The sequence below is a fragment of the Paramormyrops kingsleyae genome, chromosome 23 (genome assembly GCF_048594095.1).
Source record: "Paramormyrops kingsleyae isolate MSU_618 chromosome 23, PKINGS_0.4, whole genome shotgun sequence".
Lineage (NCBI taxonomy): Eukaryota > Metazoa > Chordata > Actinopteri > Osteoglossiformes > Mormyridae > Paramormyrops > Paramormyrops kingsleyae.
In genome coordinates, this window is record NC_132819.1 from 982,890 (window position 1) to 1,054,978 (window position 72,089).

General features: G+C 45.3%; 2 protein-coding genes across 2 annotated transcripts; one reads left to right on the top strand and one right to left on the bottom strand.

Moving 5' to 3' along the window:
• Window positions 1–17,941: 17,941 nt before the first annotated feature.
• LOC111838686 (splicing factor U2AF 65 kDa subunit) lies at window positions 17,942–25,280 on the bottom strand. The gene is made up of 12 exons (XM_072705777.1): window positions 24,762–25,280; window positions 24,346–24,478; window positions 24,153–24,191; window positions 22,371–22,474; window positions 22,049–22,200; window positions 21,737–21,853; window positions 21,466–21,604; window positions 21,069–21,148; window positions 20,852–20,974; window positions 20,378–20,464; window positions 20,025–20,276; window positions 17,942–19,887 (listed from the first exon to the last, which is right to left on the bottom strand). Exons 1-12 carry the CDS (start codon window positions 24,808–24,810, stop codon window positions 19,753–19,755), a joined length of 1,410 nt encoding a protein of 469 aa, XP_072561878.1. The 5' UTR covers window positions 24,811–25,280; the 3' UTR covers window positions 17,942–19,752.
• Window positions 25,281–41,355: 16,075 nt separating this feature from the next.
• Window positions 41,356–52,383, top strand: LOC111838687 (uncharacterized). Its single transcript, XM_072705925.1, has 8 exons — window positions 41,356–42,311; window positions 43,582–43,647; window positions 44,036–46,177; window positions 49,200–49,717; window positions 50,171–50,364; window positions 50,487–50,654; window positions 50,885–50,980; window positions 51,429–52,383. Exons 4-8 carry the CDS (start codon window positions 49,408–49,410, stop codon window positions 51,741–51,743), a joined length of 1,083 nt encoding a protein of 360 aa, XP_072562026.1. The 5' UTR covers window positions 41,356–42,311; window positions 43,582–43,647; window positions 44,036–46,177; window positions 49,200–49,407; the 3' UTR covers window positions 51,744–52,383.
• The last annotated feature ends 19,706 nt before the right edge of the window (window positions 52,384–72,089 follow it).

Consider the following 72,089-nt stretch of genomic DNA (forward strand, 5'->3'; position numbering starts at 1 on the left):
TCCACTCCACTGCTTCAAACGCCGTGCCTTCCTGAGCCATCGGCTCAGCAGCTCTGCCATCAACTGCCAAGACCCCCCCCCCCCTCTTCAACCAAGTAAACCAACTTCCTTTCATTCTAACAACTTAAGCTGTTCTGTTAACCTGCTAGAAGACTTTAGGGTCGTGTTTCCACAAACTGTGCTTGCTTTGCAGAACAGTATTTCCCATTTAAGGGTACTCATTTAAATCCGGTCATTGCATTTTCATAATTACATCGTTTGTTTTATTCCGTTATTTCGTGTTTATTGTTTGTGTTAGGTGTAATGTCTGTCTTATGTTAGTTGTAGTGTTAGTTAGGAATAAATGCATGTCTTTTACACAACTTCAGCCTCCGTCATTGAGTACTCACACTAAGTTCCTGCCTCTGTGCGATCTTGCTACACGCTCTGAACCTCAAACTCGCCTGAAACATCGCGAGACTCTCTCTCATCGGCCGTGAGGGGGGGCTCCGCTACCAATTGTTTACATTACCTGGTGACGCAGCTCGGTGGACGAGCCTTCTAACCCAGGTTACTAAGTGATATTGGTAATTAGTGAATCCCATTTAAGTCTCACATTAACAGACTCACGGTGATACCGCAATCGAGTTTGGAGGAGCCGACCATTCGGCATAACAATTGATTAATAATCAGCATTAAATAATAATTAATTAAACTTTAATTAATTCAAACATATTGGTGGAGATATTAAAATTTACCTGAGCTAATAATTCCTACACTGCCAAATAGGGCATAAAGGATTTGCTGATCTGCACGGACTCCAACTATGCACGACTCAGCTTCCTATGCCACCTCCCTCACTGGCAGCAGAATGGCTTCAAGACATCAGGTAACAAGCCAGTCAAACACCAGGAACTGCTGCAGACGTGTGACGCGCTGATAACGTCGCACGACATGCACATTTACTGGAAAAAGATGCGCTCGCCAGAGCTGGAGCGTTGAACGGAGACCCGTGGGACTTTCAAGCCCCCCCACCCAACCCTGCTGTGCATGCCATCACTCGCCGCCAAGCTCGTGAGCTGGCCTTGGCTCCAGCACCTTCCTTCCTGGACCTCGGCCCTCAGCTTACTGACTCGGACGTTGTCTCCCTCCAATCTGCTGATGCTGTGCTCAGCAAGATCTCCGATCACCCCCGCGACCCCGCCACCAACCCAATTTCGGCTAGGTCTCGACAGGTACCGTTAGTTGAATTTGAGAGATGCCCAGAAATATAGAATGGCCTGCCTTGGTGGACGGTCCAGAGCGAGATGGTCAAATCGGACAGGAGTGGAGGGTGTGTCCAGGTTCGCCGCAGTACAGGCACAGACCTTGGACGATGTGGTGCCACTGTTCGGTCGGAGTGAGGGGTGATCTTCCGAGCTGCATCGGTTCGGGACCCTCGACAGGCATGGGGGCTGGTAGCGCTGGTTAATGGGAGCGCTGGTTGATGGGAGCACCGGCGACGTCATTCTCAGAAGGTATTGTCCAGTGTGACGGACAGCCCGATGAAATCCTCGAACGACAGGGTGGAGCCTCTAGACATGAGTTTATCCTGAATTTCTAGGTCAAGGGCATGCTGATACAAAATACGGAGGCAGTCCCCCAGCCAGCGTAATCCAGCCGCTATGGTCCGGAACTCTAAAGAGAACTCAGCCACTGTCCGGGACCCTTGTTGGAGGTCTACCAGACATTCTCCTAGACTGCACCCCACTGCGGGATGATCGAAGATCTCCATGAAGACTGCTTGGAAATCCCGAGCCGACTCCAGGAGGGGGCATCTGTCCACAGGGTGGATGCCCAGTCGCGAGCATGACGCATAAACAGCGAGATGATGAACCTGATTCGTGCTGTCTTATCAGTAAAGCGATCTGGGTGTTCCTCAATGTAGAGACCACACTGCATAAGGAAGGCTCGGCAATGGTCTGGGTTGCCGTCATACTTCTCAGGCATAGCAACTGGTACCGGAGGAGATGTCCGTGATGGTGAGTCGGGGAGTTGGGATTGGCGGGCTTGCTTCTCCATCAGCTGGAACACCAGGGAGGTGGAGCTGATCCACCTGTTGCTGCAAGCTCTGGCTCTCCGCGGGGTCCATTCTGTTATGGTGAAGTATTCTGTAATGACGATCGCGAATGGAGGAGGCAGACCCCGGAATGCGGACGCAAAATGGTTTATTAAATAAACCGGGTGCAGACAAATCCAAAGGGGCAATCCAGAATCGTGGTCGGGTCACAGGCAATGGTCGAATACCGGGGTGGTCAGTCCTACGTAAAGAGATGAGACGGGGTTCCGATGGGACAGGAGGAACGGGACCAGCGAGGAAACAGGGCAGGTCAGGGCAGGCAAGCAGGGCAGGACAGAGTAGGCGGGTCGGAGGAACAGACCGGGCAGGCAAGGGAGGCAAGACAGGCAGGCAGGAGACAGCAGGTAGGACAAACCGGGAGGACAAAAGACAGAGATAATGCTTAGTATGGCTCATACGGAATGGCAACAATACTTTGCAATGCATGATGGCTCCGCTGGTCTTAAGTAGCGGAGCAATCAGCTGTCCAGTCCAAATCAGGAAATGGAACTGGAGTTGGAACTTAAATCTCCCTGAAATTCAAATTCAACTCCAATTCTGTTCCCCGTAGTTTTTTTTCCAATCCCATCTCCAGTTCCATTTCCTGATTTGGACTTGAATTGATCATTGCATTCTGGAATGGCCCCAACCCTGCTCTATAACAAACCCCGACAATTAGGCCATTTGAGTCTTTAGCATCAAGTTTTATCCATACAGCTTCCGTACTTTTACTTTTATCAGTGAGTTCCCTTGCCTGCAAGTTTTCTTTTACGTATACTGCAACACCACCTCCCTTCTTGCCTATCCAGTCTCTACGGAACGACGTATAACCATCCATATTACACTCACCTAAAGGATTATTAGGAACACCTGTTCAATTTCTCATTAATGCAATTATCTAATCAACCAATCACATGGCAGTTGCTTCAATGCATTTAGGGGTGTGGTCCTGGTCAAGACAATCTCCTGAATTCCAAACTGAATGTCAGAATGGGAAAGAAAGGTGATTTAAGCAATTTTGAGCGTGGCATGGTTGTTGGTGCCAGACGGGCCGGTCTGAGTATTTCACAATCTGCTCAGTTACTGGGATTTTCATGCACAACCATTTCTAGGGTTTACAAAGAATGGTGTGCAAAGGGAAAAACATCCAGTATGCGGCAGTCCTGTGGGCGAAAATGCCTTGTTGATGCTAGAGGTCAGAGGAGAATGGGCCGACTGAGTCAAGCTGATAGAAGAGCAACTTTTACTGAAATAACCACTCGTTACAACCGAGGTATGCAGCAAAGCATTTGTGAAGCCACAACACACACAACCTTGAGGCGGATGGGCTACAACAGCAGAAGACCCCACCGGGTACCACTCATCTCCACTACAAATAGGAAAAAGAGGCTACAATTTGCATGAGCTCACCAAAATTGGACAGTTGAAGACTGGAAAAATGTTGCCTGGTCTGATGAGTCTCGATTTCTGTTTAGACATTCAAATGGTAGTCAGAATTTGGCGTAAACAGAATGAGAACATGGATCCATCATGCCTTGTTACCACTGTGCAGGCTGGTGGTGGTGGTGTAATGGTGTGGGGGATGTTTTCTTGGCACACTTTAGGCCCCTTAGTGCCAATTGGGCATCGTTTAAATGCCACGGCCTACCTGAGCATTGTTTCTGACCATGTCCATCCCTTTATGACCACCATGTACCCATCCTCTGATGGCTACTTCCAGCAGGATAATGCACCATGTCACAAAGCTCGAATCATTTCAAATTGGTTTCTTGAACATGACAATGAGTTCACTGTACTAAAATGGCCCCCACAGTCACCAGATCTCAACCCAATAGAGCATCTTTGGGATGTGGTGGAACGGGAGCTTCGTGCCCTGGATGTGCATCCCACAAATCTCCATCAACTGCAAGATGCTATCCTATCAATATGGGCCAACATTTCTAAAGAATGCTTTCAGCACCTTGTTGAATCAATGCCACGTAGAATTAAGGCAGTTCTGAAGGCGAAAGGGGGTCAAACACCGTATTAGTATGGTGTTCCTAATAATCCTTTAGGTGAGTGTATATTCTTCACCATCATTGTCAGTCATCCATGTTTCACTTATTCCTATAATGTCGTAAGTGTCCGATGAAATTAAAGCCTCTAAATCATTAATTTTATTTCTAATACTCCTAGCATTTAAATACAGACCACAAATGGTAGGCCTTTTACAGTGCCTTTTTTTTTTTATTGAGCGTCAATACAATTTACAACGGTGGTACAAAAAGAGCCATGCCGACTTTCTTTTTCATTATTGCCCCCTAATCCCACTCCCCCCCCAACAAATTATGAAGAAATATAATTAATAATAAGGAATATTATGCACACATAATTATATTTAAAAATAAATGACAAGAGCAAAGAAAAAAAAATTTTTTTTATAAAAATAAAATAAAATAAATAAATAAAAAAAAATATATAAAGAAAAAGAAAGGGGCCCCTATGGAAAAGTGGTGATGATAGAAATAAACTTAATTTAATTTAATTACCAAGCACTCATGTAACGCACTCTCCAGGTGTTATGTCCAAAGAATCTATAAATGACCACAAAGGGTTCCATGTGTCACCAAATTTTTTCATGGACCCTCCAAGGGAAAATCTAATCCTCTCTAATTTTAAATTAAACAATACTTCTTTTATCCAATGATTATACGAAGGGGGCAAAACCTCTTTCCAATTCAGGAGAATTAAACGTCTTGCAAGCAACGTGCAAAATGCCATGGCATGTCGGGCAACCGACGGCAAGCCATTTTTAAAAGGGATACCGAAAAGCGCAGAGAGGGGATGTGGGGTAATCTCAATACTATACACCTTTTCAAATGTACTGAATATTTTAAACCAAAAATTTGTCAATTTCGGGCATGACCAAAACATATGTACCAAGTCAGCAGGAGACTGACCACATCTGTTACAGGAATCATCCACACTAGGGAAAATTTTAGACAGCCTATGGTTAGTGTAGTAAACTCTATGCAAGAGTTTACATTGGATCAGCCCATGACGGGCACAAATAGAAGAGTTGTGAACCGTTGCAAGAATGTTGCCCCACTGGCCTTCATCCACCGTAAACCCTAGGTCTCTTTCCCACAATTCTTTTGTTCGCTGGGGGAAAACCGCCCTGTCCATGGCTTTATAAATGAAAGAAATAATTCTTTTCTGACTGGGATCAGTTGTGCAAACAGTGTCTAGCAATGTTCAAGAGGGGAGATCTGGAAAGTGAGGAAACACTTTCTGAACAAAATGTCTAACTTGGAAAAAACGAAAGAGATGTTGATGGTAGATGGAATTTAGTGGACAACTCGTGAAAGGACATGAACATCTTATCATTGTACAAATCAGCAATAGTTTTTATTCCTCTGACAGACCAGAGCCGGAAGGCAGAGTCTGCAGTGGATGGCTTAAAGGTGCAATTATTGAGCACCGGGGCTAAGATAGAGGATCCCTGCAGGTCAAAGTGTTTTCTAAACTGAGCCCAGATCTTTAGTGATTGAATAACTATCGGATTAGGACTGGCTTCCGTGATACACAACGGTACAGCCATGACTGTAGTGAGAACTGGGTGGAAGAACGTTCCATGTGGACCCAGGCCGGTTGCTCTGTGTCCCTGTCAACCCAGTATAATAAAATGTGAATATTAGCTGCCCAATAATAGTGCAAAATGTTGGGAAGAGCAAGGCCACCTTCTCTTTTGGAGAGCTCCAAGACCTTTTTCTGCATGCGCACTGATCTGCCACCCCAAAGAAACTTTGATATCGACTTGCCTAATTTGACAAATATTTTCTTTGCCACAAGCATCGGGATATGCTGAAAAAGGTATAGGAACTTAGGCAAAACTGACATTTTAATCAAATTTACTCAGCCAAAGACAGCGGAAGAGTAGACCATCTTTCAAAATCCCCTTCAACTTTTTTAAGCAAAGGAATAAAATTATTATTAAAAGTGTCGGCTAAACTTTTCATAATAAAGATGCCTAGATACTTAAATCCTTTATCCACAAGTTTAAAGGGGGCTACACTATGTGACAGTCCCCCAGCAAGATTGTTAACAGCGAATATCTCGCTTTTTCCCAAATTAAGTTTATACCCTGAAAGCTGTCCAAACCGGTCAAGAATATTTAAAACAACTGGGAGTGACGTGAAAGGGTTAGATACATAGAGGAGGAGGTCATCAGCATATAGTGACAACTTATGTATTGTTCCCTGACGGGAGATCCCCTCAAATTTCTCCTCTGATCGCAGCAAAATGGCAAGTGGCTCAATGGCCATGGCGAACAATAGGGGGGATAGAGGACACCCTTGCCTTGTCCCACGGTGAAGTTGAAAAGGGGAGGAAATAACATTATTTGTTTGTACTTGTGACGCCCAGCTCGTCCGATCCTCGTGTGTGCCACGCCCCCCTCATTACCTCGTGTTAGTTCCTGATTGTATTCACCTGTCGCTCGTTTAAGTCAGTCTGTCTTGTGTATATTAGTCCACGTCTGCCTTGGTTTCCCAGATCCGTCATTGTTGTTTGTCGTGTTGTGCTGTTCCTTCCTGTTAAACATTGAATAAACCCTGTTTATTCATATTTACGGCTACGTTCACCTGCTTCCGCACTCGCCCCGCACGCCCAGCGTAACATAATGCCGGATCTCCACAACGACTCCGCAGCGAGCCGAAGATGAGCGGCTTGGCTTACTGCAAGAGGTGGTCTACTGGCTAAACCTGCCAGAGGTCCGTGAGGACCCTGGACTCCGGCAAAAGCGGGACCCTCCTTCAGGAGATGACCCCGCTCACGAGCGCGCACATCATAGCCGACGTGCGCGAACTTCTCCGGCAGCTTGGAGAGTGAGTGACGGAGAGGCGGCTCCAGCCGCTCGTTCTCTCCAGGGCAACCCCGTCGCAACCACCCAGCCAAAGCCGGAGAAAAAAGAAGAGGTGCAAGGGGAAAGGACTGGAGGAGACCCTGACCGTTTCCCTGGGGGCTTGCTTTCTCCGTTCTGCCTCTCTCCCCGCTGAATGTCGGGAGGAGTCCCTCACGACACAGAAGCCAGCGGGGATCACAGCAGCCACGCAGCCGCCGTCACCAGCAGCCTCCATACTCCAGGGTGGCCACCTGGAATATGAGGGGATCAGGGCCGTCTGGGATGCGGTTCCCCGGATCCCCAAGGCCCTTAAAGGGGAAGCGCCTGTACGCCCGGCGCCGATCCTGGCGCCTATCGCGGACCTGCCTGCTTCGGACTTGCCAGCAGCACCGGCTGCTACTGCCGCCCCTCTGCCCGCGGCACCGCCCGCTGCTGCTGCCGCCGCTCTGCCCGCGGCACCACCTGTCCAGCCTGACCTGCTCGTCCTGCCTGCGGTTCCTGCAGCTGCTGCCGCACTGCCCGCGGTGACGTCTGTCCAGCCTGACCCGCCTGTCCTGCCTGCAGTCCCTGTAGCTGACGCCGCTCTTCTCACGGCACCGCCTGCTGCCGCCGCTCTGCCCGCAGCAAGCACTGTTGCAGCTGCCGTCGCTGCTACGCCCGAGGTACCTGCTGAGGTGCACCCTGTTGGCCACGTGATGGCGGCGCCCGCCAAGGTGCCCCCTGCTGGCCACACGCCCGAGGTGCCTGCCGAGGTGCCCCCTGCTGGCCACGTGACGGTGGCGCCCGCTGAGGCGCCCCCTGCTGGCCACGTGTCAGCGGTGCTGCCGCTCTGCCTGAGGCCCTCCTGCCTGATGCTGCCGCTCTGTCTGCAGCCATCTTGCCTAAAGCTACCGCGCCTCCTGCTGCCGCACACGAGGCTTCTGCTGGAGCTGTGGCTGCTGCAGCGCCTCCTGCTGGCCGCACGCCCGAGGTGCCTGCTGTGCCGCCCCCTGCTGGCTGCGCGCCCGTGGTGCCTGCTGAGGCGCCCCCTGCTGGCGGCACAGCGTAACAGTACTTCTGCTACTGGAGTGGAATATAACAACCTGACCCAGGAGATAAAGCCTACCCCCAGACCAAATCTCCCAAATACTTCAAAGAGAAAATTCCACTCCACCCTGTCAAACGCTTTCTCAGTGTCGAGACACCACCACCTCTGGAACGTTGGGGCTGGGTAAGTTAACAATGTTCAGTAATCTTCTGGTGTTGTGGAAGGATTTTCGTCCCAACATAAAGCCTGTTTGATCTGGTGAAATTATTCCGGGTAATACTTGCTGAAGACGGCTGGCCAAATCTTAGACAGAATCTTATAATCTACGTTGAGCAGTGAAATGGGTCTGAAGCTGCTACAAAGTGAAAGATCCTTATCTTTTTTCGGCAGAAGCTCGCTCACAGCATTGGTCAAAGTTGAGGGAAGTTGACCAAGCCGAAAAGCTTCATTATACATTTCACAAAGAGTTGGAGAAAGAATTGCGGCAAACTTCTTGTAAAATTCAACTGTGAAAGCTGTAATCGCATTTCTAATTTCAGTGATCGAAATCGAATTAGATAGTTCCTCCACCAGCTTACTGTCCGCTTGTGGAAATTTAATAGAATTCAGCACGCTGTCAATGTTGCCAGTGTCATGATGAGATGTGTGTAAGTCTGAGTTAAATTTGACGAATGTATCATTGATAGCTTTTGGGTCGGTGTGAATGACCCCAGATGCAGACTTAATACTAGCAATAAACTTGGATGCCGCTACAGCCCTGACTTGTTGAGCTAGAAGCTTGCCAGCTTTGTCTCCTGATTCAAAAAAACGCTGTCTGGACTTAAGCAGTTGTAGCTCCGCCTCCTTTGTGGTTAAAAGATCAAACTCTGCTTGCAGTTGTAAAAGATTCTTATAGAGAGCTGGATCTGGGGAAGTGGCGTAGGTGTGATGCACTTCTTGAAGCTTTTGTAACAATTCAGATTGTCTGGCCCTAGTACCTCTTTAAAAATAAGTTGTATAGGAAATTATTTGGCCTCTTAGGTACGCCTTAAAACTTTCCCATAGTGTTCCTCTTGAGACATCTGGCGTGTCATTTATCTCAAAAAATAATTGTATGTTTGATTTTAGGTAGTCCACGAATGATTCATTTGCCTACAGATGTGAGCTAAACCTCCACTGTTTAAACGGGGGGTTGTGTTCAGGAAAATTTATATCCATTGAAGTGGGAGCATGGTCTGAAATGACAAAAATATGATAGTCACATGAGTGCACTTTAGAAAGCAGTCTGTTATCAAGAAGAAAGAAATCTATATGAGAATAGGAGTGGTGAACGTGTGAGAAAAAGGAAAACGCTTTTTTATGAGGGAATTTATGTCTCCATGGGTCTGACAAACCTAGCTCACTTGCAGTGGAGTTTAATAGCTTAGCAGAACCGGTAAGAGAATGTGGTTTAGAAGAGGATCTATCTAAAATTATGTCTTGTACCACATTGAAATCCCCCCCAATAATAATGTGATATGATTCAACATTAGGGATAGAGCTAAAAAAACTTTGAAATAAAATGCCGGTCATCCCAGTTGGGCGCGTATACGCTAGCTAAAACTACAGATGTGTTGTACAGCTTCCCTGTCACAATGACATACCGACCAGATGTGTCAGATATTACGTTTTCTGTTTCAAACGGAATGTTATCACGGATTAGGATTGCCGCCCCTCTAGCCCTGGCGCTAAACTTTGAATGAAACAAATGCCTGAACCTGCCCCTTTTTATGCGCAGGGTCTCGTCAGTACGCAGGTGAATCTCCTGTAAAAACACAATATCTCCTCTCAGGTCCCGTATGTGTGACATGATCCTATTTATTTTAGTTAACCGGTTTGCCCCCTTAACATTCCACAATATAAAACGAATGTTATTAACAGATGACATTATCTTGTAGGCAATTTAAACAGTAAATTGCAGGGTAGGGGAAAGAAGAAAGAAAAAAATAAAAAATAAAAAAAATAACCCCAACAACAAACAATGCCACCCCACCCACCCACCCACACAGAGTGCCACCCTCCTCTCCCCCTGCAACAACGTGCCTCGTCGTACCTATCTAACTCTTCCGGAACTCCCCCAATCCCCTCCTCCCGCCACACATCGAACAAAACATTCTTTCAAACATTCTAAACTTTTCCCCATATTCTTAAGGGAAACCAAGGCCCCACAAAACCTCCATTCTAATTTCAGTTGAACACTTATAGCCTTTAACAACTGTGGGATAACTTAACAGCATTATTATAGTTATCCACACCCTCACAGGCATTTCCTCAAACTACAGATTAAGCGTGATGCATAACATAAGGGGGAGATCGCCCTTATTATCAAACCAAAACATATTTCAATACTTTAGGCTACCAACAGAAAAATCGCAGCATAAAATGTCTACATTTGTATGTCTACAATCTCCCGGTCGTTTTTTACAAAATCGCCCAATGTTCGGAAATACAGAGCTGAAACAGCCCTCAATAAACGGAATCTACACACAACCCCTGTACAGACACCTTTCAGTCATCCACTGTCGAAACCTTGTGCTTCTTGTGTACAGCCAGGACCTGGAGTGCTTCTTTCACTGACGACAGGCGTCTTCTACCCCTGTTCTCCGCCGAAATGAACAGCCGCGCTGGATATAGCAGGGAAGGCTTCAAGTTGTGATCGTACAACTGACGCATAACATCCTTGTATGCCGCACGCTGCTCCATGACTTCGGGACAGTAGTATTCGTATATATTTGAACTGGATTGTCTTTATAGCGTAGTTGCCCTTGCTTCTTATGTGCAGCGCAGATCACCAAGTCTTTGTTTTGAAATTTGTGAAAACATATCACCACAGCTCTGGGTCTTTCTCCCGCAGCCGGTTTGGGTCTAAGCGTGCGATGAGCTCTGTCAAGCTCGGGTGAAGGAAGTACGTCAGACCCAAGCACGTCGACCAACAGGTTGGAGAAGAATGTCGTTGGTTGTGAGCCCTCGGCTGCCTCAGGTACTCCTATAAGACGTATATTACAACGCCTGTTCCTTCCTTCTAAGTCTGTAAGTTTGTCTCGTAGCTTATCGTTGGCCTCGGTCAGGCTGGCTAGCATAGCCTCTAGGGGTTGCAGCTGATTCAAGCCGGCCTCTAAATCTGAAATACGTTGTTCATGGTTGGACATCGTGCTCTGCAACGCATTTAATTTAGAGTCTATCGCAGCGAGTTTGCTTTCAAATCTAACGGCTAGCGAGTCCGGTTTGGACAACAAGTCCGCTCGTAGCTCCACTAGCATGTTAGCCAGGGAAGCATTATCCGGGTTAGCACCTCCGATCTGAGGTGTGTCCAATTGTTCCAGCTTTTCTGAGCTTTTACCGCCTTTAGTCGCCATAACTGTGTTTACCGCCTGTTTACACGTCTTCTTTCGTGTTACTTCCAACAGTCCGAGGGGAAAAGAGTGAGTTAAGCAATGAAATTAAAGAGAGTGTGGCGGGAGCCCGGTAAAACAACTACTCCATTCCGCACGCCAACCTACAGTGCCCACTTTTAATATTTATTTGGGCTTTCCGTCTCTCCCTACAATAAATTCGTAACTATCCTCCCTGCCCCCCCAGTCCCTAGTTTAAATATTCCTCAAGTACTCTACACATACACCTCCCCAATACACTGGTTCCCCTGTGGTTTAGATGCAACTCGTCCAGCTTGAACAGGTCCCACCTGTTCCAGAAGGTCTTCCAGTGCCCCATAAACCTAAACCCCTCTTTCCTACACCACCATTTTAGCCACGCATTAGGATGCCTCCTGGACACCTCCCTGGTGAGGTGTTCTGGGCATGTCCCACTGGGAGGAGGCCCCGGGGAAGACCCAGGACACGCTGGAGGGACCATGTCTCTCGGCTGGCCTGGGAACACCTCGGGATTGCCCAGGAGGAGTTGGAGGAAGTGGCCGGGGAGAAGGAAGTCTGCTGCACCCGCAACCCGACCTCAGATAAGCGAAAGATGGATGGAGGCCATGTCATATTTAAAGGTCTACAAGTATGTGAAAATAAATTTCCTTTTTCTTGTTTTGTTGAAGTATAGCGTCCTTTTGTCTCAAAATAGCATTTACAGTACTACATGTATATTCAACACAAATGTTACCTATTTTATTAGTATGTAGCAAAACCCAGTAATTTCACCTATGTAATGTTGCAGTACAATGAGAAACCCCACAAAGAAAATCAATGCACAGATACAAACAGGTAACAAAATAAATATTTATTTGTTACTGCAAGACTAAGTGTTCAGCTGAACTGACAAAAAAAATACAATGAAACAGATCACTCTGCATCCTGCCTCTGATCCTGGTCAGGCCAGAGGACCTCATCCACATTGGCTGCGATGTTCTCTCGCCAAGCAGCAGGGGGAAAAAAATGCTTGGCATGGCGGATCCATCCCTGGGATTAATTCGCATAGATGTCGTTACATGTGTCTTTCATTGCCTGGAGTAGTGCCACAAGCTTGTGGGGTTGGTGTTTGTACAATTTTCATTGCCATGCTGAAAAGAATACCTCTATTGGATTTAGAAATGGGTAACATGGTGGAAGGTTCAGCGTTACAACGTGGGTTGTTGGTGAACCAGTCTGGAGCAGAGCGACCTGGTGGAAATGTACATTATCCCAAATGACAAGGTGGGCTGTTCTGGTTCCTCTTCCTGTGGGAGGATAAGGATATTTTTGAGTTCGTCAAGAAATATTAGCAAACGGGGACTATTGGACCAAGGTGTGCAAGGCCTCCACTGCATGCTAGGCCTCCTCTTACTAGTGTTGTAGTACTCGAGACCGGTCTTGGCCTCAAGACCACTTTTTTGTGGTCTTGGTGTCATCTCGGAATCGAATTTATTTTGTCTTGGTCTTGTCTTGCTCTCAGACATAGAGGACTCAAGGTTTTATTTCAAGACCTGTCAAGACCACTCATCAAAATGCCTCAATATTTATCACAACAGCTTAATATTTGTCATGAAGATTTAATTTGCAAAGTAGCTGCAGAGAGAAAAACATTCAGCAGTGTGCAGATTCTGTAACAGAACTCTCACTGAGATGGCCGGGACAACGTGCAACTTTACCCAATTCTTAGAGAGGAAACATACAGAAAGGTAAATTAAGTAGCTAGCCAGCTAATGTTAACAACCTGTCTCTGTATCAGAGAAATCTTAGAAACCCCTTATCTAAAGACTACTATACTTTATGTTTCAGGACTGTAGTTTCAGTTGTTTGCTAGCAAACCTTAACATTTGCCATCTTCTTCCTTAACACCTGTAAGTCACTTCAGGCCTGTTTTATACTCTGACATATGACTGAATTGTTCTTCCAATTGAGTCTGCACAGGTCCAACATGAGTGACACTAATTTGTAATCAGGGTGTTGTATTTTGAAGGCCAGTGTTTCTTGGTGAACAAAGGGTGCTAAATGATGCAATTTGTGTGCAATACTGTGATTTGATGATATTTGAGTGAGACCAATGGAATTGTGCTTAGAGTTTAGCAGTATGGAGTCATGTTGTTGATACATGAGCTTCACATTTACAGAATTGTGGCCAGAGTTCAATTTTTTGTGTGTATAAAATGTGGAATAACTGTAACTGGCAACAGTATGAAAGATAACTGGGTATTAAAAAGAGCCTCCCAGTGAGGCAGAGTCTCTTTGCAGTGGGGATGGGGAGAGGTTCAGCACTCTGTGAAAGCCACGCATTAGGATGCCACGCATTAGGATGCCTCCTGGACACCTCCCATGGGCAAATAGTGCAACAATTTAAGAATAATGTTCCTCAATGTAATATTGCAAAGAATGTGGGAATGTCATCATCTGCGGTACATAACATCAGTCAAAGATTCAGAGAATCAGAAGAAATCTCTGTATGCAAGGGACAAGGCTGAAAATCAATACTGGATAGCCATGATCTTGGGGTCCACAGGTGGCACTGCATTAAAACAAACATGATTCCATAATGGAAATCACTGCATGGGATCAGGAATACTTCCAAATAAGATATTGTCTGCGAACACAGTTCATTACTGCATCCACAAACTCTACCATGCAAAGCAGAAACCATATCTAAACATGATCCAGAATCGCTGCTGACATCTCTAGGCCAGAACACATTTAAGATGGACCCAGGCAAAATGGAAAACTGTCTTGTGGTCTGACAAATCTGCATCCTCCAGGCTAAAGAGGGGATGGACCATCCAGCTTGTTATCAGCAGAACGGTAAAAAACAAAACAAAATATGACAAAAGAGACCCTGAGCTGTTGAGCAGTTTAAATCCTATATCAAGCAAGAATGGGGCATTTCAAAACTTTCAAAACTCCAGCAACTGGTCTCAGTTTCCAAACATTTACAGTATTGTTAAAAGAAGAGGTGATGCAACACACTGGTAAACATGCCTTGTCCCAACTTATTTGAAACCTGTTGCTGGCATTAAATTCAAATTGAGCATATATTTATCATAAAGCAAAATTTCTCAGTTTGAACATTTATGTTGTCTTTTTTCTACTTTCAATTACATATGAGTTTATATGATTTGTAAATCATTTCATTGTTTTACATTTTACACAACGTCCAGACTTTTTTTGAAAACGTGGTTCTACAAACACCCGCTCAGCTTAACCTTTTTCCTTGGGTTACACGTGTTTGTCGTTTGTGGGTGTATATGCAGTCACCTTGGGTCACTTCTGATTGGTGAGCATGACTGGCATGCGAGGAGCATGACATTTCTGATTGGTCAGGATGACTGTGACACAAGGAGGATGGCATGAAGTTGTAAACCAATTCTCACAAGTTTTTAAACCCTGGGTCAGACGTGCGGTATAATACATATCCTAAATTGCAATCTTTGTGATTGGCTAATCGCATTGTTTAAAAGTGTAATTATTCAGCCCTAATATATAGTGAGTCTTGACCACCAGGGCCCTTGACATAAACAGCACAAATTAACCCTGATGAGTCCTGGCATATAAAGCTCAAGCTGACCACCAGGGCCCTGGGGCCCTTTCCACATACAGCAAGTATTAACTACCAGAGCCCCCAGCCCCCCTGGCATATACGTTGCCAGCTCACCACCCAGGGCACTTGGTACATACTATACTCCTTGCTGCGTACAGTGCAAGCTTAAAAGAATGGTACTTCAGAGATAAAGTCATGAGCTGAGCATCAAGGCCCTTTGGCCCCATGGCATGCTCAGTGGTGCAAGATTAACATCATTGTCACTGGCCCCCATCCTCAATATGGTGGTTGGCATTTTACAGTATACCTTCACAAGAGTGTTAATTCAGAATAGCACAGAACCTTGAAGGACATTATCCTACCTATATCATGGTAAAATGTACAATACAGTCAGTCCTGCCACAATGCAAATCTAACATGATTGATATATTAGTACCCAAATCCAACACAGAATCGTGTTTATGTTTGGAACTGATTTTCAAATGTAAAATAATTAAACTTTTGTACATCCATGCATTGTACGTGTCAAAGTCTTTCAATCGTATAATCATATAAAAACACAACAATGATTTTAATTCACTTTCATTTGCTTTTTGGAATCATTGTGGCCATGCTGACTGAGGTGCCCCTCTGCATACCGTAATGTATTGTGTTTGTGCCATGTGGTGCCCGGCCGCATGGTGCCCCTCTACATACCGTAGTGTGTTGTATTTGTGCTGTGTGTGTACCCGGTCGCATGGTGCCCCTCTGCATACTGTAATGCGTTGTATTTGTACTATGTGTGTACCTGGCTGCATTGTGGCTGTGGCTAACTACTCCCAACTCATGATGGCCAAAACGATACTTCATGAACCATGTGCTGTAATTTTTGACCCCACTAGATGGTGATTTTTTATTTTTTTAAAAAGCATGCCCCAAAGTAATCCAAGAGCACCATCTAGTGGGCCCCAAAAATACAGCAAATTGTTAATGAAGCATCTTTTTGGCCATCACAGCTCGCTACTCTCAGCAATGGACTACCTCGTGTGTGTATGGATGTGTATCTGAGGATGCGCTTTTAGTAAACACAAGGTTTTTCAGAAAAGCATGAGTCGCATTGTAGCAGGACTGATTGTTACAGTTATGTTACATACATGTTGATATACAGTGGTACCTCAGTTCTCCAACTCATTAGAATTCGCATTTCTTAAAAGTCGAACCAACCAGCTTGATCTGAATCTCAGAAGTCAAACCGTGAATGCTGACCTAAGATAACTTGTACGATGCTGGGAAATGAGTCACGTGGCATGTTTGTCAGCGGAAACAAAGGGTAAAGCTTCAGTCTCAGCCTCACATTCGCTGTGATAGCATCCTGCATGTTTACACTAGATGAATACATATACTTAGACAGTAAAAATACATTTAGACAATGAAAGACAGTAACAGTAATTATTACTGTATAATAAAATACATTTAAAAATAAAGATTTCTTATTATTTTAATATTAATAATAAACCATTAATACATTTAATTATAATAATATTGTTGTGCCGAGCGGGGACGGAACGGAGACAAAGGGGCAGATGTCAGGGTATCGGGGAATACAGGGTTTAATTACAGGTAAGGCAGGCAAAACGCAGACGGACAATACAATGACCGGACTGGGGAAACTGAAACGTGGACGAAATACAGAGGACTAATGACAACAACCAGAAACAGCTGATCACACAGGGATTCCACACGGGGTTAACAAAGGGGCGTGGCACACGGAAGGAACAGATGATCGGGGTAGGACACATTGTTTGGATACATTTATTTTCTTACTTTACAAATTACTGTTTTGATAAATGTGCTTAGATATGTTTAGTACAGTATATGCTCTTCCTGTTCTATACGGGTCATTTTGTGTTTAAACGCAAAAAAAAAAAAAAAACATATTTAGGTGTAATTTTTTGCGGGGCGGGAACCAATTAATTGGTTTTCCATTATTTCTTATGGGGAAAATTCAATCAGATCTCGAACTTTTTAGGATTCGATCCGGAGTTCTGAACGGATTAAGTTTGAGTTCCGAGGTACCACTGTACTTTTAAAGATATGTAACTAGCTATGCAGATGTGATCATCATCCCAGCTATTGAGTTAATAGTGTCAAACAAGACATTTTAATTCCCTTAGTAAAATTATCTCCTTGTCACTTAGAATCCATGGCCTGTAATGGCAGTCCAGTAACTTTACTGCATTGGTTTATAGAAGTACATTTCTCAAAAGGTTTAACAGTCACGCACGCATACGATCTGTATTGCAGGGTGCAGAGGTTGTCAGTTAGCCCTTGACAACAGAATGGAAAACACCTCTGCCACTGAACGATGCCCAGCAAAAAATCAGCACAGCAGTCTCCGATATAAACCTGGGTAGGACAGCTTTAATTTCAGACTGCAATACAGGAAGTGTGCCAAAAGCCACCCCTCCATAATGCAGTGTGACAGTCCTATTTCAGCAGACAGCCCAGCATAGAGAGGATGTAAAAGCACTTATAGGGCAAAGAAGAAACTCCAACTCAACGATCAGACAAAAGGAATTTAGAAATTTAGCTCAGTTCTGTGAAACTGTCCCAATACCCAGGAAAAATACCTTTAAGTAGATTTTACATTGCTTTAACATTTTATTCACCTTTGTACAGGGTACGTAGGAATTCTTTCGTTTTTACGAATCCCAGCTTACTCTAAGAACACACACAAATACCAAGGTGAAAGTGAAGCTTGGATCAGAGTGCGGAGGCTGCCATTTATCCAGTTCCCCTAGAGCAGTTCCTGGGATAAAGGACCTTTACTCAAGGGCCCACAATGATATAACAACACCGTCAGTCACAGGATTCAAACTGGTAACCGTCCAAACAGCACAGACACATAGCACAACATAACCACACAAATCTGATAAATGGAAAAATTGTATATGTAAGCATTCAGTACCATCCAAGAAAGTGAGACAGTCCAAAACAGCACAAGAAGTCAGCATACATCAAATTCATTTTAATGAGAGCAATTGGATTTCCAAAACAAAATACAACACGGAGAGGAAATAAAAAGTATATGTCTGTCTTTTGAGGACTAAATAACAGTCACAATATCAAAATTTAAACAGACAAACCAACTCAACAGTACAGTCACCAGATAAGCCCAGGATATAGCCGTTTACAACAATCAACCATCGATGACTTTGCCCTCAAGTGAGTTTGTACTGCAATCCATTCTGGAGTCTGTATGACAACCCCATCTGTTAATGTCAAAGTGTACGCCATTTCAATATCAGAATCAAAAAAAAATTTCAACAGAACACCATATTGTCTGCTACCTCCTCTGACATCCTTGTGTAATCTTGTCACATGAAGAAAAAAAAGGGAATAAGGAGGAAACATAAAAGCAAATCCAATCGACATTTGACAGTCTCACTGACGTAGATTGTGGTCCTTGTGATAGAGAAAAATCCAGCAGGTGAGCGAGAGCAATGGGAAAGGAAAGCAAAGGAAGTGTTTGTATGTGTTCTTGAATGCTATTGCTATGAAACCTTTTCCAATAGGACCTCCCCCCCCAACCCCACAGACTACTGCTACCGATTCAGCCACCCAAGTGTCAGCTCAAGCATTCTCTAGCACTACACTGCAACCCCCTCACTGGCTGCTGCTTTGTCTCATTACACTGCAGATCTAGTGACAAAGTTTAAAGATGAGCACAACATCATTACATAAGGCAGTGGAGTTACAAACTCATATCTATACCACTTTGCATTCCAGCTTATGGGGAGCTTACTTGCTTTAAGTTGTAAAAAGATTTTTTAAAATTTTTATAAAGCAAAATTTTCTGCCCTGGTTTAAACTGTTTAGTTTTCTGACAAAATAGTGCTTTTTGGATATGTATTGAAAACTTACGAAAACATCAACCAAAACTGCCATGAACGACACTATGGCTGAACAAATTCACAATTTAGCATTCAAGATGTTTGTATAGTTTTCTGCTCTTCTAAGTTAATGGGAATAAAGCTTTCTGTCAAAGTTAATATAGACTAAACACACTACAATAGTAAACTTTTAAACTGGGTCTTTGTACTTCTGCAGGGTACCTGGGGAACACCGGGCCCTACAGCGACTCCTGCAGCGCTCCACATGGTGCTGCCCAGGAGAGCTGAGGTACCAGCTTGCAAAACAGCAGCCAGCACAGAGAGCTGACTCATGAATGAGTACCTGCTACGAGAACTATGAATGTAAGTAAGCAGGAGAAAAGCAAGCTGATCTGCACTCATACAGACGGGAAGAATGAGGTGAAGCTGACATGTACGAAAGCATACAGGTACATACATGTATAAAGCTGAAACAAGCTAATTCTCTTCAGTTCCATGTCTGTTTTTAAAGGATTGCTGCCATGTTCTCTGCTCATCTCAGCGACAGCTTGAATATACTCGACCAGATGCTTGTTAAAATTTCCTCTATCCATCGTGTACCCAAGTACAAAAAAAAAAACAAAAAAAACACACATCCTTCCTGACACTGTCGCCCGCCCCGCCCCCACCCCACCCCAAAACCCCAGCTATACCCAGGTACAAAAAACAGGCCATGAAGCAGAGACCCCAGTTCACGGTGACAAAGTAAAACCAGAACTCCTTCCCCTGACAATTTAAGCCCTTCCATCAAACACCTTGATATAAAGACCCTCCCCCCATCTAAATGTGAAAAGGTTCCTACATCCCCAGATTTATTCCATGCTTCTTTACAAACCCCCAGGTCTCATCATCACCCCTTGCCACCCAACCACCCACCCCCCAAACCACATCTCTACCAGAAGTCTCGGCGGTGATAGGCATCAGGGTCGCAGTACTTTGTCACCACTACCCTGTTGGCAAATTTCCTGCCTGTCAGCCCTTGCATAGCCTTCTGGGAGTCAAACACCGATGTGAACTCCACGAAGATCTGAGGATGACACACAGACAGTTAAGGCTGTACACATTACTCTGGGGTAGCTTCTAGCACGACAGACTGAATTTACAAGTCTGAGTAGTTCTGGTTCAGGAACACTCAGAAGAAACAGTAATTGCCTTGCCGCTTACCTTGCCAGTGCCGGGTACCTCCAGGCCATCAACAGGCCGGGGGATCTCAATGCTCTTCACCTGGCCATACTTGCTGCATTCGTCACGTACATCCTCGACGATCTCCTCATACTCCTCATCATCCAGGAGCTCCTCGGGGGCCACCATGTTCATGAGGCAAAGCACCTCGGTAGGCAGGCCACCCATCTGCACTACAGAGCTACTCATCAGCCCTGGAACCTGCAGTGTCACTGGAGTCTGGTTCATGCTGCTCTGTAGGGGGAACAGGGCAGAACCAGAGAATCAGACATGGCTGAAAGGGCCACCCAAGGTGTTCATAAGAGTGGGTGGAAGAAACCCAACCCGGGACTCACCAGAGAGGCGTTCTTCGCTCCCACACTGGCTCTCTGCACAAGGAGCTTCTTGTCACCCAGCTGCATGCCATTGAGCCCAGCGATTGCCTGTGAAAGCAGATACAGGCTTTACAGATGGCCTATACACCCAACAAGTGGGTCTGAGGAAGAATCAGAGCCACGGAGAGGCTGGTATAGCACACACAAGCTTTACATAAGGTCTGTAAACAAGGAGACACCCAAGAAAAATCAGACCCACAAAGTAGCCGAAACAACCGAAGATATTCATGTAGAAGCAAAGTACTCACTACTACCCCCTACAATGACTCCGAGAGGCCTGACACCAGAAAGCCCCACCACACTGAGGACCCCCAATTAATGCCAAACAACTGCAAACCACATCATTAAAAACACACTTAGGGATACTTATCCTAGACGTGTGCCATTAGAATACAGTCAGTACAGAGAAGGTCACACCATCCAAGCGCAACATACCTGGTCATTCAGGTTGGTGTCCACATACTCGCAGAAGGCGTAGCCCTTGGACAGTCCAGTGGCACTGTCCTTCACAAGGTTAAAGGCCTTCAGGGGCCCAAATGAGGTCAGCAGCTCCTTTACCTGGGAGAGTGCAAAAAAACAGACCCACAAGTGGTAACATTAGGAGACCTGCCTTCTGTGTAAATAAGCAGCTGCAAAGCCAGGCAACACAGACCTGATCATCATTGAGATAATTGGGCAGGCCACCAATGAAGAGCTTATGGGCTGAATCAGGGACCACAGTAGACACCACTCCTGCAAAAAGAACAAGAGAACTTTACACTCATCTGGCAGGCTTCACAAAGCTTGCATACAGGCCATCCATACAAGTACCTGGATCAGTTCTTCATAACTATATAAATTAAAATGAGAAAACACCATGTAGAAGATGCGGAGTATAAATACCAGGTACGACTTGGTACTGGAAACACAGAATCTGCATGAAGGTAATATTCTGAAAGCGACGACTCAGATCCATAGAAGACTGGAAACATTTTGCAACAAGACAACATTTTCCACAAAGCCGCCAAAGCCTCATGTTTAGAAGGGGTCCATACACAGAGTGATCTTACCTGGCACATACACACTGGGGTTCTCGCTCATGCCAGGTAGGGGCTGGTAATCGTGAGGCCGGCGGATCTTAAGGCTCTGACCATGGAAGATAATTCCATCAAAGGCCATGGCCTGGGTGGTTTCATCCACTGAGCGAAACTGCAGAATGAAGCAGACAGTATTAGCTGCACACCGCATAGTAGCATCACGATGAGGTACTACAACCATGATTCAGAGATAAAGAGGACAAGGTATAAACCCAGAAATAAGCAGTCAAAGAATGGGGCAAACCTCAAGGAAGGCAAAGTTCTTGTCTTGATTGATCTGAACAGCAAGGACTGGATTTCCAGGGGCCTGGGTGAGACCACCCAGACGCATTTGGGCATTGAAAAAGTCCATCATGGACTCCTGAAAGCAAGCACACAGCACCCATGTTCACACATCTGTAATAGGTTACAGAGAGCAAGTGGACATTTCTAGAAATTAGAAGTAGTAATAAGCATTAAAATTTTAGAAATTAAACACTGTTTGCAAAGGAATCAATACTCGGATATATTTAGCCTTCTCACTAAATGACCCTTAACCATCAAGAAGAGCAGCCACCTCAGTGATGCCAAAGGGGATGTTCCCCACGTAAAGCCGGCGTGCCTGCCGCGTCATCTGGCTGCCCACCACAGGAACAGGGGTGGGGGTGACTGCCAGACCATCCGGAGTCATGGTTGGCAGCAGGGCTGTGGCTGGGATTTGCCCAGCAGCTGTGGATAAGAAAAAAGTCAAACAGTGAAAACAAGATGAGAGATGGGGAATGGCCATAGGCAGAAAGGCTCCAGTAGGGAGACCAGGGTCAAAAAACACACTGAGAGGGCTCAGAGACATTATGTTACTGGCCAAAGCAAATTAGGTAAATGGCATGAGACACACTGACCCTGCATGGCTTTGTACTGCATAGGAGTGATGTGCTCAAAGCCTGGAGGGGGCACATCCCAGTACTTTCTGACTTTCTTCTTCTTCTCACGGTGTGGGGAGCGGCTGTCAAGACAGACAGGAAACGTGAAAGGCAGCAGAGAGACCAAGAAATAGAGGCGCACAAGGTACATGACATTTAAAATGAGTTTTAAAAGCAAACTACATTAAGGACATCTGTCATCCTATTCACTGAAATATACAAGTGTAGCACACACCTGCTCAGTGTCAATATAAGCACAAGCACACATTCATGTAGACCTCAAGGAAACGGGCCAGTGTGCCATGCAAGAACGTGCTAAAAAGCCACAAGTTACCACTTGGGATATAAACTATGCAGGTATACAGCACGCATCCGGTCCCTCAGCCTAATGAAACACAACCAGACTAAATGAGTGGTCACTGAAGGTCTAGAACACGCCCACACTACACTTCCTGCCACTCAGCTCGGGCACAGTATGTGAATCAGCCACCCAAGCCTCTGGGCTTCTGAGGGGAAGGTCGCTGGTATGAGCCCTGGCCTCAGCAGAACAGTCACATGTCCATGGGCCCTTGAACAAGACCCTTAACCACCAATTCCAGGGGCACTGCACATTGACTGACCCTGTACTGCGACCCCCAAGCATGCTCTCACCTTCATGTTTCTGTTTCATGCAAGATTGTTAATCCCCTTAGGGAAACCCTATGTATCATATTCTATTCTATCACCAATCAAGAATTTCTTTGGAATATTCATATTTCACTAAGAGGGCAGCATGTCAGTTCTAAACATATGACCACTATTGTGTTCACCAACTGAAGAGTTTGATATTTGCAGTTTGGGGTTTGCTCACACTGGAAGGCATGTTAGGGCATCACTAGTGTCCAAAAGGAGTTCCCAGCTAGGCAAACACATTTCATTACTAGGATGACCGACACATGTGCACACAGTACAAAGTGCACAGTAAAGACTTGCTACACAATTTGTACATGAATGAAACAAGACAATTCAACAAAACCCTCATCTGTATTCTGTTTGTGCTTGGTGACATCTTTGCCAATATTAACACCTAGAATTACTACCCAGTTCTCGTTTTTTTTGCATGCAGAATCACAGGATTGAGCCAAATTTAAGAGGCAAGATTGTCATAGACAGACAGGTGTGATAATAAGGGTTTATGACTCAAAATTCCACTAATGTTTATGATAAAGCAAAATAGGCTTAGAACAAATTTGCTAAAGACTAAACTGTTGGTTAATGTGAAAAAGCAGCATTCAAACGTACCCTATGAAGTCGAATGGCCCTCAAAAGTAGTATAAAGCTTGAAAACTTTGGGGATCTTTCTCAAAAACTACGTAAAATCTAACCAAGAGAAGTTCTTTGCTAAAAGTTTTAGCAGCTCGGACGTGCACTCACCACTGAGCCAACCCTCTACCTGTATATGCATCAGCCCACCATACAAATAACCCTACATTCAGAGAAATATAAAATTGCTGGAAAGCGAGAAATACAAGCAAGTGAAACATATGTAGTTTCAGAAAGATTTTTAAATAAGCAAATGCCTAAACGTAGTTCACCGTGCTATCTAATGTCGCATAAAGAGCTATGCAGTAGTGACAGTATCATTACGTATCCTTAAAAAAAGATTTCCAGACGAAAACAAGCACGCATACTGATTTTGGGCTTGCATGTTACACATTTGTCCTTCCTTTACTTGAAAATGATTTGCACTACCAGTATAAGTCGTATTGGGTACCGCATTACCTCACAGCAATCTCTTGGGGTTGGTTTTGACTCTGTGTGCTGAAATGACAGTGGGAAAGGAGGGTTGCGTTTACAGACGGTCAAACTAGCAAGTTTCTTTACAAAACAGTTGATCCCATACAGAGCTACAATTCGGAATCGCTGCACTTTTCCGGCCTAAACGCCGGATAGCGACGTGGAGCATAACACTCACCTGCGCCTCTGTCTACGATCCTTGCTGTGGCTCCGCCGATCTCGGCTCCTTCTCTCATGGCTTCTCCTCTTCCTTTCCCGGCTCCGGCTGCGGGACGGGCTACGACGGCGGTGCCGATTCTCTTTGTCCCGCTCTATGGAGGACGGTTTAAAGCGGACACCAGAGCACAAACAAACTTATTAACTGAATTTCCCCAGAGCAATGGGCATATTGATATTAAACCCACAACACCCCGACCCGCAGCCGGACACCGTTTAGCGGATTTCGACCACCTTAAACCTGGAGTGCCAAACTCCCCACGGCAAAAAGCACATGGGCCAGCGGGGCAAACTCTCAGTCTCCCAAATAAGTGAAGAGGTGGCAAAAAAAATCAAGATAAAGAACGCAGTGTGTAAATACAGCCTTTAAGGACCCACCGTGCTTGTTTTCGGTCAGCTGCCTCTCGAATTCGTCAAACTCCGACATTTTGGATCCGTGGTGGAGCGGAAGGTCGGCCGGCCTGGGAAGAGTTAGCTAAAGCAGGCGTCGTTTATCAGGAGACGCAAGTCCACTGCTATGCGTTTTAAAACTGCACAATAGCTCTGAACGATCTTCGCAAAATTAGCTAAATCGGGGAAGGTTGGGGAGAAACAATTCAATCAGAAGCGGTTATCAGGAAACAGCCACTGAAGTACTGGCGAAGCGAGCGTTTTGTTTTTTTTTTGTCTCCGACGTTAATCAACTATCCAGTCTTACTGATCCCCGGCGAAAGCCCAAGCTCATTTTACACCCTCTGAGTCTCGGCAAAATATATAAACGCCGTCGCTAAAGCCGCGAGCGCTCCCAGTCACTCAGTCGAACGTACACTTAATTTTTTGTTTCCTGAGGGACGAAACGCGGCCTGCCGCCTGAACTCGCCGTCTGCCCCACTGGCTCCCGCGTTGCCGGAAGTTTCCGTCATAAAGCACCTTTCCTGTCTTTGCCCGGTTTCAGGTGAAGACGAGCGGGCGCCACCTGCTGGCTTGGATGACATGATGCAGGTCACTGCACATTCGTTCATTTTCCGCCAAGTGCCGCCTTTTTTACGCATCCCCAACACACAAATCACACACACACCGACCCACTAATTGTGATAGCGTTACATCACGTGACACAAGATACTTTGCAACGCCCTCCACAATTATTATTGGCACCCCTTTTAAAGATCTGTAAAAAGGGTTAGAAAAAAAAATCACCTTTTGGTGAAGCAGCTTCATGCCACACTGTAAAACTAATAAAAATCCAACCTGTCCTTAAAATAAATCTATTGAAAGAAAAACAAATCCTTCATCAAGAGATAATTATCTTTAACAAAAACACATGCACCATGATTATTGGCACCCCTGCTTTTGATACTTCATATAACCTCCCTTTGTACAGTATAACAGCACTGAGTCTTCTCCTATAATATTTTTATAAAGTTGGAGAATACCAAGCAGGGCATCTGAGTCCATTCCTCTTTACAGAATCTCACCAGATCATACAGGGTCCTAGGAACTCTCTTGTGCACTCGACTCTTCAGTAGCCTGTAGTGAAGTGAGCGATCTTTAGGCACATTTCATGTTTTGTACAACCCACAACTGTGATTTAAAAAATGTATAGCAATCAATTTTCTGAGAAGTGTAACACTCCCTTTTTTAGTGTGGGAAAGTGTGAAAATTAGTGACAAATTGCCCAGCGGTATTGCAATTTGTGCATCGCTTAATTGTCAGACAAACAGTCAATTGTCTGCGGAAGTGAGGGGACACGATGTCCGGTACTGTTTGTGCTGCATGCACTTGAATGAGCTTCCACTGCAACATTTGTGCAAGAAACTGATTGGTCCCACCGAAGGACCAACTCAGTGGAAAGGACCGATAGGCAAAGTCTTGACAACATGTGAGACATTGCCAAAAGCCGACTTCAAGAGTATCTCTGATGGCGAGCCGCTTCCAGATATTGATCACAATGATCTCAGTCGAGACGAAGCATATCTGTATAACATCATAACAGCAATCAGAACAGTGATGATCTGCTTCGTGAGAAACCCGGAGCTATGTCAATGGCAAGATGGCTAACGACTGCAAGTAGAATTTGTCGGCAATATGTAGGAACGGTTCAACCTACCAGCGAGCTCCTTTTTTTGACACAGTTTATTGTCAACAATTACGGACCTATGTGGTTCCAAATCAAGTGGCACCCAAAATGCACAGATGGTCCGAATCACCTGTTTAAACAAATTCAGATGCAAAAACATCTCACACCAGACAACCGAAAAACAACATGGCCCGTCATTCAACGTAATTCCTATTGGGCTCACCAAGAAAATGTGCTTTTGGCTATGTTGGCAGATTAAGATAAGTCAAACAGAAAAATAGCTGTTGATATCATAATGACGATTCGCGCAGCTCCTATGTCATCTCAACGCCATCGCGCAGCTCCTATGTCATCTCGACACCATATCAGGGAATTTCGACCACTACAAATTAAAGACTTTGGATCAATGCACACTTGAACCGCCACTTACAAAAGTACTCTCTGATGAAGAGCTGAAGAAAATTGTCCAGAAGCCATATTGTGTGGACATACCATGCCATTCTCAGGGTGTAGAATGTTGCATAAGAATGGTGACTGAAGCAGCGAGTGCTGTTTATGGAATTGATGCGAGAGATGGCTACATAAGAGCAGTGGTGACACAAAGAAAGACTTTTGTGCACCTTTTGATTATTGAAATACAGCAAAACATGCAGGAACAGACTTTCTCTGCTGTGACATTCTTTTGTTTGTCCTGGACATTCAGTTTTGCATGCTTGTCTGCAAGTTTTGTGCGTTTTAATAAAAGTTGTCAAAAAATTTTAGGTTCCCAAAGTTTGGACTCAAAAAAGGGGGTGTTCCCTAACTCGTAGAATTTTTTGGTTTACATTCCTGAATTTGGCGTGTTTTAATGTACAAAACCTGAAATGTGCCTCATGATATGTGCGATTTTGTTTCCTGATACTACGGGCTACTCTTCAGCTCAGCCAACAGGTTTTCAATGAGGTTCAGGTCAGGGGACTGAGATGACCATGACAGAAGCTTGATTCTACAGTCAGCTAACCATTTTTGTGTTGATTTGGACATGTGTTTAGGATCACTGTCCGGCTGGAAGATCCAATGACAGCCTAGTTTTTGTTTCCTGGCAGAGGCAGCCAGATTTTGATTTAAAATGTCCTGGTATTTCATGGAGTCCATAATGCCATGTGCCCTAAAAAAGTTTCCTGGGCCTTTGGAGGAAAAACAGCCCCACAACATCACAGAACCTCTTCCATATTTTGCATTTGGGATAAGGTTCATTATAGCCATTCTTCTTTTTACGCCAAACCCACTGTCACGGAGTGAGCCGTGATGCTTGCGCAAGCACGCAGCGCATAAGCAGCCATCTGCCAGTGTTCTGACGAGTTGAGCTACCTATTGAGACGTACTATCGAGCCTTTTTGCGCATGTGCAGTTCCACCGTCTGGGGGTTAGGGTTAGGTTTTAGGGGTTTGGGTTAGGGTAAGGGTTTTAGTGGTTTTTGGGGGGTTATGGTTAGGGTTAGGGTAAGATTTAGAGTTAGGGATATCGATTACCACTACGGTAGCCTAACTCGACAAAGTAGTTCAACTCGACAGAACACCGGCAGACCATGGCAAGTGTTGACGGACAATATACTCACAGTTCACTCCTGAAGAGACAGGGATAAATAGTAAATCCACAGGTTGTAGTATAGTTAGTCGATAATTAGCTCCGGTAGACCCCTAGGCAGACCTGACACATCTGGGCTGCTACTGCACTGGTAAACAGGTTAGCGGGCCAGCAGCCAGGTAGTCCAGATCTGATCTGGTATGTCCCATAAGCATGTTTAACAGGTGTTCTGTCGAGCTGAGCTACTTTGTCGAGGTAAGCTACCGTAGTGCTAATCGATAGCCCTAACCATAGCTTACCTCGACAAAGTAGCTCAACTCGACAGAACACCGGTGTGCTTGCCCTTGTCTGTTCTATAGCGTTTGTGTGAGCCCTCTCGATTACTTCACTGAGTCTGCCTTGCTAAGTTTATCGACTCAAACAATTGCAATTTTGCTAACAATTTTCTTGATATGTTAAGCTGCTTTGATATTACCCAGCATGTAAATTTTCCCACACACTCAAAAGGTCACATTCTAGATCTTGTTTGCACCAGTGGTATATCTCCATCTGATCTTCTTCCAAAAGATCTCTCTGTCTCTGACCACGTGGCTATCCTGTTCAAAGTTGCTGTTCCTGAGCCTCAGTGCCGTCTTCGCCCCCCATGCTCCATCATGTACATAAACACCAAGAATATTGACACAGCTGAGCTAATATGCTCATTGCAATTCCAGTTCAAAGATGAACCATTTAACTCATGCCCTAATGAACTGGTATTACTCTACAACTCTCACCTATCTAGCACTTTAAATTTACTTGTCCCCCTTAAAACACGCACTGTCTCCTTCCTACGTACTGCTCCTTGGTTTACACCTGAGCTGGCCATCAGCTTGAGCGTCTCAGCAAAAACACTGGGTTGACTGTCTACACTCAGGCATTTAAAGATCATGTCTTGGCCTACAAGGAGTCTCTTAATGAGGCTAAATCCCTGTACTCCACACTTATCACCAGAGGTCAGAGAAACCCCAGAGCCCTGTTCTCCACAGTCAATAAGTTACTCCAGCCAACTAAACCCTTTCTACTCACCCCTTCAACAGGTCTCTGCTGTGAGTTTCTTAACATCTTGCAAAACAAAATTAGCACCATCTATAGGCAGCTTAAATTACTCCCCACTACCACCTTGGGTGACGTCTCCACTTCGCCTAAAACATCGGCTCAGTCTCTTTCTTCTTTCTCAGCTATTGATGAGCATATTGTCCATGATCTTGTCACTAAGGCTAGGCCCACTACCTGCCTCATGGACTCCATGCCCACCCCACTAGTTAAAATCTGCCTGCCGGCTCTCTGTCTTATTCTTGTCCATATCATAAACACATCTCTTTGCACAGGCTTGGTCCCCTGTTCTCTCAAAACTGCAGCTATCACTACAGTTCTGAAAAAAGCTGGAGCAGCCACTGATGATTTTAAAAACTGATCGTCCCATTTCCAACATGCCTTTTATTTCCAAACTTCTTGAGCACACCGTAGCCACGCAGCTTCAATATCACCTGACCTCTTGCAGCCTATGGGAGGAGATTCAGTCTGGGATCAGGACAAAGCACAGCACTGAGACGGCCCTGGTCAAGGTCCTAAATGACCTGCTAATTGCTGCTGACTCGGGCCATGTCAGTATTCTCCTGCTTTTAGACCTCACAGCTGCTTTTGACACGGTCTGCCACAACACACTGCTCACCCGGCTGGAAACACTGTTGGGCATTACAGGTACTGCACTTCCTTGTTTACATCATATCTCACGGGTAGGGAACAGTTTGTATCTATTGGTGATTTCAGGTCCCCTAGTGCCGCCCTCTCACATGGTGTCCCTCAAGGTTCTGTCCTTGGCCCCCTGCTCTTCATCATCTACCTCTTCCCTCTTGGTCACATTCTCCGTCATTACGGCTTAAATTTCCATTGCTATGCTGATGACACACAAATTTACATTCACCTCAAGCCCTCCCATTCACTCTCTCCCTCGAATCTGGTCACTTGCCTCAACGACATTAGTAAATGGATGACACACAACTTTCTCAAACTCAACCATAAGACTGAAGCCATTCTTATTGCCACACCAATACTGCTGAAGAAGATAAATCAGTCACAGTTTTCCACACCTGGCTAGTTCACCACTACTACCTCTGAAGTTAATAACCTAGGTGTCATCTTTGATTCTTCACTGTCTTTTGATTCCCATATAAAACGTGTCTCCAGAACGGATTATTTCCATCTAAAAACCATCTCCAAACTATGCCCCTCACTCAACTTTGCTACTGCTGAAACCCTCATTCATGCCTTCATAACCTCCAGACTCGATTACTGTAATGCAGTGCTTATTAGTCTGCCAGCAAAATCATTAAACAGACTACAACATATCCAAAATTCCACAGCTAGACTTCTCACCCGTACAAGACCATGGTAACATATCACTCCCCCCCCGATCCTTTCCTCCCCATCCCTAAATGCTTCCCTCCTCCCGCTCCGTCACCCCAACACACATGTAGGGCTTTGAGGTGCAGGTGCGTCGCTGGGATGCAGGGGGTGTATTCCTCCTCTGTCCCCCCGTGACCACCTGTGTTTCAATCACACATCACAACTTAGACACTCTCATTACTTACTCTCTCATGACACATACATTTAGGGCCTTGGGGGTGGGCACACGGAATGGCGTCCAGAGGGCAGTCTGTTCATTCAGCCTTACCTCTGGTGCCAGTGCCCACTTCTCAATTTTAAGTTGCACATAGACACTGAGGGTTCTGGGGAGGGGCCGAGCTGACACCAGCTGCTGATTGGCAGAGGGTGGTTAGCACCATGCCCTTCCCCTGTTTTAAAGCACTTTAGAACAACATGCGCCAACACCATATCTGAGCGGGCGGAGGAAAGCATGGGGTCTTTTCACACCCCCGTTCTCTGTTTGCCATCTGGAGCCAGGGGCTGAGAAGAGCTAGCCGTCCGGTCGGGGTCTGGGCTGGTGGGCTTCTCGGCTGCTGCGGGGTCCAGGGTGGTCTTCTTGTCCCCACGCCAGAGGAAAAAAGGGATCCATCTCCGGGGTCTGGTGGCGGATTGCCCCTCTGGGGGTGGTGGTGCCTGGATCTCGGAGTATAGAGTATATATGTGTACGGCGTTCATTTCTGTGTGTCTTCATGTTGGGCGAATGGTTGAATATTTGTTTATGTGTGCATGAGGGTGGAAACGTATGCTTGTGTATGTGTATGCCTGTTTGTCTATACGCATGTGTCAGGTTGGGTCTTAGACTCCACCTGAAATAACATCACAGGTTCTATTGCCCCCCACCACACTCCCTGCCGGTGGATGAGGCCCCCGGCTGCCGATGCGTTGGTGGTTCTCGATGTCCGGGGCAGGATGCTCTGGTGTGTGCTGGCTCACTCTCAGCAGCTGCCTGGCGGGACCTGGTCGTTCCGGCTCTGTCGGGCCCCGGCTGGGGGGTGGGGGGGCCCTTGGACCTCTGGGCCCGGGGTCCGGTCTGCCCTGGTGTGGCAGACCGGCCGACGAAGCCTGCGTGCTTGTCGCCACGGCCCCCTGGGGCTCCTGCGATGTGGCTGCCGGATGGGCCCCCTCCGGAGTGCTCCTCTGGCGTTTTCTGGGTGGGGGCTGCAATTGTCCCTGCAGTGGTCCTCCTGGGGTTGCCGTGCCCTGGGGGGCCTCTGGATGTCTGGGGCCCGGGTCTCCTCCGTGTCGGCTTCATGTCCTGGGTGGGCGGGGCTGTGGCTCCCCACACACACTACTAGGCATTTACATGGAGAAACCTTAGGAACACCAGCGCGCTGACACACACAGGTGTGCACACAGGTGCTCACGGACACGTGCTCACGGACACACACTGTCTTGATCGGCTGTTGCTTCTGGGCATGTGTAGTAATGCTGGTTGTGTGTGCTGTTCAACAACATTTAACGTTTGATGGTCGTTGTGATTAGTATAGATGTTGTATGTTGTCTTTCTCTTTTCAGCAGACATGGAAGCAGATTATCTGTTTTGTTTTTTCTTTTCTCCTTTTTTTCCCCCCTCTCTCCCTCTCTCTCTTTCCCCCTTCTTCTCCTTTGTCCCCCCCCCTCCCTCTCCTTCTTTTGAGGAAGTAAATAAAAATATAAAATAATATTATATATTATAATTAAAATAATAAATAAATAATAAAATAAATAAAATACTTGGGGTGTGAGTTCAGCCACGGGAGGGGGCCCTTATGAGGCCTCTGTGTGGAAACAAAGGGGGGACGCTAAGGACACTGATGGTCTGTTTCACAACTGTGATTTTTGGTTGTGTCTCTGTCGGTGTCTGACACCTTGATAATGAATGCGCATGGTCTTAACCATCGCGCCAGGGGGGTGTGCTACGGACAATAAATAAATAAATAACAAGGTTTATGAGTTGAAGTTGTACATGGGGTATCTAACTCAAATATGCAAAGTTATTTTCAAGCAGGAAAAGAGGAAAGCAAGACGGCAAGAGAAGACAGACCAGGACAAACCAGTCATCTCCCCAGGAGACAGAGTTCACCTCAAAGTGTTAAATCACAGGGGTTACAGGATGAGATGGCAAGAGATGCAGGTCAGCATGGAGGAATGTTTGACTGGTGGTATAATATGTGGGGAAGTTGGCAGCAAGCCATTATGAAGGCGCTTTTCATAGCAGCTGTGATTATCCTTGCTCTGTTACTAATCTATCGCTTTGTAGTTCCTTTACTGCGTACCCTAGTGAGCAGCACGCTGTCCTACAGGCGACAATAGCTGCTATGTCGAAGGTGGTGGGAGGACCATTCAGAGCAGCAAGTTCCTGGACCAACATGGAACCACCTGGCGACACAGACGTCATTGACAAGGTCCTGCCCACGTTGAAGTCAAGCCGTTCCTGCCATGCGTAGATCATGAAGGACCTGCTGGGGTGCAGCTGCCTACTTTGACAACTGGAACGATTAGCGTAATGAAGAAGTGTATGATATGGACTTTCCCTGAAGCTCAGGGTTTTTGCCATCCTTCCTAGGCTGGATGGACAGGATTGTCTGTGGGATTCATGTGAGTCCCAAAGGGGGGAAATATATGGAATATTATTTAGCACGCATAGAGAATGTAATCATTAGGACTCTTTTAAGAAGCTGATGTAAACCGTGTAAAGAGTGACCTTGTAATCTTTAGAGAATGCAGACCATTTACTGCTGTGCACAATGTGACGAAGAACAAGTATGAATGAGCACCATGTGTTGACTTAGAAGTTTCTGTATCTGTTAGCTATTTTGTTAGCCTTTAATCTATGAATATGTACTTTATTAGTGCTGCAGCTTACCACTATGTTGAAGAACAAATATCTTATTAACCCCCTAGCCAGACAATCTGCAACAAGCAGAAGCTGCTAAGGTTTGCTACTGAAGGAAGGTATTCGCCTGAGTTCACCAAAAGTTCACGGCTGGGTATTCAGAATACTGTAACTGAGTAGAGATGGTCACGTCACCCTTATGTTCAGCCGAGGCACGAAACAGTAAAAGAGATGATTGACAAACTTATCATATAGGGTTGTGGATTAAGGGAGAAAACAACGATGGTGAATGGTTGAGGGAATGAGGATGCTTAAGTGACGAGGTATTGTTACACAATAAGAAAATGTATAAAAATTGGTGTAAAACAGTATTGGACACACTTGTAAGCGTCCGGCCTTGGTTGTAACTACATTGTTGCAATAAAGGCTGAATCTGAATATCTACACAAGCGGCTCCTGACTCCTGATTGGCGGGGAAGGAAAAAATCACAACATAATTTGGCGTCACAAACAGGATCGGAGAAGAGACCCTGGGAGGCGATCACCTGGTGGAGGAACCGGAGCACACCTGCCTGCACTGAAGGGGATGCCTTAAGGGTAGGTAAGAAAGGGTTTTCATTATTGCATAAAAAGATAGGGAAATAGAACAGGGAAAAGGAGATGGGGGTGTCTTGGGGAAGCCGCCAAGCAGGACTTGCCGGTAAGGGTACTCGCCGACCAGAAAAGAACTGGAGGGAGGAAAATACCACTTGTGTAGTATTCAGTGGGCCCAGTGTGTGTGTGGTGAGAGAGAAATCCCAAAAGGAAGGGTCACGTGTGGATATTGCCCCAGAGAAAAACGCTCTAAAAGAGGGGACAATTTAATCTGAGGGTTTGGGATATTGTCTCAAGGCAAAATGGCCTTGGAGGGTCAATAGTGATTTAAAGGTAACTGCCTGAGAGAGGGAATTGTCTAAGCTAAAGGTTTTTGAGTTACTGTTGTGAGGCATGGGAGGCCTGTGCGTTAATAAGTTGTTTAGAGACACTACCCTAGAGGCAGGGGGGTCTGTATTGTGAAGTAAAAGTTGTATTCCCCTAGAGACAGGGGGTCTATTTGTTGTTACCCTGTAAAGAGAGGGGTCCATTCATTTTTGTGGAGCAGAAGTATTGTGTTTTTGAGGTATTGTGTTTTGAGGTGTTGTGTTTTTCTTCCAACCTAGAAGTTTTCCCTAGAGAGAGGGGGTCTGTCTGTTTTAAGTTGTGAGGCAAAAGTACTGTTACATTGTAAAGCAATGCATTGTTTTAGGCAAAGATAATTTTGAAATAGATAAGGCCAGAGAAGGCCTGCATAGTAAAAACTGCGGGTATCATGTTGAGAGAAGAAGGTCTGCTGGATCGGACTGATTGTGTTAAAAAGAATACTGTAGGAGGAAAAGGTCCCAGAGTACGTTTAGTTTAATGGGGAAAATTTATGAGCCAGTGAAGAAAGCGGACATACATGGTTTTGGGCCAAGACAGCGGAAGAGTGTGTACAATTAGCAGATTGGTTGAGCATTAAATGTGCAGAAATAGTTGTTTCAGTAAAAAAAATTGTATGGAGTCTAAATTAGTAGGAGGTGAATTGATAGGGACGCAGAAGGAAGTATTTGTGAGCTTTAATGCAAAAACATTCTCTGTAGTATAAGTGTGGGTAGGTTACTGTAAAATTTGGACAAATCTTAAACTTAAGGCAATGGTAACGTGTTGTGATTGGGGAGTACAGTATAGGATTTAGAACGCAAGGGAAGAAATATAATTAGTGAAAGTTTTGACCGGGCTGGAGATCTGAGGAGTCATACATAGATTTATGGCACAGGTGCCTGAGAGAAGTGAAAATGAGATAAGGATATTACAGGAGACTAAGGATATTAAAACACATTTTGTGAGAGAGCAGGAGCACATAAAACGTTGAAAAACAAAGTTAGGTTTCGTCCAGGAGAGGGAGCAAGTAGAAAACAAAACAAAATAATCTAGAGTTATTAATGGAGGTAGTGAAGTTGAAGTGGGAGAGCACCCATATTTTAAATAATAATAATAATAGTCCAGGGGTTGACCGTGAAGAAAATCTTGGTAGCCTTTATACCTGAGGGGAAAAGAGCCCCGGTGAGCGTGAGGTGCATGGAATGTAAGAATGTAACCCCCCCTCCCAGTGAGAAGCACCGAGACAGCTAGGCAGGGAGAATCCCCTGCACCGAGAAAAAAGATAGAGAGGGTGTCCAAAAAGTGTGACAATAGAACAAAGGTGCTGGGAAATAGGTGGCCTAAGGGGGCACATGGGATGTGGCGGCGTGTGAGGAGATGGAGACTCTGATAAAGTATCATAAGGCTAATAAGAACACAGAGAGGAGTAAAAAGAAAAGTAGTAAGGAATTGGAGGGTCTGAGGTTAAGGCAAAGGGAGAGGCCTGGAGAACGGAGCAGAACGCAGTGAGAAAGGGTCAGTTTCCAGTAACAGTGGGCAAGGTAAAGTCCAGATGGGAAGAAACAGAAGGATGAAGCAAGTAGGGAACAGAAAGAAATGAGAAGTTGTTTAGATGGGTACAGGGAAGTGAGCGCCATGCGGGGGCAGGCCGTGGAGAAAGGACTGCGAGGGAGTGAGCTAATAACAGAAGGCCAGGTATGTGGGTCTGAGAAAAAAGGGAGTGCTAAAAAGGTGGGGTACAGAGCAAGTGGTAGTAATGCAGAAGGGCTGATGCACCTGCTGGACACCCCTAACCCTCCATCTAAAGGATGGAGTCAGTTTCAGCAGAAGGAGATAGAAACTAAGAGTGAGGAAGGAGTAGAGGAGGATAATGCAGATCATAGAACAATGGGAAGCAGGAGGGCTGTGAGGGACACGCCGATGCTCCCCCTGGTGGTGAAAGGAGCTCAGACATAGTATGTGCCTGGGCAGGACAGGATCTGGAGGGCCTGCTCTTCAGACTCCCAGTCCTGGCAGACGGGGTTGGAAAGTGGATGAGAGTATTTGAGGAGGAAACTATGGCGCAGCTCCTGCCGATAGGGGACATAAGGCGGTTCTGGCTCGTGTTTCGGATGCAGACAGAATGGAGAGACTGCTGAGAAGCAGTGGCCTGGCAGTGGTGACAGGGACTCCTGTGAATGATGCATGTCACTTTGATGGTTAAATGCTAACCTCCGTGACTGAGTGTGGCTGAAATGAAGGTGGAGCCCGTAAAGGAGGGGGAGAGCCCAGCTGCCTATCTGCAAACCCAAGAAAAGCGGTGGAGCACTGAGACAGAGCAGGACCTGCAGGATTCTGTGTTCAAAGGTCTGTAGTGGAGGGCATTGCAGGACACACTCCCGAAGCCAGTGAGAAGCAGGCTAAGGCAAGTGGTGGGGCTTATTAATATGCATGAGGAGCAGCTGATCCATGCTATTGACTTGTACAGAAAGGAGGAGGACTCTGCTAAAGAGCATGAGAGGGAGTTGACAATGAAATTGAGTCACCGCTAAAAAAGAAAAAAGTCCAGGCACCAGTGGTCTCTCCAGACCCAAGCCCCTGGGGGCAGCCTGTGGACAGCCAACCGTCTCCTGTCGCTGGAGCTCCCCAAGACACTAATTGGCCTACGGTCCCTAATTGGAACAGAGTGAGTAGGTACAATGGATGGGGATTTCCTCAGAGGGCATCCATTTACTCACAAATTTGATGATCCCAGACTCTGGAGAGACTGGGGGACAGATTGTTTCACCATTGCGTTGTTCACCAAATTACCATGCGAATGCGATTTGAATACGCGCTAATTCGGCTATTTAGAATGTGAATAGCGATCTTCGGGTGACAGCGGTACTACACGGTAAAACAAAGTAAGGGGACATAGTTTAATTTTTTGCCGATTTAACCTAATTTTAAAAACTGTAATACTTCCGACAATGGACGTTTTGAAAAGAAGACAGATTACGGATTTAGCCAGCGTTTTTTCATGATTCTACATTAAGATTTCAGCGAGAGATAAACTGAAATAGACGCGAGAAGTACGCTGCGTCGCCAACTATGCATTCGACCCCAGAGGGTTAAAGCATGTGAGCAGAGCAATATTCGGACCATAAGACGCAGTGACTTTTTCTCCCCTCTTTTGGGGGAGGAAAAGGTGCGTGTTATGGTCCGAAAAATACGGTACTTAAACGACATTGCCGTTTTAAGAGCATCAACAACAGCACATCGCTGACAGCCTGGTGGGAATTTCTTAGAATGAACCAAACTTCACTGGTCCCATGCAAACTGACACCCATCTGGAACAACCCTGACATTCTGTTAAATAAAAAAGTGATAAACTTCCTGGCTTGGCATAATAAAGGAGTCAAGCGCCTCGAACATATAATCCAAGACAATCGCATGATATCATTTGACAAAATAGCAGAAACATAGCATTGAGAAAAACAAATACTTAGAATATCTTCAACTTAAATCAATAATACATAATAGATGGTGCCGTAAGCAATTAGATCTGGAGCTTTCACCTAAAATAGCAAACTTCTTAATAACTCCAATTAAAAAACTACTGTCTAGGATTTACGTGCATCTAGCAGAATCTGATACAACGCTCTCACTCCCTACCCACAAATGGGAAAGGGATTTACTCATCAATCCAGACACTAACTTCTGGAGGCAAATTTGCTTGAATACCTTTTGAATGAATCAGAACTCCAACCTGCAGCTATTATAGTACAAAATTTTAAACAGAACACACTACACAGGGCAGAGGATGTTCCAGATGGGTATCAGAGATACTGACATATGCCTAACTTGTAAGAAGGACGCACCAGATAATTACCTGCATGCTTTCTGGTACTGCACACCGGTCAACGAATTCTGGCAAAGGATTTGTGAAGACTTATCGACACACCTAGGGCATCCCATCCCACCCTCGCCCTCACTCTGCCTGCTTGGGGACCTCACTGACACTAATATGGACACGAATAAATCTTGCATGCTTCTCACAGTACTAACCATTGCCAAGAAAACAATCCTTCTGAACTGGAAGTCAAAAGAGAATTTAAACATAAATCTGTTCAAAAATTTACTCTTAGATTATGTTTCCATTGAGAGAATGTCTGCCTGAAAGAAAAATCATTTGATCGATTTTGAAGATAGTTGGACTCCAATAATTAATTTTTTAATGTAATGGGACATAAACACACATTACATTACAATTGTCAGGGGTGGTGGGGCCTTGCCGTCACCGTCCCGGGTTGGGGGCTGGGTTGTTGGGGTCCTCTGGTGTTTCTCTTGGCTGAGGGCGCATGGTCAGTGTCTCTGGGTGTCCGCTGGCCTGGCCTGTTGGGGGCGGTGCGGGGGATGGGGGGTTCTGCCCCCCCGGGGTGGGTGGCGCGCTGGGGGGGGATCGGGGGGTGGGGCCTCTGGGGTGGGTGGGTTTGGGGGCGTGGGCTCTATCTGCTGGGGCCGCTGCTCTGGCTCCCGGGTGGGTGGTCGCCCGCATGCTGGGGGGCCTGGTCTGCCCGGGCCTGTTGCCTGGTGGGGGCGGGTCGTTGTCTGTCGTTGGCGATTCTGGTGCGGGGCCCTCAGGCACTGTGGGTTGGTACGGGGGGGGGCAGCCTCTGCCTCGCCTGGGGGGGGGGGGGGCCTGGGGTGGCCGGTGGGCGGGGGTCACCCCACCTGGCTGGACCGGCTCCCCGTTTGCCGGGGGGTCTGGGGTTGTCCCGTACTTGGCTGCTAGCTGGGGTCTCATCGGGCGTGGTGGGGTGGGTCTCTCCCGGTCTGCGCCTGGGGTGGGGGGGGTTCCCTGCTGCCAGGCTGCCTGTGGCACCCCTGAACACCTCGGTTGGCCGTCCCTGCCGGCTGTGTGGGGTTGGGGATGGGGGTGCCGAGGGGGGCCCACTCCTGGTACGCCCTTATTGCTCCCCTGGGCCCAACACCACATTTCACACAACACTAGGGCCTTGAGGGGCAGTGGGAAGGTGCGCCGAGACACTGCCCCTCAATTTTTACTTGCATGTTAGACATCACATGACACTAGGGCTGAGGAGGTGGGTTGAGGCAGGTGGGGCTCTGCTGTCTGCCAGTGGTGGGGTGCCCGTGCCTCAACTGCTCGCCCACTTTTTGCACGTTAGTCATATACACAGTCCATATTACATTAGGGCCTTGGGGGTGCGGGGAGGGGGATGGGGGACTGCCATCTGCCAGTGGTGGGGCCCTCATAACCGAACTGCACCCACTAATTTTAATGCATTGTAGACATAAACACACAACTCTCTCACACATATACATGCACACTTCACACCAATATGGGTCGGGGAGGGGATGGGGGTTGAGGGGCCCCCCCTAACTCTCTGTCTCTGACCCTGTGCGGGTGGGGTGGCCCGCCAGGTGGAAGATCCATCATAGGGGGGTTCGGGCAGCCCTGGTGGGTGTGGGCGGCCTCCTCTCTTGGGCCGCGGGCCGGGTGGTGCTTGGCTCTGCTGCGCCGTGGTGGGGCCCTGGCGGGCAGTCCGGTGAATCTTGGGACGCTCTGGGCCCTGCTAGGCGGATTGGGGGGTCCGGTTTGGGCTGGGCGGGGGGTCTGCCGCTGGGGGGGGGATCTTTATATGGGCCCCCCTTGGATCATCCTGCAGTGTTGGGGGGAAGGCGTGCCGGGTCGCTGCGGTGGGCGGCGGTCCGTCCTGCCAGGGGACGGGCTGGGGGGGCTGGGGCCCCTCCGGTGTGTGGGGGGCCGTCCGCCGGGGTGGGGGGGGGTGGTCCCGGTTGGTGGGGCCCTTCGGCCCTGGACCCGCCTGCCTCGGTGGGGGGGTTGCGGGTGGGGCTGGGGGGCTCGCCGCCCGTCCTCCCTCTGCGGGGGCTGGCGCCCCCTTAGTCCTTCGCGGGCTCCCTCTCGGGTTGGTGGCCTCGGTTGCCTGGTTCTCCTGCCTTCGCCTTGGGCCTGGGGGGGTGGGTGCTGTCACCTCCCCTGACGGCATCAAATGCCAGCACATCCAATGACAAATCAGTTCACACCTACACTTGCACATACATACAAGAATGGTTGAGCGATCAATATCATTATTATTATTACTTTTTAGCGTATGTTACAGATATAGGAATTGAAATATACATGTATAAGGGTACGATCAAGTGTGTGTATGCTACATCATATATATAATGCCCATTTGTCACATTATTAATTATTATTATCACTGATGTTGTTATAATTTTTGTTGTTTGATGAGTGTTATGTTTCTTATGGTTGTTTGTATTCTGTATTCCCCTATACTTAATTTTTTTTCCATCCCACCTACATTATTAGTGTTATTTCTGTATACCTTTTTTTTCTTCTTCTTTTTCTCCCCCTCTCCCCATGTTGATTGATGTCTGTTATTGTTACGCTTGTTGTTTCTGTATCCCCCCCTGTTTTTTTTTTTTTTCCCACGGGATGGGTGAGTTCGGAGGGGCCACACTCTTTGCTCTTGAATGTAATGTAAAATAAAATTGTCCTCCGAAGAGGGGGGGTGGTGGTGGGCAATAAAAAAAAAATACAGGGTAGAATTTGTTATTGGAAAGGTTTGGGAATTTCTATAACAGTGAGGCCCATTTATACAGGAACAATATAGCAATAGGCTGAATTGGACATAGGCTGCATACTTGGGGTGTGAGTTCAGCCACGAGAGGGGGCCCTTATGAGGCCTCTGTGTGGAAACAAAGGGGGGACGCTAAGGACACTGATGGTCTGTTTCACAACTGTGATTTTTGGTTGTGTCTCTGTTGGTGTCTGACACCTTGATAATGAATGCGCATGGTCTTAACCATTGCACAAGGGGGGTGTGCTACGGACATTAAATAAATAAATAACAAGGTTTATGAGTTGAAGTTGTACATGGGGTATCTAACTCAAATATGCAAAGTTATTTTCAAGCAGGAAAAGAGGAAAGCAAGACGGCAAGAGAAGACAGACCAGGACAAACCAGTCATCTCCCCAGGAGACAGAGTTCACCTCAAAGTGTTAAATCACAGGGGTTACAGGATGAGATGGCAAGCAGGGGCGGATTGGCCATCTGGCAATTCTGGCAAATGCCAGAAGGGCCGGACCATTTTTTAAATGTGGGCCGGTCAGTTTTTTTTTTTTTTAATGTGTATTGTTTTTACATGCAGGCAGCTTATATCTCTTGCAAGATGTGAATATTATGATGATGATGATGATGATGATAATAATAGTAATAATAATAATAAATGTTAAGCATTTGGCCCAATCGGCGACAACCGGCTGGTTTCAAGATGGGCCGACCCAATCCGACCCAATCAGAGGTTACGCGGACGTAATCAAAATCTGGCAAGAATGTCAAACAGTAAGTGCAACACAAGCTAATTGTCAGAGATGGACCGTAAAAAAAGGAAAGGCGGTGCCGAAAAGCTCAGAGAAAGCAAAAATAAGGCTCTAAAATCAGACGCTGCCAAATGCATAAAATTAACTGAAATATTCTCCAAAGGTTTAAATTCGGCTGCTGCATCGGAGGACAGTAGCGCGGTAGAGGAGGTAAGAAGAAAACAGAAAATATACTTCTAAGTCATTATACTAAAATATACTAAGTAATTTTCACACCATTCACGCTACTTCTGACAGTTTTTGACAGTAACCTACACTGTGTTTAACAGTTGTAAGCTTAGCGTAGAACTCCCGTACATTTTAAAATGTCATTATCAGCAGATAACGTGGGATTTAGGGTATACAGACTGCTGTATGCTACTAGCAATATAGTCTAACATGCAAAAGAACCTATAGCTATAGCCATAGTAGTGAATTTGTAGTGAACTCTGAATACATAGCTAGTCTTTAAAGTAAAACATTAAATACATGCATAGGTTACAGTATGTAATTAATCCTTAGGTAGGGTGGAACATAGACTTCTATTACAGGCAATAGTGTAATATATCTATGCAATAGTTAGACAATGTAAAATGAGACATTGGCTTGCTTATGTTCTCCCTTGACTGAATCGTGTGTTCATCTATTCAAAACTAGAATGTTTCTGGACCCAGTGCAGATAGCTCAGCTGCTGCAGCAGAGTCAAGTATCATGGAGGTAGGAAGACAGCAATGAGAGAGACACACCCTGACACAAATGCTGAGAGTTTCTTAATACTGTGTATAGAAAACTGATATAGAAACCAGTTAGGGTTTGCCAGTGGGGGACTAGTTCACCACAGATGTCCGATCAGAGACAATGAGATGCAATCAATCCAGAATTCTTTTGATTCTTTATTCTTTCCACAAAGTTTCCAACAAGTACTGAGCATGCAAGTGCTAACAATCACTTCGGGGTATCCATGTGGGTTGGTGTGTATGTGTGGTCTACAACAAATTAGATTAAACAAATTAAGGAATCAGAAAAACGTATACAAATAAAGATACTAAAACACTTCCATGTACAATCAACATGAGTATGAGATCACTGGCTGATTGCCAGAAACACTTCAAAATAAAAGCTCATGTGAGCCTTTTTAACACTGTGGCTCTAATTAACGATAAATTAACCCTTATGATAGGAGTAACCTGTGAATGTGTATCACACACACACATACACACCTTTAAACACAAATGGAGATGCAACACTTCAGCATACTTTAATTCACAAATAACTATATATCATGAAGGATTTTTTTTGCTATATATTCTATTCCTTTTTGTGCTATACACAATGACAGTCAGGCAAGAGTGAGGAACAAGTATAATCACAGACAGCCATACAAACATATTAAAATTGCAGAGTTACAGAGTTAAAATGGATGAGAAGATGTAGAATCAGACAGACAATGTGTACAATGTCAACATAGAAACAAGGAGAAGCGAACATATAGACAGTGGCAATAAAGAACAACACTGCAGAGAATGACATATATAGTTATTTGTGAATAAAAGTATGCTGAAGTGTTGCTAGTGCTTCATGTCCATTTGTGTGTAAAGGTGTGTGTGTGTGTGATACACATTCACAGGTTACTCCTATCATAAGTAATAGCAGACAAACGGCATAAACAGACAGCACACGGACTCTACAAGATTCACAGATTGTTTTTTTATTTAGTTTTTACTGTATAAATGTATAAATTTGTTATAAACGGGTTATTTTTGTTCCAGTCACATACAATACATGTTTAAATATCTATTACATATGGTACAGCTTATATTATTTCACCATCTGTACACCAATATAAGTAGTGAATGTGCGTGTCTGTGGGTGGGGCTGTGTCAGTGTGGTAATGTGGGCTGGTGTGGCTACAGTGCCAGGGCTGAATTTTTGTCCCAGTCCGCCCCTGGACCACGGCAAGGAATTCTACTTGTCACTTTTTATACAGGAAATCCTTGCACCCTATAGACACAATCAAGACAAACCACCATATTGTCAAACAACATCAATAAAGGTAAAAAATGTTCTATTTGTACTTTTAAATGTTATATTTATTGATAATTCCATGGCTTTTGTGGACAAATTTTGGCAGTTTCATGAGCCCCTCTAATTTTGTCTTAATAGATTAGTGTCCGTGTTGGAAATGGAAACTTCATTCTAACACTGTTTCCCACAAAGGCTATGCTTTACATTCACAGCCATTCAGTAGCTTGGTGTAACTTAGAAATAGCACTTTATGTCCATTACAATAAGAAACGCAGTGTAGACATTGCTAATATCTTAAATGACTGTTGTAGCAAAAAATAATTTATACAAAGGTTTACAGAGCCCTCACATTGCTTTTTATTTAAAAACCTTTGACTGTTAGTGTACACATTCATATTTGTGTCTGTCTCCTCTAGAATAATAAAGTTGAGCGACTCTGGCCTGAGATAAACAGCAACGTCAATTACCCTTTAAAGGAAGCTCTGATCCATCTGACTGACCAAGAACTCCTTGACATGGACTGTAACATCAGCAGATATTGTGTGTCTAACTTGACAGGCCAACTGTGCAAGATTGAAATAAAAAGAGTTGTGGAGGCCTGGAATGAACATAGAATCCCTGGTATGTTAAACTATATAAAACATGATTCAGAAACACGTTTTGTTATTCTATTAACACAAAAATTTAAATGACAGGAAAAGGAATCCCAAATCAACTAGCAGGAGGTGGATGTCCAAAAAAAGTCTCAGAAGTGTTACTGCCTCATGCATCTGAAGCAGCCAACCTTTACAATGAGGAACTAAGAAGCATCTTAAATGACTCATCGTTTGGAACAGACCCTTTCTCATACGAAGAACAGAAGGCTACTGTTGAACGGGTTTTCACCGAAACTTACCCTGACATGGCAGAGTTGCTAAACAGCACAGTCAACAAAAATCAATCTACTGCATGTGCCTTTTAGTTAAGTTTACAAGATAATCTTATGTATATAACAAAGAAAAATGTTATATATTCCTATTCTAGGGTCTCATTGAACTCTAAGAACCCAGTATAATTGTCACAATGTATGCGCCTGGAGCACAGACAAAGGCCAGGAAACGGGGAACACGAGGTTTAATCAGACATAAAGGTAGGCAATAACGCATTGACAATACAATGACCGGACTGGGGAGACAAACGGAAACGCAGGCTAAATACAATGGACTAATGACAACAATCAGAAACAGCCGTAAAACACTGGGAATCCCCATGAGGTTAACGAGGGGGGCGTGACACAGAAGGATCGGCACGATTGGGGCGTGACAATAACAGTTCACAGAGGCGGCATCACCTGAAGTAACGGTTTCTAACCGCTTTCAGGTGCTTCCAGCTTTAGAGCCGGAAGAGACTGGGGAGGCAGGTGGGCCCTTGGGCACCAAGGAGCCACCTAACCCTAGTAGGAGGGAGGTTGTGGTAGTTGGGGATTCAATTATAAGAGGTGTAGATAGTTATGTGTGCACCCGTGATAGAGGGTCCCGTACGGTGTCTTGCCTGCCTGGTGCCCAGGTAGGGGACCTTCCAGATCGAGTGGACAGGCTTTTGGCCCCAGCCGGGGTGGATCCAGTGGTCGTGGTGCATGTTGGCACCAATGACATAGGAAAGGGCAGAAGGGCTGTTCTGCAAGATAAATTTATAGAAGTCGCGGATAAGCTTAGAAGCAGAACATCCACGGTGGTATTCTCTGGAATACTTCCCGTGCCACGTGCAAGTCAGGCAAAATTAGCTGAGATAAGGGGATTAAATGCGTGGCTAAAATGGTGGTGTAGGAAAGAGGGGTTCAGGTTTATGGGGCACTGGAAGACCTTCTGGAACAGGTGGGACCTGTTCAAGCCGGACGGGTTGCATCTGAACCATACACTGTAAACCCGAATGTTCAAAGTAATTAAATAGATTAAGTAGTGTATACTCAAAGTCTTTAAAAAGTTCTGTTAACTTAAATATGTCAAGTTCGTGTAACATGTTCTTCCTTTTTGAGTAAATGAAACTAATAATTTTTGATTGAATTGAACTATTTCTATATTAAGTAAGCATCACTTAAAATCATAACCTAAGCACAACGTAACACAGTTAAGTTAGGACATATAAGAATGGTAAAGTCCTGTTATTTTTGTTGTTTCAAGTATAAGGTAGGATTTAATAATAAACTTAATTTATGTAGCACATGCTAAAATACAATAAAATCTAAAAAAGTGTTTCACCAAATAAGTAAAATCAAATAGTCTTAAATGCATTAGTGGAAGACAAAATCTTATCAAATTTCCTATATATATTTCTCTTAATTTTTTTTGCTGTCAAGTGTTGAGCAGCTGCAGGAATCAATTTTTATTCCGAGTTAATCTCTGATTCACCCTCCGAAGCGGCGCTAATGAGCATTATACACTGATCGTTTACCGCTATTTGGAAAAAATACGAAACACAGAAGAAGTAAAGGTATGGGCGGGAAACAGCACCAAAGAGGCAACACGGACGACTGGAGAAAGTTGAACCTAACGGCAGCAACTAGCATCACTGGACTTACAGTAAGTTTTCAATGTTGATATCAGTTTATTGTTAAAATACGAATATTTAGTTGTATTTCGGGTGCGTGTCGAAAAGAATAGCAGAAATGTCGGGTCCGTGTTTTTTATGTGCTTTGCTGCTCTCCCCGAAGGAAACTTTGCGCTTGCAGAGCTAGCATTAAGTTGTTGTAGTGAGGGTCGCAGGCTGTTTAAAAAGTTAGATACTACTTGTTCTAGAGGTGGCGCCCGGTCGCCTAGTATGAAACAAAGTGTTTTGAGGAAAACAGGTTGCCATTTTAAAGCAGTGTTAGCTGTAGTCCATGACCATGTTTTTGTGAGCTAATAGTAATTCACTTATTGTTATTATTTATTACTTATTAATATAACTTAACTGTTATATTAAGTTGTAAGTATAAGGAGTTCTGTTTTGTTTCCAACATGATCTGGCAGTGTAAGTTGTGCGCAGCTTCCTTCACCTCCAGAATACAGTTATTTAGACACTATAGGCTGCAGCACAGCCACTATTCCCGAATCAGCCCTCTTCCATGCCTCTACACTGATTGCATTTGTACATTTCAGACACTTAATGCACTGAGTACTCATTTGTCAAGATATCATACAGCACAACTTAGCAGTTGTGCAGAGCAGAGTCAGAGGCCTGTGTTATTTAAATGCCCTTTATGCATATTTCAGCAACCCTTTTCTGAAACAGGCCTTTTCAGTCATCTCAGAAAGCATTTGAAAAATCATGAAACAGTGACATGCCCGTATAAGGATTGTAGGTATAGCACAAATGTGTACTCTTCATTCAATTCCCATAAAAGTAGAGCACACCAAGCAAGTCTTGCAACAGACTTTCAAAGTGATATTGTCTGTGAGGATCCCCATAATCTCCAAGCCAGTATTTCTGAAGTAGCTAGTGACTTGCATGAAGAATGCCCAGGCCAGAGCACGGAAGTGGGGAATGATGATCAGTGTGACACTGACAGTCTAAAAAATCAACTTATAAAAAATGTGTCTTCCTTATTCCTAAAGATGCAGGCTATCCTCCATGTCTCAAACACGGCTACTCAAGAAATAGTAGAACACTTGAATCAGATCTTCTCCTTATCTGAGCCGCTGATCAAAGAGGCAGTTAGTGACGTATTGCAGAGAAACGGTCACAGTATTGCAGAACCTACACTGAGTGAAGTTGTTGCCACTGTCATGGACTGCAATGTTCTGTCTACATCAACCTCTAAAGGTGCTGAGTTGAGTTCAACCAAGCGCAGAAAAACCTTTATTGAGTGCAACTACCCTTGTGTAATGCCAGTGGAGTATCAGCTGGATCAACCTGGACATACCAGCATGTATGTTCCTATCCTTTCAATGATTCAAGAGTTGTTTAAAAACACAGACATTATTAAGAAGATTACTGAACCAAATACTGCATCTGGTCAATATGCATCATGCTCTGATGGCTCTCATTTCCTTGAAAATGACTTACTGTCAACAGGGGATCTCATCCTACCACTCCAGCTATATATTGATGAGCTTGAAATTGCCAATCCACTTGGCACATCACGCAAAATTCACAAACTTTGCGCTGTATATTGGGTCCTCGCTAATGTACCACCAAAATACCGATCAGCATTACATGCTATACAGCTAGCAATACTGGTAAAAGTGACAGACCTCCGTAAGTATGGATATGCGGCTGTACTTGCTCCATTGCTGCGTGATGTTCGTACTCTGGAACAAGACGGTGTCTTCATTGAAAGAGTTGGCCAGAATGTCAGAGGCACCATCTTTTGTGTTTCTGCTGACAATTTGGCTGCTCATGGATTAGGTGGCTTTGTAGAGTCATTTAGAGCAGGCCATGTTTGCAGATTCTGTATGGGCTCAATTGAACAGTTTCAAGTAATTGAAGTCAGAGAGAGAAGGTTTCCTCAGAGAACCGAAGCCAGCCATGACCTACATGTACAAACCGTTCAAGAAAGTGACACTTTGAGCAGCCACTTTGGTGTTAAAGGTGGCTGTGTTTTGCGTGAGTCCCTGAATTACTTCCACACAATCACGGGGTTTCCTCCAGATATACTCCATGATCTTCTGGAAGGTATTGTTCCCATGGAGCTTTCTCTTTGTGTTAAAAAGATGATCCGGCTGAAGTACTTCACTTTGGAGTATTTGAATCACAAGATTACATCATTCCCATATCAGCACACCGATAAAGTAGATAGACCTCAGCCCCTTCCCAAAATGTTTCTTTCTCGAGGAACGATTGGAGGTAATGGACATGAAAATGCCACTCTGCTCCGACAGCTTCCATTGCTTGTTGGCAGTGTAGTACCAGAGGGTGATAAGGTATGGGCAGTTTTGATGGAGCTGAAGGAGGTGGTAGAGTTAGCATTGTGCCCATCATTTACTGATGAAACCTTAGACTATTTTGTGTGCAAAATCAGTGATCATAGACAGGCACTGCTAGAGGTTTTCCCTGAGGTTAGGCTCCGTCCTAAACATCACTACGTGGAGCATTATCCTGCTCTAGTTAAGTGCTTTGGGCCCCTGCTGCACGTTTGGACCATGCGGTTTGAGGCCAAGCACCGCTTTTTCAAAAGAGTGGTGCGTGACACTCAAAACTTCAAAAATATTTTGAAGACAATGGCAGTCAGACACCAACACATGATGGCATATCATCTTGCTGCGCCATCATTTTTCAAGCCAAAAACTCAGGCATCCAGGGTTGACTCTGTTCTGGTTTCAGCTCTACCAGAGGTTGCTCAAGCACACATTAGAGAACAAACAACTAGTGACACAATCTACAAGACATCAAAGGTGACCATTGATGGCACAGACTATGTCTGTGGAATGTTTCTGTCTGTAGGAGTCAGTGGTGGACTGTCTAAATTTAGCAAAATAAAACAGATCTACCTTGTGAATCACAAGGTATCTTTTCTGTGTTGTGACTATGAGTCCTGGTATATTGAACATCTGCGGTCCTATGAGCTGTCAACTACTGACACAAGCCTGTCAATCCACCTGCAATCTGATCTCAACGATACAGTCCCTCTCTCGGCATACAAGATAGACGACTCGCTGCTCCTGACCCCCAAGCGGTTCATTCAAGTGAGACAGAACTGAGTTCAGGTAATAATGAATGGTTCTTTTATTTATCAGTTATTGTGTTTGTATTCACTCTCTGTATAATTGAGCAATTAATATATTCTATATCGTACCTTTTAACATCCTGATTTTGTCTTTTCATTAGTACAATGGCAGCTGCACCTCCCCAACAACCAATGCTTATTCGTGTTGTTGAGACAGACCGGGCTAGAAAATTAAAACTCAGCTCACGACCAGCCTCTGTTGATGCACTGATCAAGATTATAAAAGAACAGCTGGAAATCGACCTTGACTTCAGTTTGCTTTATGAAGATCCGGACTTTGACGGGAAACTTACTTCCCTTGCAGACATTGAGGAATTGCCAGAAAAAGCTGTTGTGCACATCTCACTTTCAGAAGACTCCAGCTCTACTGCATCTACTGATCTACTTTCAGATGTGTTATCTCCAGGACGTCTCAGTAGGTGGCCTCAAGGTCCTTTTCCAGTTCCCACATTTGCATTTGATGTTGAACTGAAACTTCAACATGGAAATGCCGAATATGAGAGGAGCAACAGACACCTTAAGCTGACTAGAGACCTCAAGCACGACATTTTAGAAAAGCTTGCATCTACTATGTATAGTTTTAAGGCTTACCCAAATGATAAAGAGATTGCAAAAGCTGCTGAGGCTCTTGTAGCCAAACATCCCTGCTTGAAGGAAGCAGGATCTGAGACTGGCTGGAATGGATGGAAAAATAGTATCAAGTTTAAGATGGGCAATTATAGGACCAAGATGAGACGGGCTGGATGTCAGGAGGTCACTGTTAATGCTGGAAAAAGAAGTAGAAGTAATCCTGATAATGAACCTTCACATTCCAACATTAAAAGACCCAAGCGAGCAGAAGTCAACTTCCTACCAAACTTTCCCCAAGGAAAGGATCCTTCAAGCCTTGACCAGTTGAGGCAAGCAATTGTTGAAGAAGTCAAGAAGGCTGAGAAGAACCTGCCCCTCATTAGAAAGTTGATGGAGACCACATTTCCCCTGCGCAGACAAACCATAGTGATGTCCTGCCCACCAGTGAAGGAGCTCTTGGACCTCTGGCCTGCTCTAAAAATGGAGTCTGAGGTAATATGGATCAGCTCTCTTTAAAATGAAAATTGTAATTCTTACTCATGTGGCAGCTTTTTGCTGCTTTATAAAGGTGTGCGAGATTCTTCAAATTGAACTGTATTGTCCTTCTGCTGTAGTTGTATGCAGAGTTTCAGCGGATTACAAATCAGAACCTGCCCAATACATTCTACGCTGAACTTGACCGCCATCTTCCTCGACTGATGACCTTATTCAGACAGAAGGCATCAAAAACTGGGAAGACAGCAGATGCCCTGGCTGAAATTTTAAGAATTCACGATGAACAGGTAATAATAGATTGTTACACATTTAGGTTGAACCAGTGGAACATTGGACAGGTTCAATGATTTAAATGAGCTTTTTGAATTTTGCTATTAGTCCCTTTGTGTTTGCTATTTGTCTGACTGTATTAAAGATGTGAACAGGTTATTTGTGGACATATGTTCTGATTTGACTGTTGTTGTTGTTGTTCAGTAAACTCACCAGTATATACAATTCTGTTTTTATCTGGCAATAGGAAATCCATGATATCCACACCAAGCGCACTACCGTTCTCCACGCCCTTCCTGTCTATCTGCGTGAGGATGTCTCTGGATTTTTCAGAACCTGCACTGTGAGTGTCCTTAAGTATCTAACAGATACTACTGTGTATATAAACAGTGCATCAAAGTACAAACATGTATTTTGATGCACTGTTTGGACTTACCTTTGTTTAGTCTACCCATACGGTTTCCATGTATGGTCTTTTCTGTCTCCTCACTACGAATGAACTGAATTGGTGTTTTGTTGAAAGTGATAAGATGTTTAGTAAAACATTTTCCTGTGTATTTCCTTTAGCTTAGTTTCAGTTTATCTCACACCACTTGATTCTCTGGTGAATTAGCTGATTTATGTGTGCAGAACATGGATCTTCTGTTTTTCACCTCTTACAGTGAGACCCAGGTCTCCCTTGTAAAAGAGGTATTGGATCTCAACGGGAGTTGGTAAAATGAGAAATTATATGTCGTCTGTTGTATTTCTTGGGTTAGATTGTGATTAGTATCTCTTTTTCATTCATTCAGGACGAAGCTGATGAGTTGGAGCTTGATGGTGTTGAAGTGGCCCTCTTCACTGTCATCAGTGACCATGACACGACAAGTCCAGTTCACTACCAACCTGTGAAGATCTCTGTCGTCATTGAAAGTGATGCCGTGGTCAGTCTCCCCAGATTTGGTGAAGCCTTCCTGGTAATGTTTGGACTGATCTATACACTTCACCTCAGCTACCCCAAAGCCCTGACCAACACTTTAGAATTTACTCAAAAGATTTTACTTGGTCTAGAAAGTGGTAAACTGTCACCCAGGTTACAGACCCTCAAGAATGACTTGGTTATGTAGGAACTCATCTGAAAGAAGGATGCAGGGTAAAGCATTATAAAAGGCTAGTTCAAAGTTCTCTCCTTTTATCTAAATAATGCCTCAAAACGTTATTGCATTACTCTACAGGTGTTCAGCCAATAGGTCCAAACTATACAACGTGCCTTTGTTCTCATTAACATAATGCAAAGCAACACTAATGTTTTGTATGTTTTAATGTTTTTCGTAATACTATTTCTAAAACATTGTGGGCTGCGCAAGATGACCTAAATTTCACTGTTTGATACTGGTTAATGTAAAACAAATAGCATTGTAATTCACTCAAATTGCTGCCCTGTTGCCTTATTCAGATATTAGCCAGAGAGCCAAAAGCACATTTTGTTATATTATTTATTATTATTTGGCATTATTTTTCATTGCTCTGACAGTTTTCCTGACTAATCAATTTTTGGTCTACTTATTTTAATTTATAAATGTTTTTGTTAATTATTTTTAATTTATTTAATTTGTTTTTAAAAAAATTATTTAATTTCAACATAATGTGCTAAAAGGGAGCAGGAAAATACTGTTCAATGGCAGATGTTTATGACTTTTGCATATTAAGTTACCGATACTCATGTGTAATTGAGGCAATCAATTGCCTCAAAAATTTTAAGTTTTGAGTCACATGTTTTTAAGTATCAAGTAGTCAACATATTTGACTAACATGTATTTAAAATAATGACAACACAAACTAATAAACATTTGAGTTTTGTTAACATAAAAATGTTGTGGTTGTGTACTTATTTTTTATAAGTTCTGTGAACTTATTCCTTTGAAATTTGTAAACTTGAAACTTTAAGTCATATTAACTGCAAATATTTGAGTTGACCGTTCTCAAAAGATACAAGTACCATGTAATCCAAACTTTTATGTTCTGGAAAAATTTGACTTTTAAGTTGATCAACTTAAAAAAATTGAGGCAATCGATTGCCTCAATTTTTTTGAGTTCTGGTAACTTATTCGGGTTTACAGTGTAGGGGAACCAGTGTATTGGGGAGGCGTATGTGCAGAATAGTTGAGGAATGTTTAAACTAGGGACTGGGGGGGCAGGGAGGTCAGTTAAGAATTTATGTGGGGAGAGACGGAAAGCCCAAATAAAAATTAAAAGTAGACACTGTAAAAGGCCTACCATTAGTGGTCTGTATTTGAATGCTAGGAGTATTAGAAACAAAATTAATGACTTAGAGGCTTTAATTTCTTCAGACAATTACGACATTATAGGAATAACTGAAACATGGATGAGTGACAATGATGGTGATGAATATAATATGGATGGTTATACGTTGTTCCGTAGAGACCGGATAGGCAAGAAGGGAGGTGGTGTTGCAGTATACGTAAAAGAAAACTTGCAGGCAAGGGATCTCACTGATAAAAATAAAAATTCAGAAGCTGTATGGATCAAACTTGATGCTAAGGATTCAAATGGCCTAATTGTCGGGGTTTGTTATAGGGCACCTAATGTAGCTGTAGAGGAAAGCAGAATATTATATGATGATATCAGGATTATGAGTAATAAAAATGATGTGGTGGTTATGGGTGATTTTAATTTACCTGGGATACAGTGGGACACAGTCTCTGGCTCTTCTGTAAATGAACTTGAGATGGTGGAATTAGTACAGGATTGTTTTTTTACTCAGTTTGTTAATACTCCTACCAGGGGAGAAGCCCTTCTTGATCTCGTTTTTTGTAATAACCAGGATAGGATTGGAAAATTAGAGGTTTTAGACCCATTGTACGGTAGTGATCATAACATGGTTAAATTCGAGGTTAATTTTAGTGTCCGAAGAGCAAAGTCTAAATTAAAAGTATACAATGTTAGGAAGGCTAACTTTAATGGTATGAGACGGAAATTAGAAACTGTAAACTGGACAGAGTTAAATAGCAAAACAGTAGAAGAGGCATGGGAATTTTTCAAAAGCACATTGTTGCAAGTGCAAGAGGACTTCATACCTGTTTCCAGCAAAACTAAATCTAGGAAACGACAACCAAGGTGGTTTACTAAGGAAATTAAGAATAAAGTCAGGAGGAAAAGGGCTCTGTTCCACAACTGGAAAATAACTAATGATTTCAAAATCAAGCAGGAGTATCTAAGTCTACAGGCAGAGTTAAAAAATGACATTAGGCTATCAAAGAGGGATGTAGAAAGAAAAATTGCATTGGAGGCTAAGCATGACAGTAAAGGTTTCTTCCAATATTTTAACTCCAAGAGAGCACTAAAAGCTGAAATCACTAATTTACAGGATAGTAAGGGCCTTATAATTGATAACGAAATTGATATGGTAAATGAGTTTAATGATTATTTTTCAAGGGTGTTCACAATAGAGAACACAAGTAACTTACCACCAATTAATACGAATACAGCATCGTCTATGACCAATATATGTATAACTGAGGTTGATGTGATACTAAGCCTAGCTAAACTCAAAATAAATAAATCACAGGGGCCTGATGGCATCTTACCTTTAGTCTTGAAAGAGATGAGGGATATTATTAGCCAACCTTTGACTTTAATATTCCAGAAATCGTTATCTGCGGGTGTGGTACCATCAGATTGGAAGCATGCTAATATAACACCCATATTCAAAAAAGGGGATAGAAGTAATCCGGCAAACTATAGGCCAATCAGTTTAACTAGCATTACTGGAAAAATAATGGAAGCTATAATTCAAGTGAAAATGGTAGATTACCTAGATGCAAATAACATTATAAAGGATAGCCAACATGGATTTAGGAGAGGTAGATCCTGCTTAACGAATCTGCTTGAGTTCTTTGAGGAAGCTACAAGTGAAATTGATCACAAAAAGGCCTATGATGTGATTTACTTAGATTTCCAGAAAGCCTTTGATGTTGTCCCCCACAAACGGCTCTTGTTAAAGCTTAAAGCTGCAGGAATTTTAGGAACTGTGGCAGCTTGGATCAAAAACTGGCTAACTGATAGGAAGCAGCGAGTAGTTATTAGAGGCACTATGTCACAGTGGGCCTCCGTTTATAGTGGGGTACCGCAGGGTTCAATTTTAGGACCACTATTGTTCCTAATTTACATTAATGATATTGACACGAATACATACAGTAAACTGGTTAAATTTGCAGACGACACTAAGGTGGGCGGGGTAGCAGATACTAATCTAGCAGCAGAGAGGCTCCAACGGGATCTGGATTTAATTAGCGAATGGGCTGATACTTGGCAGATGAAATTTAACACAGATAAATGTAAGGTAATCCATGCAGGGAGCAGAAATATACAGTACAGATATTTTATGGGTTCTACTGAAATAAAGGTAGCTGATTACGAGAAAGATCTCGGTATGTATGTTGATGCTTCCATGTCCCACTCTCGCCAATGTGGGGAAGCAATAAAAAAGGCGAACAGAATGTTGGGTTATATCTCTAGATGTGTGGAGTTTAAGTCAAGGGAGGTGATGTTACACTTATATAATTCCTTGGTAAGACCCCACCTAGAATACTGTGTGCAGGTTTGGTCACCATACCTCAAGAAGGACATTGCTGCCTTAGAAAAGGTGCAACGAAGAGCTACGAGAATGATTCCTGGTCTTAGAGGAATGTCTTACGAGGAGAGGTTAGCGGAACTGAATCTGTTCAGCCTTGAGCAAAGGAGACTAAGGGGGGATATGATTCAGGTCTATAAGATTCTAACGGGTCTGGATGCCGTTCAGCCAAATGACTATTTCAATATTAGTCTAAATACTAGAACTCGTGGCCATAAGTGGAAATTAGCGGGAGAACATTTTAAAACAAATTTGAGGAAGCACTTCTTTACACAGCGTGTAGTCAGAGTATGGAATAGTCTTCCTGCTATTGTAGTGGAAGCTAAAACCATGGGTTCCTTTAAATCAGAGCTAGATAAGATTTTAACAACTCTGAGCTATTAGCTAAGTTCTCCCCAAACGAGCTTGATGGGCCGAATGGCCTCCTCTCGTTTGTAAATTTCTTATGTTCTTATAACCATTTAACAAATACTTAACCTAAAAGTGCAGGGTTCCCCCTGGAGTTTGATTTCAATTCTTCACTTTTCTTTGTATTTTTGCTTCTACTAATCAAATTCTTCACTTTTTTCAGCATCTGGTTTTTTTAGTCACTCTCTCGCCGCTTCTTAATAAATTAATCATTAAACTCACTGAATATACATCTCTTCTGACAATCACACTGTGATTGGTCAACTAACGGCATGGGCGAGTCACGAGTCTACTTGATAAGGTTGGGAGAATCGTGAATACTGTGTAAAAATTTGCGTGCTGGCGTGCTGAAAACATGATGTATAGTACGCATTTCGGAAATAATGTTCTAATTACTATATATATAAGGTAAGCTAATACTTTACCGATGTTTCATAGTACCTTTGAGAGGGACATTCTAAAACGCTTAATGTGAAAACGCTTAATGTGGTTTAATGTACCAAAATAGCGACCAATAATCACCAAATTTCGCACACACACATCTGGTAATAAAGATTTTCACCTGACAAAAAATCTAAACCGAAATACAAGGAATATGGACTTTATTTTACGTTAAGCGTTTTCCCCTCCATTGATGCCCATTATAAGGAAAAGGCTTAATGTAACTTAAAGTACCAAAGTCTGATGAGTCTCGATTTCTGTTGAGACATTCAAATGGTAGAGTCAGAATTTGGCGTAAACAGAATGAGAACATGGATTCATCATGCCTTGTTACCACTGTGCAGGCTGGTGGTGGTGGTGTAATGGTGTGGGGGATGTTTTCTTGGCACACTTTAGGCCCCTTAGTGCCAATTGGGCATCGTTTAAATGCCACGGCCTACCTGAGCATTGTTTCTGACCATATCCATCCCTTTATGACCACCATGTACCCATCCTCTGATGGCTACTTCCAGCAGGATAATGCACCATGTCACAAAGCTCGAATCATTTCAAATTGGTTTCATGAACATGACAATGAGTTCACTGTACTACAATGGCCCCCACAGTCACCAGATCTCAACCCAATAGAGCATCTTTGGGATGTGGTGAAACGGGAGCTTCGTGCCCTGGATGTACATCCCACAAATCTCCATCAACTGCAAGATGCTATCCTATCAATATGGGCCAACATTTCTAAAGAATGCTTTCAGCACCTTGTTGAATCAATGCCACGTAGAATTAAGGCAGTTCTGAAGGCGAAAGGGGGTCAAACACCGTATTAGTATGGTGTTCCTAATAATCCTTTAGGTGAGTGTATATACAATGCAAACGTGGCATGTTAACATTCCTCCTTACTCAATGTGTTTTCCTTTGTTGTTTTTGTCTTTCCCTGATCGGTGATGCCCCCCAGGGTGTTGGTGCCGTGCGTCCGGGCGTGCCTTGCCTGATGCCCACTGCCCTGTGGCGCTATCACCTATTACCCCACGCCCCCCCCCCCCAGCCCACATCCACACATAGGTAATGGGGGGTGATCAGCTATTAACTACACGTTAGACGCCACACCGAAGACATCACACGGCACCACACAGAGGGAAGGAGGGGGGGGATGATTAGCCACTCACCCCCATTATTTTAACTGCATTTTAGACATACATCCATGTCACACCACTCTTTCACATAGGGCCTTGGAGGGCGAGGGGAGCTGTGCAGGTCCTGGGTCGGCCGCGCAGCTCCCTTCCCCTCAACTTTAACTCCACTTTAGACACTTGGTGGGTGCCAGTGGGTGTCTTTTCCCCATATGCTCCCCCGTATTTTAACGACACCTTAGTTCACACACATGTACACCATCAATGATCAAGGTGGATGGGAGGCGGACGGGTGGGGGGTCCTGGGTGTGGCGGGGGGCGGTGGGCACTGGCGGGTGGGCTCGGGGGCAGCTGCATCTGTGGGGCGCTGCCGGGCTCTGGCGGGGTGCCTGCTCGCCTGCGATCTGGGGGGGTGGGGAACATCCTCTGGGGCCGTCCACTGGGCAAGTCCAGGGCATCTGCTGCCGGGCCTCAAAGACGAGCAGGTGTGACTGAGAGTCTGTGTCTGAGTGTGTGTATGTGTGTATGCATGGTTCTGTGTGTCTGCATGTTTGTCCTGGAACGGGGGAGCACGTGGATGATGGGGTGGTACGAGGGTGGTAGTGAGGGGATTTGGGGGAGGGAGAGTGCGGAGACTGGGGAGGGAGGGTTGGGGGGGGTCTGGGCTTGGGGGGGGGTAGCCAGGGGCGGGGGTCCCCTAGTCCCCCGGGTGGGGGTTCTTGTGGGGGTGCAGGTCTGCCCGGGGCTGGCGGGGCCCCCATGGAGTGCGCGGGTGGCTCGGGCTCTGGGCTCTATCCGTGCCTGCGCAGCCAGCCCCCAGGGGGGGACCGGCGTGCTGCCGCCTGTGGCCGTGGGGCTCCTGGCTCGTGCTCGCCAGTGGGGGGCGCCCAGTGCCTCCCCCGTTTGCCTCCTTGGGTGGACGCGCAGCCCTCCGGTGGCGGGAGGCCCGGGTACCTGGCCGCTGTGGGGTCGCTCGGGGCTCTCCTGGCCGTCTGGGGGGCCCCGGGGTGGCGTTGTTGTGGTCTCGCACACCCATTGGGAATCATTCCATGTTAACCTGCACACTCATACATACACTCACAGCACACAAACACACACATGTGCACACGCACACACACATATATATGCACACACACACGTACATATGCACACGCATACACACACATTCACACCCACCCACATACACATAGAACGTGCACACACATAGCCACACACACACACATACAAGATAGCCTAGGGCTTTCTTGCCCTATTTTATCCCTCTCTCCCCATCTTGTGTGTTTGTGTGTGTGTGGCCTCCATCCTTTCTTCTCAGATGCAGATACTGGTGCGGCGATATCCAGACTGTGTTCCTGTTGGTCTGCTTATGTATTTTTCTCTTTGGTATTAATGTATTTAATTCTAGAAGCAGATACTGGCACAAGCTTATTCTCTGTAATAATGGCACCATTGGTTTCTTTGTATGTATACTTTTTGTGTGTGCACCTGGATCTTGTTTTTCAGATACAGCAGCTGGTGTGATGATACAATGTCCAGTACTAAGATGCAGAAGCTGTCCTTTTGTTACTCTTTCCTTTTGCTCTACTTTTTCTTAAGTTGTCATGTATTATTTTTCTTTTCCTGTTTTTCTATCTCTATCTGACCCCCCTTTTTTTCTCTCTTCTCTTTCTCTCTTTTTGCCTCTCCTTTCTCTCACTCCTCTCTTCCTCTCTTTATCTCTTCTATTTCAGTTAACCTTCCTTGTCAGCTCCAGTTTAATGGTGCAATAATCTAAAATGACGAATAACGAGTATATCTCAAGTAACAAGAGGAGCTTAATCCGAAGCTCCACTTGGCAAAATAAGTGTTGGCACAAAAAAGCACCCAGACTAACATCCTGCTTGCTAAACTGCCAGACACAACAGGGGTTTAAAAAAAAAAAAAGAAATTAAACTTTTAAAATAACCAAATTAACAATTACTTACCCGAGACTAACTTCCTGCTGAACCGCGTTTAACTAAAATAAAGCGAAGTTGCTCTAGGGAGGCCGAAAAACCACAAAAAACCCTCTCAAAGCAGGCTACTGCCAGAGCAGGGAAAAAAGCAGAAAATGTCCTCCCGGTCCCGACCGGCGACCGAGCAAAGCTCAGGAGCAACTGTCCTTTCTGAGTTAATGTTACCGGCGTTAGATAATATTACCCCGCGGGTGTTTAATGTGAAGGTACGCAGACAGAAAGGCTGCTCGCACGACACCCACACCTATTGATAACATTTGCACTGTCTATTAACAAGGACAGACTCAAGCAGACCGAGAAAAGTAAAAAATGAAACAACAACCACCCACATAAATGTACTGGCACACAAACACTCAACTACACTCAAATATACTCAAATATACTTCCAAATAATTCCAGTCAACTGCTTCAGCAGGCGCACAACACAACATAAATGCACTCAGCATCTACACCACTCCCGCACAGTGCAGCAATTCCAGCAGCCTCTACAGCAATCCCAGCAGCCTCAGTAGACCAAGAGCTGTATCGTTGCATCGCTACAACATGATATCACTAGTGCAACATGTTGTTCCATAATTACAGCATTTGAGGCTAATTTTATTAAGTACTCTTGATGCTGTCATAATTTATATATTATACACACACATTATAGAAAGGACAAGTCTATTCAGAAATGTGGTTCTGTTTATTTATGATGAAACAGACACTGAAAGAGTAAACATCATTTTCTGTTATTTTAAATGACAAAATATAGAGCTCTGAGTAAATCAAGATTCAGTGTCAATGCTACCACACCCCATCAGGCTTTATAGGGTTAAATTTTCACTGGGTGGAATTCATTCCAATAGGTGTGCATTTTGGCTTTCACTAGTTTTACTAGTAAATATTTTGAGCCTCACTAGTGTAAGGAATCCACTTGCAGAGTCTCCGCAGTTTCAGCAAAATGGTGGTTTATTGAACAGTAAAAATAATATAATGTAATACAGTGTAGACATACACCGGGTACTGAAAGGCAGCTCAAATACAAATTAAGGGCAGCTCTTCACCCCCCTTTATACCCCAAAAGACCCTCCCCGCCAAGGTGCTGTGTGTAGGTGTTGTGAGTGAATTTACATATAAAGAGTGACCCCCTGGAGTGTGAGGATCCTGAGACAGGGACGGGATGGGACAGGACAGGACGGGGATTTCCCGTGAGAGCAAATGGTAGCTCAGCCACTTCTCTGGCCTCTGTCAATTGAATTATCTTCCTTATCACCTTAGTGGTGCCAAATGGAACCCCTATTCTCTCCCAGACTTCCCCTTTGATCATTCCCCCTTGATCATTAATAGCTAACACTGTCTCCATTCAAATGATCAACCAAGAACATTGGGGCATCTTTACTGCTTTTCCTTACATAATCCCCCCTTAAACCTTGAGCCTTAGTGCAAGAGCAGTGAAAGGTTTACCCAGAGCACAGTACCAGCATCACACTGATCAGTGGTCGACACACAAGGGTCGGATAGGGGAGGTCGTAGCGGTGTGGTTGTCCGTCTCCATAACCTACACCCTACTTTGTGTCATGCACACTTTCCTCTCCACATATCCAAGGTCCCTTTTCCGCTGTTCCCTTAGGAATCTGAGATAGACCATCAAGGCCACACCCAGCAGCAGTACCACGACACATGCAGTGATAACTGCATTGAACTGTACATCCCAGTACATGTCCTGGTAGTTCTCCTTCAGCGTCGACATTCCACTGATATAGTTACTGACTTGCTCTGTCAGTTCCTTCTCACGCTCATGCATTTTAAGCAGCTGAACCTTCAGTTGCTGCTCAACCTCTTGCAGGTCTTGAATCCTGTTTGTTTCAGGCAAAGGTTCAGGCTGGAGGAATTCTGCATAAGGGTCGTCTAAGTAAAGGTCAATCCTATTCTTGGTATAGTACAATTTTCTGCCTCCAATGTTCATTGGGTAGATCACCTGAATGCAGAAAGCATTGCTCGGTGCTCTGCACTGTAAATTGGTTGTGGTTAAACTATTGTTAATTGCATTAATGCAATAGGTGTTGTTACCAATGAACCTGATGTCCACATACTGTGGCTTCACCACTTCTGTGGAGATCACACAGTGTACATCACTCCTGTTCATCCACCCACAACCTAGATTTGGATTTAACCTATCACCTGAGCACATTATTATATTCCTACCAATATTGCAACCCTCTAAACTTTCTATTGCTAACATTGCTATTCCATCCTGTACTGTCATCCCATGGTCTCTATGTACGGTACTTTAGTCAAAGTGTTGTCGTGTAGTTTCCCCATGTTGATCATATTATAAGTTTTATGGTACACATCCTTATCATGGTAGATGGGTATAGCCATAACAAATGCTATTGTCTGGGTTGTGTGGTTGTACGATAATACTTCTGAAATAGCATTCTTGACTATATGCTTAAATTTTACAGGTAGTTCGCATTCCTCTTTGTATCTTTTACATACGCAAATACCCTCCTTAATATTGTTCGCTACACAATTACCACAAATGGTTTTGTTGTCAATTGATACTTGTACCCTCCTATCATGTGCACAGTTTATCCTAGAAGTGAAGTGGGTACTGTTTTTGTAGTTATATATACATAAACTCTCCCAGTTGCTCAGAAAGAACATTTCTTTTTGGAATTTATGTTGATGGCATTCTGTATCAGGTAGCTCACTCAGAATGTCTCGGGCTAATTTGGAGTTATACCAATTAACATCAGTTTCAGCACACACAGTGAGATTTGCCCCAAAACCTTCCCTTCTGCCTGACTCACAATTCCTCCATGCATTTCATCATGTCTCCCTCCTTGATGAAGTGTCTTGGAAACCTGTTGGTAAATTAAATCAGTAACAAAATCCTGTACCATTGTTCGCATATGGCTGGCTGCTGCCAAACATAATTGTCGTTGTGACAGCTTAAGGAGTTCTGCCACAACCTCAGCATTCAATGATATTTGTGCTTGCATATACTTCACCATGATTTCATCAGTTTCACTAGCAAAACGAATATGGTCCTGAAGAAACCCTCCTAACTTTGTTTTTATGTCTGTAATATAGCTTTTCAGCAATCCCACCTGATGATTGTTATACAAGGAATTCCCTAATCCGAACATACCTCCCAAATCCCCAAGTATACTTTGTTTTTTCCTAATTCCTCCCATTCTTTCTGCATTATGTCGTCAAATGGTTTACTAATGCTAGGTTCGTCTTTGCAGGCGTCAATTAGTTGTGTGTTAAAATCATTCGGATCCATCACAACTGTTACAAATTCCCATTGTACATTGTTGATATATGTGTAGGGTGTAGGAACAGTGGTTATTCAATTGACTGGCATGGGCCACATCCTGGGACACCGTTCCTCGCACCTTTGTTCCTGATTCATTCCCCACCCTAGCTTACAATTACATTTAAAGTTCCCAATTGTATTGATGCAAATTTGGTTGAGACCACAAGGTGGCTTACTTCCTCTGCACTCATCAATGTCCTCACAACTACTAACTCCATTACCCATGAGTCCTGCAGAGCAGTGGCATTGTTCTTGTCCAAGGGAAGTCTTTGAACATGTGGAATTTGCATGGCATGTGACGTTGTAGTCCTTATACTGGAGGTATGCTGTCCCATTGTCATGCACCATACATCTGCTTGCTGTGTCGCTGCAGTCCGCAAGTGCAAAGCATAACATGAGCAGGAAGGACTGGATGAGCCCCCCTTGATCGTTTCTCCTCTGTGTCATGACTTGATGCGATGGAAACCTGAAAAACATCAAGTGCAGCATTTATTCTTATGTCAGGTTAACATCTTGGATTTTTATGCAATTTGCATTGGTCAGCATGGAACCATCTGTATACTGGTTCTTTCCTCCCTTTCAGTCTAAGCTTGAGATTGCCCTCCCCACAGGTATCCACAATTTCATGTGGTCCTGTCCAATTTGCATCCCAAGGCCCTTTCTGGAGGTAATTTTTGACCAATACCTGCTCCCCTATTTCAAATTTGTGGATGCTGGGTTTTACAGCATCATCCCATCGTTTCTTGTTTCCCTGGTGGGCTACTCCCATATTGTGCGCGGCAAACAGTAGTTTGTCTTCCAGAGTCCTCTGGACATTTTTCAGAAACTGGTCATGTTGCACTCGATCTAGAATTGGTTTCGGCACATCTCCCATGTTGGGATGCAACAAGGGCATCTTCCTGCCTGTCATCAGTTCATGAGGGCTAATGCCAGTACTCTTACTGCTGGTGGCCCTAACGGCCATTAGGATTCCTGGTAAGTGATGACACCAGTCCTGTCCAGCATCTAGGACAGACTTTTTCAAGGCTGTCTTCAGAGTCCTGTTCATTCTCTCCACCACTCCAGAGGACTGAGGGTGGTAGGGTATGTGCCACTTTTGTGTGATTCCCAGAATGTCACAAAGATCTTTTATAATATGGCCTGTGAAGTGTGTGCCTCGGTCACTTTCCAATCTGTGTGGAAATCCCCATCTTGAAAATACCTGTTCCCATAATACTCGGGCCGTGGCTGCAGCTGTGCATTTCCTAATTGGAAATGCCTCAACCCACTTGCTAAAAGTATCTACAACAACTAGCAGGTAGTGGTACCCCCCTTTGGCAGGTGGCAATGGTCCCATATAATCAATTTGAAGGTTTACCCATGGTCCTTCAACTACCAAGGGCTGTCCTAACAAGGCCTTACGCTTATATGAGCTGGGGTCCATCTGTGCACAGATTATGCACCGATCACAAACTTCCTCTATAGTTTGTCTGATCCCTGGCCACCAGTGGGAACCCTGCACCATTTCTAACACTTTCCTTGAAGCTGCATGCCCACTGACCTTGTGCATATATTCGACAATCTGCTTTCTCAGGGAACTGGGGGTAACCCATCGTTCAGTTGGTTTGCTGTGGATGATGAAGGGTTAATTATTTAAGAAATACAACTAATAATTTTATGACTGTATGGCCTCTAACCCAATGAAGAAAATAGACAAGGGAACTGAGACTAGGATGAGGTGATCTTACCCGTAAATGGGAAAAAGCAGGAACTTACAGCAAGGGAACGGGTCAAGATGACCTTGTTCTAGACACTAAGAGAACAGGAACCCATCTTATTGCTGACACTCATTTTTTACCCTTGTTTGGGAACATGCACACATACTAACTAGAGCAAAAGCTAAAGTATGATGTAGTCACGTAGATGGAAAAGTACAGACGAGGGGGGCCACACCCCAAAAGGCCTATAAAGACCTAGAGCCGACCCCTAGAGTTTGAGCGTCTTCTTGTACATGCTGAATGTATGTCGGATGTTTGCTCCCTGATTATAATCAGAATAGCTCCCTGGTTATAATCAGAATAAACTGGTGACTTGCAACCACTCCTCGACTGTGCAGTGAATCTCTTCTCATCAACGGACCCGGCGGAGTTCTGACTCCAACAATTTGGGGGCTCGTCCGGGATGAGCAGGAGATCTGCAAGATTCGGCTAAGTGTTGACGAAGCCCACTTGGACACAGAGAACTGCGGGGCCCGATTAGAAGAGGTAAGCAGAGCCTGTTATATCAAAATCTGCATATTGGTCATGTCAAATTGAGCAGTTTGAAGTGTCCAGTGGCCCGTCTGTAAATTAGCACAGAGAGGGGGTTGCGGGTACCAGGTATATGTGGGGTTGATGTACTGTGTCTTGTGTGGTTTATGCCTTGTGTATAAGGAGTGAGTATGGTAAGTCTGTGAGTGTAGAAAAACCGGAGTTTAAAAAAAAAAAAAAAAAAAAAAAAATATAAGAGATTTAAAAAATAGAAAAAAAGTAATAAGAAGAGATATAAAAAATTAAAAAAAATAATAAGAGATAGCAAAAAAAAAAAAAAAAGAAGAAGGGAATAGAGGGCACGGGACCCTCTCCGGCCGAAAAGTAGGTAAAATGAAAAAAGGTATAGGGACACCTTTTAAGGAAAAGACGGCCCGGACAAATTTTAAGGAACAGAGGGATTAGGACCCCGCATAGTCTTGGGTGTGGCGACCTCCCTATTGGTTGACGAGCTGGTAGGCGAGCTGGGTATTGGGACCCGGGGAATTCAAGACCCCCAAACGTAAGGTGGGGAGAGGAACTAAGGTCCCTCTCCAAAAGGGCTGGAAGTCCCGAGGCGAGGTGTCTCAAAAATGCTAGGAGGTGTATGAATGTGATGATTTGACTGGGATTAAGAGTATGAGGTATGCCCTACTCCGGGGAATATGAATGAAGAATTATTGTTTGTAAGGCTGTTTTATGTATTGGTGGTGTTTAATAGTAGGACATTACACTACAATAAAAGGTGTAGGAAGTGTAGCTGGGTGAACCCCCACCCAGAGGTAAAAGCGCTGCTAGAAGAAAATAAAGATAAATAAATAAATAATAATAATAGATGATATAATAATTAGAAGGAAAAAAAAGGGATTAAAGCAGAATAGAGGAGTAATATATAATAATAAAAATTAATACTAAATAATAGGAATAAAATAAAGCTAACATAGCTGGCCCAATTACAATGGATCGCGAGTTTGATAGAGAGCCAGATGACGGAGGATGGGCACCTCCTAAAAATACAGTGTGGAAGCCCCTGTTAAGGCAGATTCAGGTGGTGAAGGAAGCAGTGGCAGGGGCAAGTAGGGAGAATAATAAGGAGAAAGAGGTAACAGATGCAGCGCAGCGTATGTGTGAGGCGATTCGGAGCGCTGGGTGTCGAGTGGAGGACAAGCGCTCATTGGGAGAAATATTGTGGGAAGAAGAGAGAGAGCAGGCTAGTCTCAGGGACGAGGCAGCTCAGAAGAGAGTGAGCGTTAATCGGATCAAAAAGGGAAAGCTGAAGAAGGAGATAGAAAAGTATGAGAAGGAAAGGAGAGAGTGGTCGAGGTTGGCTCTGTTCTGGCAGGGGACGAGTCACCTCCATACGGAGGGGAGAGAGGAGTGTGAGTCACCCTCTCCTGCAGAAGGCACACGGACAGGCAGTGAGGATCCTCCTCCGGCATATACAGGCCAGAGAATGTTTCCAACAGCGCCCCCAGCCCACATGTGCCCAATGATTAATGTTACAGGGGGAACCCTCCATATTCGCACACAGGGGACTCGGGAAGTCTCAGTCGGTGCGCGGTCTGAGGAAGTGGAGGAGGAATCAGACGGGGGCTCAGACGTCGAGGCTGAGTCCTCATCTCATGGGACAGAAGACAGGTTAGATTTACAGCACTGTGCACGGGCACCAGACCAGCCAGCGTTCTGTAACAGAATAGCGCGGGAGCAAGTAGAGGAGTTCGGGGAGAATGGCATATTTCAACCCGCCACCCCAGGAAGAGGGCTAGAGTTAAGTGGCAGGAAGCAAAGGCAAGTAGAGGTGGTGGGACAGTTAGTGGGGACGTGTGAGGAGACTGAGGAGGACGCACGGTTCGAGGACTGTGAGGAGGAGCCTTTCGGGGAAAACCAGACAGACGCACTTGGTGCACAATACATAGGGGGAGCGCAAGGGTCGTCCGGAAATGGATACGGCTTGCGCTCCACAGGGACAAAGCTAGTCGCACCTTTATTGCGAGGAACAGGCGGAAGAGAAAGATATAAACCTTTCTCAATAGGGGAAGTGCAGGCTTTGGCAGACAAGCTGCCTCCCCCGGCAGAGGGGGGAGGACAGTGGCTGGATAAGTTGGATCAACTCACTCAGGGTCTGACGTTGGCCCTGGGGGATTTCCGGGCAGTGGCAGCCCGATGTATGACTAAGCACGCTCTACAGGATTTAGAGGCCAGAGCAAGGGTTGCGACAGTTGCAAATAGTGTGATTCTGACAGCGGTGATAGTGGACCTGGGTGACGCTATGCGAGAGATATTCCCCGCCCCAAGCGGAGCAGTGATCCCAAAGTTTACATGGGATCCTAAACTCCACCCCAGAGAATATTGGCGACTCCGGTGGGACTCAAACCCACAACCTTTGAAGTAGATAAATAAAATAAGTAAAGAGGATAGGACCCGTTGCACTGGCTGCCATCCAGGGTAGGATGGGGCGCAGCAGGAATGGTTCAGGCGGGCAGTAATGGAGGGAGTCCCAGCGGGAGTGAAGGGGGCTATATTAAACAACCCAGATCTCCAAGAAGCAGAATCTCAGATGTGGGACAGGCATGTCGTCCATCATTTGCAGAGGGCAAAAGAGGAAACACAGAAAGAGGAAGGCGACCTTAAGGAACTGCAGTCGCAGCTGCTGAAGCTGCAGGTGGGTGAAGCCAGAAAAAAGGCGATCCAAGACAAAAAGGCAGGGCAGGGGAAGCAGATGGTGGCGGGGGTTTCCCCAGAGGGACCACCGTCTCAACCACCGGGTCCCTGGAATGGGACACCCACCCACCAACAGGGAGGGTGGGGCCAACAGTGGGGAAGGGCCCGAGGCGGTTGGGGTCGGGGATACAGGGGCCGGGGCTGGAGAAGGGGCAGCCCACAAAGGGGACCGCCGTCAGGTGTCTGTTTCAGGTGTGGGGCAGAAGACCACTGGGCAAGGGATTGTCCAGCACCCGCTCCTAGCAGTGCACGCGGCAGGGGAGGACCTCCTACAGGCCAAGTGCAGGCACCCAACATACAGGTGATGGCACCACACCCACAGGCAGTTCCCCCAGCAGGACTCTACCCGGTGATGGAAGGGGGGGAGTGGGACTGGTTTCCCCCTCCCCAGTGACGGTGCCCACGAGTGGCCCGGGAGGCAGACCCTATGCTCTCCCTCCTGGTCATGGATAAGGTACTGCCGTTCTTGGTGGACACGGGAGCCACGTATTCCACTCTTAACGTGGTCCCAGAGAAACATCATTTGTCTGCCTCAACAGTGACCGTGGTGGGCTTCTCGGGAGAAGAACAGAGACTGCCAATAACGAAGCCTGTGAAAGTTGCGGTGGGGAAACAGACCTTCCTCCACCCTTTTGTTGTGTCTTCTTCAGTTCCAGTGAATCTCCTGGGCAGGGACATGCTGGTGAAGTTGGGCGCCTCAATTTTGTGCAGTGCGGATGGACTGGTGGTTACCCTGCCGGAAGGCACTCGCCTGCGTTGTGACGCGCGGAACACGGGGGCGAGACAGTGGTTGGTCCAGCCCATCCAGAATCAGGCCCTGGCAGACATCTATTGGGGCCTGCTGGAGCCCGGCCTGGCTGGCATCCTGGCGGCCTACTCAGCGTGGCGGCCCTGGATCTCGCTCCTAGAGCCCTATGTGCCCCCCTGACCCGCCTCATATGACCCTTTTCTATGATAGGGAAAATACTGAATGGTATGAGGAACTGTTTACTGAGGGCCTGGAAGGCCGCCAATGGCAAGTTGCCTCTAGGAATATATACGTGGGTCCCGAAGGAGTAGCCTCAGCCACGGTGCTTACCCCAGAACAAGTGACCTGGTACATGATGGGACAGGAGGCTGTCCCACATGTCTCTCTGGCCCTCCATCCTAAAACACCAGGCCAAAGAGTTGGGCCCGATGGTTAAACGGGCCAGAGAATCAAAGGACTGGGTGCAGACCCAGATCCCACAGATCTCCTTTTCACCCTCCTGCAGTACTTATGGCATACAGGTCGCAGCACAGGACACAGCCCTCTTGCAACATGAGCAGATAGCTAGGGATCATGGGCGTGACCAGTTCCAAACCCATATGTTGCCCTGACTAATTTGACCCCACGACAGAAGTGGTTCACTTGTATTGACTTGGCAAATGCTTTTTTCTGTCTGCCTCTAGCAGAAGAGTGCAGAGACATATTCTCCTTCACGTACAAGGGTTGTCAGCTAAGGTACACACGCCTGCCCCAAGGGTTCGCCCTTTCTCCAGGTATCTTTAATCAGGCCTTAAAGCAGGCTTTGCAGGGATGTCCTCTCCCGGGTGGTGTCACCCTCATCCAATACGTTGACGATCTCCTGATTGCTGCCCCAACATCGGAGGCGGCCCTACAAGCCACCCAGTCCGTGCTGCTCAGATTGTCGGAAAAAGGGTTCAAGGTCAGTAAAGACAAATTGCAGATTGCGCGGACAGTTGTGTCCTTTCTAGGTCGAGTGTTGTCAAGCGCAGGGACAGGTCTCTCCCCGGCTCATCGTTCAGCTATCCTGCATCATCCAAAACCCACTACGGTAAAAGACATGTTGTCCTTTTTAGGTCTCACAGGCTACAGTCGCACGTACATTCCAGATTACACGGGGCTCACACAGCCCCTGAGGGCTTTGGTCCGGGAGCACGGCCTACGTCGCCTCAGTGCAGCCCTCAATTGGGACCAGGCGTCGGAGGAGGCTTTCATCATCTTAAAGCAGAAACTAGCCCAGGCCGCAGACCTAGCCCTCCCAGATTACTCTCTCCCGTTCCATTTGGATGTTTCTGAAGCAGGTGACGTTGTTAACGCCATCCTGTTTCAGAAAAAGGGGGAGAGCGGAGATGTACGTGAGCGTAAAACTTGATACTACAGAAAAAAGACATCCGGCATGCACAAGACATGCAGCGGGAGTGGCTAAAATTATTCAGAAAACTGCACACATAGTGATGGGACACGTGTTGCATCTCCTGACCTCACACAGCGTGGTGGCCTATGTAAACTCACACACCTTTACCATGACGTCGCTTAGGCAGCAGAGACTTTGCAAAATACTAGAGGCACCCAATTTGAATTTTTCCCACGAAGGGATTAACATGGCCGATCGGATGAGCATGGGAGAACCACATATGTGTGAGTCCAGAGTTCAGAAAGAGGAGAAGGTTAGATTAGATCTAGAAGCCGAAAAAATAGAGGGAACAGAGGATTGGTTCACAGATGGTTGTTGTTTCAGGACGGACACAGGAGGTTTGCAGGCAGGATACGCAGTGGTTGCTAGACAAGAACAGGACTATGTGACCTTGATTGCAGAAAAGCTGGAAGGAGCCAAGTCGGCTCAAAGGGCCGAAGTGATAGCTGTAATTGAAGCGCTAAAACTAGCGGAAGGAAAAGAAGTCACCATATATTCAGATTCAGCCTACGCTGTAGGCGCAGTGCATGAGGAACTCAGCCAATGGCTCAGAGCAGGATTTTTGACTGCGGGAAACAAGCCAATAAAGCATGAAGCAGAGATGAAACAGCTGGCAGAAGCCCTAATGCTCCCCAAAAAAGTGGCCGTAGTAAAATGCAGGGGCCCCGAAGGGTCAGGAACCGTGGTAGCAAAGGGAAATCAGGTAGCAGACGAAGAAGCAAAAAGAGCAGCAGGATACCATGTGACCAAACAGATGGTCACGGTGGAAGAGGAACTTAGGCTGAGTGATAGGCTAACCCTGGAAAAGGTCCAGCAAGAACAGGACAAAGCCTCTCCAGAGGAGAAAACTATGTGGATGAGAAAAGGGGGATGCAAGGAGGGGGGCCTGTGGCAGAATAAGGAAGGGAAACCAGCCCTGCCTCCCGGTATTCGCCAGGCAGTTCTAGCAGAGGCTCACGGGGTTGGACATGCAGGGGTGAAACAGATGTTAGAAACCTTGACTGTGTGGTGACATCCGTTTATGAAAGACATGGTGCAGGGACACGTTCGAGATTGTGCGACCTGTACCGTTCATAACTCGCGACCCACAGTCAAGCCGGAAAAAGGACAGTTCCCAACATGTACAAGGTCAAGGGAGGAAATCATCATAGATTACACAGACATGATTATTCCAGTGAAGGGGTTCAGATATGTGTTGATGTGTGTGGATGCATTTTCGGGGTGGCCGGAAGCATGGCCCACAAAAAAGGAGGATGGCGCGTCTGTAATAAAGTTTCTAATCAATCAGTACATACCGAGACACGGGTTTCCCAATAGGATCCGGTCCGATAATGGGACTCATTTTAAGAACGAAGACCTCCAGAAAGTGGAAAAAGCGTTGGGGTTAAGACATGCGTTCAGAACTGTCTATTATCCGCAGTCCCAGGGAAAAGTGGAGCGAATGAACCAAACAATAAAACAAAAATTGGCAAAAATCTGTGCACAGACTAAAATGAATTGGGTTGATGCTTTACCGCTGGCATTGATGTCAGTACGGTGTTCTATAAATAGGGGGACTGGGTTCACTCCCTTTGAGCTCCAGACAGGCAGGCAGTTTCCAGGACCCCAGAGAGGGCTATCCTGGACCCCCGATGAAAAGGGGGAGCGAAATCCGAGGTCGTATTATGATGGTTTGCAAGTTCTCGTTGCAGATTTCTCCAAACAGATCCAGGAAACGAGACCTGGGAACCAGCCATCTGAGCCACACAGAATCCTTTCCTCCTGAAAGTCATCAAACGAAAGTGGTCAGAGCCCCGGTGGACCGGCCCCTTCCGAGTTACCGAGAGGACGTCTCACGCAGTTCGTCTAAAAGGCAAAGGTGACACGTGGTTCCATTGGAGCCAGTGTGCAGCTGCAGATGAGCCAGGCAGGACCACCACAGACATACAGAGGGACCTCGGAGAAGACACCCAGAGCGTCAGTTCGGCTGAACCAGACGCCACTCAGGTCTCAACAGAAGGGCAGAATAATCCCTTGACCTGAGCAGATCAGCAGGGCAGTCTACCCCTGACTGATTGAAGAAATCAACACATCATCCGTCGCAGATCATCAGGACCAAGATGCAGAGATTCAAGATAAAAAGGGGGCTTGTGGGGGAAACCAATGTATTGTGTGTAATGCTTAAATTGCTGATGATTATATTGCTTTCCATTGTCCAGACGGGAGAAGCCGCTTCGTTCGAGTGCGTGGGGTCAGGGGGAGAGGCCCCTCTGAAGCTTCAGTACCTGAGAGGCACCCCCACCACTTTCGTGTTCGATTTATGTGACGTGATAAATTGCCAGGAGCAGAATGCGTCGTACCGGAGTTATGCGGTGTGGCTTTGTTGGGATTATTATTA

Coding starts and splice junctions, on each gene's coding strand:
- LOC111838686 (XM_072705777.1), bottom strand. CDS start 24,810: ATGTCGGAGTTTGACGAATTCGAGAGGCAGCTGACCGAAAACAAGCAC. Junction 21,854..22,048: donor TCCCCTTTGGCATCACTGAG/GTGGCTGCTCTT, acceptor GCTTGCTTTCAG/GAGTCCATGATGGACTTTTT. Junction 20,277..20,377: donor GAGCGAAGAACGCCTCTCTG/GTGAGTCCCGGG, acceptor TTCCCCCTACAG/AGCAGCATGAACCAGACTCC.
- LOC111838687 (XM_072705925.1), top strand. CDS start 49,408: ATGGCAGCTGCACCTCCCCAACAACCAATGCTTATTCGTGTTGTTGAG. Junction 49,718..50,170: donor GTTATCTCCAGGACGTCTCA/GTAGGTGGCCTC, acceptor ACTTTCCCCAAG/GAAAGGATCCTTCAAGCCTT. Junction 50,365..50,486: donor CTCTAAAAATGGAGTCTGAG/GTAATATGGATC, acceptor CTTCTGCTGTAG/TTGTATGCAGAGTTTCAGCG.